At 45.1% G+C, this 72089-nt stretch overlaps 1 protein-coding gene across 1 annotated transcript; it reads left to right on the plus strand.

The window, feature by feature from the left end:
* Positions 1-34817: 34817 nt before the first annotated feature.
* Positions 34818-39403, plus strand: LOC144819396 (uncharacterized). The gene is made up of 2 exons (XM_078677304.1): positions 34818-35201; positions 38720-39403. Exons 1-2 carry the CDS (start codon positions 34883-34885, stop codon positions 39340-39342), a joined length of 942 nt encoding a protein of 313 aa, XP_078533430.1. The 5' UTR covers positions 34818-34882; the 3' UTR covers positions 39343-39403.
* Positions 39404-72089: the final 32686 nt, after the last annotated feature.

Here is a 72089-nt window from a genome sequence, read left to right on the forward strand (position 1 = left end):
GTTCGTGGCTTGTGGGGTGCACATGGGGGGTACCTATGGTACCCCCCGCATTTCTAAGTGCAACATGGCAGGCTCCACGCGGTGCCTGTCATGTTGCGCTTAGAAAAGCACAACTTGCACTTTTACCATTGCGGTGGGTGGAGATTTCTGCTCCGCCCGCCGCAATGGTAATTATACAAGATGCGCCCGCCTGTGTGGCGGGCGCATCCTAATGCCCTGATCGGAACCCCCGCCCTTATGGCGGGTGGTCCCGGGTTCCGGTATGATGGCGGGCGGACTAAGTCTGCCCGTCATCATACTGGCCCCCTTAGTTTTCTTACCAGGACTTTTTTTCTTTTTGTTAACACATTGTTCTTCAGGTAAATCTTGTAGATGACTTTTCTTTAAATAAACTGCTTTCTTTCGTCCTTTCCTCTTTTCAGTTTTTGAAGGTATGGTGTTTTCTTTTCAGTGTTGATCAAAAGAATCTATTATAAAAAAATATATATAACTTTAGAAAAATAAATATATGATATACATTATTATATTACTTATAAGAAGAGAGGGGAGATTATGATGACAAACATGGGAGTATGAAAATAGAAGGAGTTACAACATGAGAAAGAGGACTATGAGACAACGGAAAATATAAATAGAAAAGAGAATATAAGCAGACACTAAAGTATAAGGGGATAAAGAGAGTATGAAAAGACTAGAAAGTATGAAGAGATCAGGAGGAGTATGAGGAGAAAGGTGGCAGTATGAGGAGAGAAGGGAGAGTATAAGAAGAAAGAGACAGAGTATGAGGAGACAGGGGGGCAGTATAAGAAGAGTACCAGAAGTGAGCAGGGATAATGTGAAGAAAAGTGGTGCATAAGAAGAAAAGGGATGTACAAGAACAGAGGATACACTATGAGAAGAAAGGAAGGAGTATAAACAGATGGTAGATAATGAAGATAGAAAAGAGTATGACGAAAGAGGGAAGAGTAAGAGAAGAGAAACACATATAAAGAGAGAGGTCAGTATGAAAAGACGGAAAGTGGTGCAGAGTATACACAGGGAGTCAAGGAGGAGTATGAGAAGAGAACAGGCAATATAAACAGAAACGGAAAGTATAAAGAAAGACAAGACAAAATGAAAACAGAAAAAGAATATGAAGAGAGACAGGAGAAAATGAACACAAAGAGAAGAAGTATAGGACAAAAGGGAATATAAGAGAAAGGGAATAGTATGAGGAGACAGGCAGAAGTAGGGGAAAAGAGAGGAGAATATGAAAACAGGGGGACTAAAAGGACAGGGGGGAGAATGATGAGAGGAATATGACAATAAGAAAAGAGAGGAATATTAGGACAGAGTCGAAAGTATAAGAAAAGAGAGGAGAAGTGTGAGCAGAGAGAGGAGAGTATGACAAAAGAAAGAAAAATAAGAGAAAAGAATAGGAAGTATGTGCAAAGGAGAGCGATAATAATAAGAAAGGGAGAATGTAAGGAGAGAAGAGTATGTATGAGAAAAGAAGAAATATAAAGAGAGAGAGAGAGACAAAAATTTAGAGAAAAGAGAAATATAAGAGAAGACTGAGTGTATAAGGAGAGAGAGTACCATGAGGAGACAGTAAAAACTGTAACAACAGGGGTGAATATAAAAACAGGAGAGATTATGAAGAGTAAAGGAACTATGCAAAAAGAAAGGCAAGTATGAAGAGAAAAAAGAAGTATAAGGAGAGAGGAGAATATAAGAAAAAGGAGGTAGTATAATCAGAAAGGAAGGAGTAAGAGGATAGAAGAGGGAGTATGACAAAAGAGTGTAGAAAATATGAAAAAGGGGCAAATATAATAACTTAATCTACACAGAGATACAGTGTGATATTAGACAAAAAATATGACACCATGCATTTTACCAAAACACATTTACAACTGTAAAAAGTTTAAGTGACTATACACATTCCATGTATATAACTACTACATTTCAGTGGACAACCCTGACTCATTTTGTAAATACATTTCCAATTTGCTGCATTATTTTATGCCAACATTACATCCAACAATGTGACACAATAGAACAAGAAAGAGGCCCAAGGGGCTTGTAAATCTGCCCAAGAGTGTATGCAACAGTTTATGTATACTGACTGGGGAATTGTTAAGAGGGAGGTATGATGACAGAGGGAGGAATAAGAGGACAGAGGAGGGAGTATAAAAAGAAAGGGAAGTATTAGGAGACAATGAGGGCAGAGGGAGACTAAGAGTACAGGAGGGACTATGAGAACAAGCAGCACTATGACAAAAGACAAGTGAGAATACGGAAAGAGGGGAAATATCAGAAGAGAGGGAACAGTATAAGCAGAGAGGGGTAGACAGTGAGGAGAGACAGGAGAGATTATTGAAAAAGGGGCAAGTATAATTCCTTAATGTACACAGGCGCTCAGTGTGATTCTAGACAAAAAAATTAAAACCATATACTTTACGAAACCACATTTACTACACTAAAACGTTTAACTGACTGAACACATACCATGTCTATGACTACTACATTTCAGTGGACAACCCTGACTTATTTTACAAGTACATTTCCAATTTGCTGCCTTATTTGTTGCCAACATTACATCCAAATATGTGACACAATAGAACAAGAAAGAGGCCCAAGGGGCTAGTAAATCTGCCCAAGAGTATATTCAGAAATCTATGTATACTGACTGGGGAATTGTTAAGAGGGAGGTATGATGACAGAGGGAGGAGTAAGAGGACACAGGAGGGAGTATAAAAAGAAAGGGCAGTATTAGGAGACAGAGGAGACAATGAGGACAGAGGAAGACTAAGAGGACAGGTGGGACTATGAGAACAAGCAGCACTATGAGGAAAGACAAGTAAGAATAAGGAAAGATGGGAAATATCAGAAGAGAGGGGACAGTATAAGCAGAGAGAGGTAGACTGTGAGGAGAGACAGCAGAGATTATTGAAAAAGGGGCAAGTATAATTCCTTAATGTACACAGACGCTCAGTGTGATTCTAGACAAAAAATGTAAAACCATACATTTTATCAAAACACATTTACTACACTAAAACGTTTAAATGACTGAACACATTCCAAGTATATAACGACTACATTTCAGTGGAGAACACTGACTCATTTTGCAAATACATTTCCAATTTGCTCCATTATTTTTTGCCAACATTACATCCAAAAATGTGACACAATGGAACAAGAAAGAGGCCCAAGGGGCTTGTAAATCTGCCCAAGAGTGTATGCAGCAGTCTATGTATACTGACTGGGGAATTGTTAAGAGGGAGGTGTGAGGAGAGAGGGAGAATTAAAAAGGAGAGAGGAGGGAGTATAAAAACAAGGAGAGAATTAGGAGACAGAGGAGACATTGATGACAGAGGGGGACTAAGAGGACAGGAGGGACTATGATAACAAGCAGCACTATGAAAAAAAGACAAGTGAGAATAAGGAAAGAGGGGAAATATCAGAAGAGAGGGGACAGTATAAGCAGAGAGAGGTAGACTGTGAGGAGAGACAGCAGAGATTATTGAAAAAGGGGCAAGTATAATTCCTTAATGCACACAGACGCTCAGTGTGATTCTAGACAAAAAATGTAAAACCATACATTTTATCAAAACACATTTACTACACTAAAACGTTTAACTGACTGAACACATACCATGTCTATAACTACTACATTTCAGTGGACAACCCTGACTTATTTTGCAAATACATTTCCAATTTGCTGCCTTATTTGTTGCCAACATTACATCCAAATATGTGACACAATAGAACAAGAAAGAGGCCCAAGGGGCTTGTAAATCTGCCCAAGAGTGTATGCAAAAGTCTATGTATACTGACTGGCGAATTGTTAAGAGGGAGGTATGATGACAGAGGGAGGAGTAAGAGGACAGAGGAGGGAGTATCAAAAGAATGGGGAGTATTAGGAGACAGAGGAGACAATAGGGACAGAGGAAGACTAAGAGGACAGGAGGGACTATGATAACAAGCAGCACTATGAAAAAAAGACAAGTGAGAATAAGGAAAGAGGGGAAATATCAGAAGAGAGGGGACAGTATAAGCAGAGAGAGGTAGACTGTGAGGAGAGACAGCAGAGATTATTGAAAAAGGGGCAAGTATAATTCCTTAATGTACACAGACGCTCAGTGTGATTCTAGACAAAACATGTAAAACCATACATTTTACCAAAACACATTTACTACACTAAAATGTTTAAATGACTGAACACATTCCATGTATATAACTACTACATTTCAGTGGAGAACCCTGACTCATTTTGCAAATAGATTTCCAATTTGCTGCATTATTTTTTGCCAACATTACATCCACAAATGTGACACAATAGAACAAGAAAGAGGCCCAAGGAGCTTGTAAATCTGCCCAATAGTGTATGCAGCAGTCTATCTATACTGACTGGGGAATTGTTAAGAGGGAGGTATGAGGAGTGAGGGAGGATTAAAAAGGACAGATGAGGGATTATAAAAAGAAGGGGGAGTATTAGGAGACGGGAGACAGTGCTGACAGAGGGGGACTAAGAGGACAGGAGGGACTATGAGAACAAGCAGCACTATGAGAAAAGACAAGTGAGAATAAGGAAAGAGGGGACATATTAGAAGACAGGGGACAGTATGAGCTGAGAGATGTAGACTGTGAGGAGAGACAGGAGAGATTATTGAAAAAGGGGCAAATATAATTCCTTAATGTGCACAGACGCTCAGTGTGATTCTAGGCAAAAAATGTAAAACCATACATTTTACCAAAACACATTTACTACACCAAAACGTTTAAATGACTGAACACTTTCCATGTATATAGCTACTCCATTACAGTGGACAACCCTGACTCAATTTGCAAATACATTCCCAATTTGCTGTATTATTTTTTGCCAACATTACATCCAAATATGTGACACAATTGAGCAACAAAGAGATGCAAGGGGCTTGTAAATCTGCACGAGAGTCTATGCAGCAGTATATGTATACTGACTACAAAATTGTAGATTTAAAAAAGTCTAATTCTAAGCAAGCAACACTAATAACTACTCTACAACTAAAAAAGTGACTGCACACATTCTAAATTTTTTAGTACTGCACTTTATTGCACAAAGGTGACTCACTAAACACATTGACTTACCAAATGATTTTATCACAATAGTTATCCGAATGCGGACAAACTCAAAAAATGATTCTACAAACTTTACAAGGATAAACACATTACTCTTACTAAAAATAAAATGCACCACATACATTCCCTTACAAGTTATCAACTCAACTCTCAAACTGATTGGTAGATTAAGAAGATTGCCACACACACAACAGATAATCGTATACAGAATCTCTCTGCTTCAGTGCTTGCAGCAGAACCAAGAAGTGGCACATTTTCCCTCTCAAATTACACATATATACACGTTAATAACAAATCAAATTCCTTCACACAATAATTCAAAACTAAACACACATTTCTATTGGTTCAACATTTCAAACCTTTCCAACTGACATAAATGTCCACCCTACCCCCAACACATCATGCAAATGTCAACTGTCAACAGAGGTCAAAAGTTCAGCACTCTATAAAACATTGCGCCTCATCAATATTAGACTATGCATAAGTACTTACTTATAAGTACCAATAAAGATAAAAGGTCTCATTAGAATCAATCAACACATAAACACATAAACTTGATGGATATCTAAAAAATATATTTTTTTAATTGTTTTTTTTCTTACATACTTTGCACCGTACGTCGTACGTACGTGCATGTACGTGCACGGTAAATCGATCGTAAAAAAATAGCCTCTATTACAAATTTTTTATAATCCCCGGGGACCCCATCCCCCGGGGCTAAAATATAATGTTGGGGACCGTGGGGGGGAGCCCCAAAGCCCCCAGGGTCCCAGCCGGCTCCCCGCGTCCATCTGGAGCCGGCATTGCCTTTCATCAGAGAGAGCAGCTTACATGCCGCTCCCTCTGATGAAAAGCAATCTGCTTTCCTACTTGAAAGAGAGAGCAGGTTTCCTGCTATCACTTTCAAATAGGAAAGCAGTTTGCTATGGTAGGGCGGGAGCCGGGATGCTCCCGCCCTACCATAGCAAACAGCAGTGTCCCGGCGGTAGGCACCCCGGGACACTGCAGGAGCCGGTCCTGGTGGGTGGCGGTCCCCAGGGCCATCAAAGGCTCCAGGAGGGGCCCCCTCCCAACATTCAAAAGCCCCAGGAGGTGGTGGTCCCTGGGGCTGGGGATCCATCATGTGCCCCCCTATTTTAAATATTAGAGCCCCGGGGGTGGTGGTCCCCGGGGAGTGTGGGGGGCTTCAGCCCCCCCCCCTCCCCCCACACAGGTGTTTTTATTTTTATTTTTATTTTTTAAAAGGAGCCCACCGCGAACATATAGTTAAAGCCCCGGGGTTTATAACAAATTAATAATAGAGGCTATTTTTTTTAACAATAGATTTACCGTGCGCATACCATGCAAGTATGTATGACTTATGGTGCAAAGTCTGTAAGTCATCCCATAAGCGTACATAAGCAAGAAGAAAAAAGTAATCATTTTTACATTGGGATCATTGTAAACCCCCCTAAGCAACACTAGAGGGTCAGGAAGTCCTATAGCAAACAGCGAACATTTCCTGTCAATCTACACACTCAATCTACACACATATACAAATAAATAACAAATCACATTTATTCCCACATTAAATCAAAATGAAACACACTTTTCTATTACTTGAACTTTTGAACCCTTTCCAACTAACAAAACTTTCAACCCTTCCCCCGTTCCACATTCTGCCAGTTACAATAGAAACACTTCAGGGAACACCTAACTGACAACACAGGTGAAAAGTTCATCATACATTGTTGCAAATCAAAACAGCAAGTGTGCTTGACTTGTCAATATACCAGCTTATCATAAGTAATGTTCTTTTCTATCACTTTTTCTTAACCAATAAATAACAGGCTTTTTAAAAAAAAGAAAATTGCACCCTAGTTTTATAGCTAATAACATTTCAAACAACCAATCACTTCTTTGCTATTTTTCAAAACTCCACTTATCCACCATTTTAGAAAAAAAATCTTCAAACTGCCCTTTCATTTACAAAGACTATCTGAGTGCATCAAGACCTCTCTTCAAGATGCTTAGAGTGTGGATTGTGGGACACAGCTATATTTTCTGGAGCCAAAGGTACACAGAACAGAAAGGAATTCACAAAGACCTAGGTTTATCAAATGTAGACATTAAATGGATTGGACAGAGAGAGTTAAAGTGGCACCAATTGACGCCATTGGTGAAATTCTTTATGCATCTCCAACACCCTCACCTCATAATTGTGCACTGTGGTGGCAATGTCCTAGTCACTTTGAATGGGGTAGGTCTGGAAATGTTTATGAAGGACACCTTTACAGAACTGATGTCACTTTTCCCCCAAACTACCTTTGTCTATTCTAAAATATGTCAAAGGCAAAAATGGAACTGGTCCAATCAATTTTGTCCACAGATTGAGAAAGCTAGGAAACATGTGAAGAAATCTGTTTTTGCGTTTCTCCGAGACTATAGAATGGGGTCCATTTACCATAACAATTTGCACTTCAATATGCATAGCATCTATAGGAGAGATGGTGTACATTTTACAGATAAGGGGAACAGAGTCTTCCTCTTGAACTTTAGACTCAGCATCAGTACTTACTTGTAGGTACTAACATCTCCCAATAAACACAAGGGCTCTTTTTAGAGCCACCCAACATGTAAACACATACACTTCATAAATATCTAAAAACATTTTGATTTTTCTTGCTTAGGTACGCTTACTGGACGACTTACAGACTTTGCACCGTACGTCGTACGTACTTGAATGGTACGCGTACGGTAAATCTGCCGTAAAAAAAAAAATAGCCTCTATTAATAATTTGTTTATAATCCCCGGGGACCCCATCCCCCGGGGCTCAAATATAATGTTGGGGACTGTGGGGAGAGCCCCAAGGCCCCCACGGTCCCAGCCGGCTCCCCGCGTCCTTCGGGAGCCGGCATTGCTTTTCATCAGAGAGAGCAGCTTACATGCTGCTCTCTCTCACGAAAAGCAATCTGCTTTCCTACTTGAAAGAGAGAGCAGGTTTCCTGCTCTCTCTTTCAAATAGGAAAGCAGTTTGCTATGGTAGGGCTGGAGCCGCGAGGCTCCTGCCCTACCATAGCAAACAGCAGTGTCCCGGGGTAGGCACCCCGGGACACTGCAGTAGCCGGCCCTGTGGGGTGGCAGTCCCCAGGGCCATCAAAGGCTCCAGGAGGGGGGCTGCACGGCCCCCTCCAAACATGGAAAAGCCCCTGGGGGTGGTGGGGTATTAGAGCCCCGGGGAGGTGGCAGTCCCCGGGGTGAGTGGGGGGGCTTGAGCCCCCCACACACATTTAAAAAAATCGAACCCCCTGGGGTGGCGGTCCCCGGGGCTGCAGGGGGCCCTGAGCCCCCCGCATACTTTACAAAAAAGCCCCGGGGTGGCCGTCCCTGGGGCTGTGGGAAGGGTATGCCCAGACGTGGATCCCGTGCTCACTAAGCCACTGGAGTCAAGCTATCCTGGCTGAAGACGGCTGATAGCTTGGTAATTTGGGCTGGACTGTTCCCATGAGGCACAGGGTCAAGACTGATTTGCATTTGGCCATGTCTGAACTGGGGTGGTGTGGTGAGCAAAATAACGATGGATTAAACCCAGATCTGTGACTGGGGGTGAATGTTTTGCCATTGAGCAACATTCCGTCCATCAATTGTTGTTTCTACATTTGTCACCCCGAGTGGGACGGGTATGCTCGGACGTGAGTCCCGTGCTCTCCAATGCCACTAGAATCAAGCTATCCTGGCTGATGACGGCTGATAGCCAGAAACCGGTCCTCGGATGCTTGATTCCAGTCCAGGGAAGACAGGGCTTGGCAGTTCGGGCTGGACTGTCCCCATGGGACACAGGGTCAAGACTGATTTGCATTTGGCCATGTCTGAACTGGGGTGGTGTGGTGAGCAAAATAATGATGGATTAAACCCAGATCTGAGACTGGGGGTGAATGTTTTGCCATTTTGCAACTTTCCGTCCATCAATTGTTGTTTTTACCCCATGGTGCCTGCCATACTGTGCAAGGTTGGAAAGGGGGAACCCATGTTACCCTCACGGGCCCCATTCTGAAGCTCCCAGGTAAAGGAGGGCCTGCTACGGGCCCCTAAAGTCAGATTCGGACCACAGGTCGGAGTCAGAACAACCAATTCAATCAGGCTCTCTGAATCTGGCATTGTAGTCGCTTGCCGAATGCCATCTGGAACCAAGTTGGAAAATCTGAATGCTTTACAAACATTGTAATCAGTCGTTCAGAAACCTTTCCGAATCGGTTAGAAAGACAGGTTCTGAATCGGATTCAGAAGACCCAAATCCGAATCAGAGCCTTTCCAAACGGCATCATAATTGACCTCTAAATTTTAAATATGCTTTGGTCTACCTTGCACAATGATAAATCCACATTTTGCATTGGCTCCTGAAGTGTAATCTCATGGTCATTAGTTACCAGTATAGATGGAAAAGCAGCAAACAATGGGATGGCAGGAGCAATGCACAAGGAGGCATAATCGCTGAGGACCAAGCAATTAACCCTCAAAAGAGCAGGTAGAGATGGAAAGACTCTGAGTGGTGCCCACCCTATACCAAAGACAAGAGTTGGTAGAGATTAACAGATTGAGCTTTGGAGTTTTTTGGCTAATAGGGAAGTAGGAGATGAAACTGAGGCTACCAACTTGAAGGTCGAGCCAGAAGATGAAGGGACAGCAGTGGTCATCCCAATGACCTTGAACACTATAATATAAGGTCTGGATTAATTAATGCCTGTTAACATGCTGTAAATGTTCTGTACTGGCAGGTGGAAGGCAGCAGGATTAATCTCCTGACAACATGGGAGCTTAGATTTATACAGGCCGGGCTGACAAGGGAGAAGTAACAAAAGAATATTCCACGCCCCCTATTATATTTTGGGAGTACAACATCAGGTCTGAGCAGACTCTGTTTGTAGAGTGGATTGTTTAATATATTTACGTGGAGGTGATCCCATTGTCATCGTCTCAATAAAGTGGGATTTGGGGAATGTTTTACAGGTTTTGGGCTATGCTACATAAGTTCCATTGGAAGATTCCTGCATACCATGTGGTTGAAATGAAGGTAACAGTGGTCTAGAAGGTCAGTAGCGGCCTGGTCAGCAATAAGAGATGTTTATTATTAGAAGACCCCTCACTCATACTATCTTGCCTTGGAATGTGAGAGGAAAAGGGTGGCCACCAAAAGGCATCAGATGTATACTTACCTTAGAGGCATACATGTATACTTAGCATTTTTTTCACAAAACTCACCTAAATCTAACGGATTCAGCAAGATTGACCAGAAGATAGAGCAGGCAATCTGTAGGGGTATCTGTTGGCATGCTTGACATTGTGGGCAAATTACTGACTTGACTTGACTTGACTGTTACAGTCAGAGATTCCTAAACACCCTATCTGCTTCATACGAGGCAACTCAGGAACATTCACAACACACAATTAAATATTAGTACTGATGTAATAAAACTTTATTGTTGGTAAATTAAAAACCTTACAATATAAAAGCATGCATCATGTACATGAAGTAATACGTGTTTTTTTAAAATTGTTGGAATAACATTTTGGTTAAAACTCTACTTAGCTTCTTAACTGGTGTTGTAAGTATCGCGGACCAGGTACGAATCAACAATTTGTTAATAGCCGACAAGGCATTGGTGTGTCCAATAATGAAGTTTCCCTCGGCTCTAACGGGGCAGGGGTGGCGGCTCTGATAACTTCCTACTGGCTTAGTGCTTTAGTTACAAATTTTGTTAACCCGATATTCAGCTTTATGTTATCCAGGTGCTATTATGGCTTGGCGGCAAGATCGAATTCCAAGTCTTATCCATTCTTCTCTCAATAATAAGCATCTAGAGGTAAGCATTGTTGAACTATGTGTTCCAACCCCTCGGTATGGTAACCACACAGCCTGCATTGGGTGTGGCTGTCTTTCCGGCGCCATTCTGAATTTTTTTTCAAAAAAGGCCATTCACCCAACCTCAGTGCCAGAAACTTTCATTTCAGGTAAAGTGCCGTGGTGCTTGATAGATAAAGGGATTCTACTCCTGGGTTAAAGTCAATGATTACTGCCCAGGCGTGTTTCCTTTTTGACAGCGTTGCCCTGTCTGAATGAAAGGACCACAACCTAGTACTCTTCTTGATAGCTAGCTTTAATGCAGGCTGGGGGGGTGGGGGTTTGTGCCCCAAATGTCCTTAATGCCAAATAATTGTAAGCTGTGCTCCAGGTGGAGCCGATATTTATGGCTGGATGACTTTTCTGGATTTCTTGCCAGAGTCTGGCCTCTAGTGATTCTTCCCAGGCTTGACACAGTCTATTGCAAAAATTTATGAACGCCCCAGCCTCTACGCCATGATGGTCAAGTAAGCCAAATTCCAGGCTTATAATGAGGTGTTGAATCAATTTTTACGTTGTTGAAGTGCCACCCTCCGTGCAACTTCTTAGGTTTCCCAAAGGTGATTGTTTTTGTTTTTGATAGGTTTAACTCTAAATAGTTGTTTTCGGTGTAGGGGAGCAGTTCATCAAGTAGCCTCTGTAAGCCCACCTTTGTGTGGCTGAGCAGCATCAGGTCATCGGGGTATGGGAGGTTACTGATTCGTACTCCATCGAATTGAGGGGGATGACAATTGACGGCATCAAGGATTGGCGAAAGGTCCGATATGAACAGGTTAAAAAGGAGTGGGGCCAGCACGGGACCTTGTTTTACTCCACTGCTGGTCTCAATCTTACTGGAAACGTGGGAGCCTTCACCCAACTTGATTTTTATCCACGTTTTAGAGTGGAGTTGAACTATAGCTAGTAACAAGTACTGCATTTGCTGAGTATTATACACAACTCTGTGAGGATACCTCAGACAAACCAACTTATGTGGTACAATCCTACTTAGACAAGATACCTATGGTAACTCTCATGGTAGAGCAATGCTGTAAGAAATCGGGTTATTAGTTGAGAGCAACAGCCCTACTCAAGCAACAACCACAATCCTTGTTAGGGCGAACCATAAAGCCGCTAAATTAACCTGTGCTTTCTGGTAGCTTGGCAAAAAAACAGTCAGGATTAACTTAGAGCAAAGTAGTTTTGTATCACACAAGCAGTAATAAAGTGAAAACGTAACAAATAGTTCACATTTAAATAATTACATTAATAAAATGAGACAAAAAGTTAAATAGTCAAATCATTAGAACCGGAGCTATGCAGTTTCAAAGTTTTAGGTAAATATAGTGGCTAAAAGCACAGAGTGCCCCTCCCAGTCATGTGGTCATGCCAGACCGAAGAACGTAAAAACCTCAGGCCTAAATGTTGGAGTATGGGGCGCATGCAAGGACCACATTAGTCTAGCTGAAAACGTTACCTTTTCAAAGTCCGACATGAAGAGTTCAAAATGTTGGAATTTCTCTTTTTCTTGATCCTCTTGATCCCAGACAAGAGTCCAAGTCCAGGACCTAGGGAGAAACTTCTTGGGGATCAGGGACCCACTCTAGTAGAGGCCAACAAGACTCGGGCAGATCCAGTTGCATGTCCAGGCAGGTCCAGTTAAAGAAGGTTTAGCTGGGCAGTTACAGGGAGGTCTCTGGAGGTTGTTGTGATCTGGTAACTCAAAAGAAGACGTCAGCCAATTGACCCTTGGAGTGCCTCAGGTTAGCCTGCAATGAAGGTAGCAGGTCTAGTCCTCCTTCAAAGAAAGCAGGGCAGGCCTGAAGCAGCACAGCAGTCCTCTAGAGAACAAGGCAGGCCTCACGCAGCAGAGCAGAACTTTACTAGCAGCAGGACAGTCCTTTGAAAAATAAGACAGACCTCTTCTGTAACCCAGAGGTCTAGGTGTGTATCAAAGAGGTTGGTCAGGAGGTGCAATATTTATGCATTGGCCTTTGAAGTGGAGGTGACATCCTGTCTACTACCACATCTGGTTCTGGAAAGTTCTTCCCTGCCCCAGTCAAATCTCCAAGTAGTCTAGGGTGACAAAAAGCTGGTGTTACGTCACTTTGTGTGTGTACTGGAGGCAGCCCTCTAAAATGTAAGTGGGTCAGGGAACAGGTTCACCCCATCCATGCTGGTAGGATGGCCCATTCTGCCAGCACCTAGACACCTTTTTCTCACTGTCTCAGAGGAATACACAAAGGCCAACTGCCAAGCTATTCACAGTCATGTGACCACAGACAGTGCGAGCAGGCACCACATTTTTTGTACAAGAAAAGTCCAACTTTCTAAAAATGCAAAAACAACATTTGATGGACAGAATGCAGAACAATGTCATTGGATTAAAGCTAGCCTGGCTGATGAGGGGGTGTTAGCCCAAAACCAGTCCAAGGATGCTTGTTTTCAGTTCAGGGAAGCCCTGGCATGTCAGTTCAGACTAGACTGTTCCCATGAGGCACAGGGTTAAGACGGTTTTGCATATAGCAGGGTTCGAACTGAGGTGGCGAAGTGAGCTAAATAATGATGATGGATTCAACCCAGATCTGTGACTGGGTGTGAGTGTCTGACAGATTTCATTGCTCCGTCCATCATCTTCTTGTGTTTGCTTTGTTCACCCTAAGTTGGCAGGGTATGCCCAGATGTGGGTCCCTTGCTCACTTTTCCACTGGATTCAAGCTAGCCTGGCTGATGCGTGCTGTTACACCAAAACTGGACCCAGGATGCTTGTTTCCGGTTCTGGGAAGACCTGGCTTGGCAGTTCGGACTGCACTGTTACCATGAGGCACAGGGTCAAGACTGGTCTGCATATAGCTGGGTCTAAACTGAGGTGGCGAAGTGAGCTAAAAAATGATGATGGATTCAACCCAGATTTTTGTCTGGGGTGAGTGTCTGAACAGTTTCAGTGCTCCGTCAATCATCTTAACTTTCTAAAAATGGCATTTTCAGAATTTCGAATTATAATACAACCTGACCATTACGAGGTTTAAAATACAATTCATTTGAGTCTAAAACTGAGGTGTCTATCTGTTCGAAATCAAAAGTTAGAATGTTTTAAATGTAATAAGGTAATCAAATGTTATCCAATTGGAGAGATAGGCTCTGCAGCAGTGAAAAATGTGTTTAGAAGTTTTTTACTACCTGGCAAAGCAAAGCTTATCAACACATGTCCAATTTTTTAAATAACAATGCACCCTGCCACATGGGCTCTTTGGGGCCTATGTTAGGGGTGGCTTAGGAGTGGCTTATATGTATGAAGTAGGAAGGTTTAGGCAGACAAATAGTTTATTTTGCCAAGTCAAAATGGCAGTTTAAAACTGCACTGCAGGCTACAGTGGTAGGCTTGAGAAATAGTTTAAAGGGCCACTAGTAAAATTTAATTTACAGGCCCTGGGTACATGTAGCACTACTTTACTTGGGATGTACAAGTAAATTCAACATGCCAATCTGGTGTAAGCCAATGGTACCATGTTTTAGGGAGAGAGTACAAGCACCTTAGCAGTGGAAAAGTGCAGAGTCTTATAACAACAAAAAACAATTCAGAAAACAGTGGTGAAGGTAAAAAGATTGCGGGAAGACCACAGCAAGGATTTCAGATCTAACACACCAAATATGTGATATGTGACCATCAATATGTATTGACATCTGAAAAATGTGGGCCAGTAGCCAAGATGGTGGTTGCAAAATTTTGAGGTCTGCGACCTGCTCCGATAATATCTATCCTAATGTGGCACAGTGTACCTTTTACTTAGGGGCTGAGACAGTGGGAGGAAGTTCCTGTCTCCCCCATCCCCAACGGAGCCACTCCTGGGGCTTGTGCTGTGTCGAAGGCAGTGTGGAGACGGAGGCGCCAGACTGTGGTGACGTGGCCTGGGCAGCATGCTAAAGGGCACTCGATGGTACTTTGAAATATTTTGATGACACTTGTTTTGTATATATATAAAAAGAAATAAAATAGAAATATGTTTTTCAAATAATTCCTGTTGTGTGTGGGACCATGTTGATATATACTGATCTATGGATGTGTTACCTGTAGATTTATTGTGTTCTAGGAGATATTTTGTGTTCTTGTTTGTACTTGCTCCCTGCTCTCTTCTTCTAGTATCATTATTACTAGGGACCCTCGCTTGTTGTTGATAGCCAGAAACAGCATTGTACATTCCAAGTTGTAAAGGGGAAACTGTGATGCAGTGGACCATACTTTCAAAGTGATAACATACAAGAGTAGTAGGAAGGCAAGGAGGTAGTGTATATCACTTTAGACTGGAAAGCTAAAAGAGGATATACTGTTGCATTCTAACATGAGGCATTGCTCATTCCAGGTATGATCCTATCGAAACAGCTCACTTAGGGACATGGTTGTTCAATAATATCTAATAATGAATTGTGGAAGTTGAATAATTCAGGAGTTGTGTGTAGTTGGGATCCAACACATTGTCTGCATACTTCTACAGGACAGCTGACTGCAGTTAGCACAAAACCATACCCAGAAGCAAGGTCTCAAGACACCCTACCTGCTACAGAGGTGACAGAATGTTGTTGCACGTTCCATTCCCCTTTCCCCTGGATCCTTTGCCATAGAGCCCTGCTCCTTTGAACTTTGGCATAGAGGGTCCTATGGTGAGGTGTTACTGTGATATGGAAGTGGCACATCAGCAGTGAATTTATCAGTTACCTTAATGGTGTGCCCTGCGTGCAATAATTAAGAAGTTGTTGTACCTACCATGAGCGACGTTTGTTCTGACTGTGCTGCTCCATCAAAATCCCACCAGTAATAATTCCACAGTCCCGCATCAATTATTCCACATACATGAATGGGATGGACCGACTTCTGGCCTCTCCTGGAAGGGGCTAGTCAAAATTAAAAATTAGAGCAGATGTCCCATTTTGCTACAACATTGTATTCACTCTTGATTGTAAAAGAGAAAGTAGCGCTTTTATTGTGAATTTGTCAGAGCATATACCTTGGCTTGTTGTGAGATGCCCATTCTAATGGATTGCTTCTCTTCCACTTCTTATGGACTCCACAGAATGCAGCTGATGGAAGATTAATGATTGACGATTGCACCTTCAAGGACTCACGCCTGTTACTTCTTGCATTTCCCTCTGTCCATATTCATGGTGGTTTAGACTGTATGAAATAAATCACTATAAAGATGGTAGCAATTGCACGTGTAACCAAATGTATTACTATACTTTTCTCCCACACCCTCTCTTCCGTGCAGCTATTTATACACTGTGACACAGAATGAGCAGTCTCTGGCTTACATATGACATCAAAACACTTCCTGCATAAATCACACTGCAACCACAGATATTTTTGTCTATGCATTCTCTAGCTTCTGATACAGGGGACCCCAACATTTGCTAAAATGAGAGCTACTTCTAGTTATTGAAATCTGTTCAGAGCTACTGCCTAATAAAGAATTCAATAAACGTACTCAGAGGACAATTTTCTTTTTTTTACCCTAGTCCTTCTACAGGAAGTGTACAGCATTAATGGAACAGGAGCTGTACCGCTAGAGGTTTACATCTGGGGTCTCTATGAATCAGTTGTGTCCCCTTGGCTCTTGAGACAACAAAAGGGAGAAAGACAAAGAGAGAGAAATAGAAAGAGAGAAGGAGACAGAACTTTAGAGGTAAAGGAGAGGAAGAGAGAAGAGGACATGAGAAAGACATAAAAGGACAGAATGAAACCCAAAAGGCAAGAAAGAAATAAAGAGAAAAAGAATGAAAAATAGGAAGAATGGAAAAGAAGAAGCAGAGAAAGAAAGAGAGCAAAGAACGGAGAGAACAAAAGGTGCGAATAAAGGAAACGGGATGAAGGAGGAAGGGAAATTAGGAAGAAAATGAGAGAAAAAAGGAAGGAATTGCGAAAGGAATGAATAAAAGAGAGGAAGAAAGAAGGAATGACGAAGGAAGAAGTGAAAAAATAAGGAAGAGCACATCTGAGAGAAAGAAAAGGAAAGAAAGAACTTGTAAAGGATAGAAAGTAAGTAAAGGAAAATGAACGAAAGAAAGGGAAAGAAAGAGTAGAAGAAAAAAAGTAGTAGAAAGTAGGAGAGTCATGGAGAAAAGGACAATAGTGGATAAAGAAAATGGAAAAACACAATAACTAAATACAACAAGAAAGCGAAAGAAAAGAGTGACAGAGGATGCAAAAAGGAGACAAAAAAAAGGAAAGAACAATTGAGAGAAAGATAGGTGAAAAAAGAAGTAGAGAAAAAAAGGAGCAAGCAGAGAAGAGAAGAAAGGTGAGGGAGAACTAATGTGAATGAATGGGTCCAAGAAAGCCAAATGCAAGGAAGAAACCATGGGAAAATGGAGGAAAAAATGAGAAAAAAGAAAAAGGTAGGGAAAAATAGCAAGTGTAAAATAAAGACAAGAAACAAAAAGAATGAGAATATAACTGGCAAAGAATGCACAGCAAAGAAGGAAGGAAAGAAAAAATAGGGAAAGAAAGATGTAATGTGAAGTGATAGGAAAAAAGAGAAATAAAAGGGAAAGAGAAAGAGGGAAACCAAGAAAGAGGGTACAAAGAAATTGAGAACGGAGAGTGACATGAAGGCAAGGTAAAAAGAAAACAAGAAGGAGAGGCAAGAAAGAAGAAAAAGAAAAAAAAGAAAGAATTTTTCATAAGAAGGTAGGCTTCATATGTCATGTTCAAGCTAACCAGTGGCTGCATTCGAGCTACTGATCGACCTGTTGGAGACCGCTGATCTACTACTTAATTTTCCTATTGCTTACTCGTTCCACACATTAAGATGGAACAACAATACCACTTCCAGAGGGTACTGTGCTCCCCACCGCTAATGCATTTGAGTGCCTAGTCATAGAGATAAGAGTTACCATATAAGGGCTCCAGCCCCCCACACAGGTGTTGTTTTTTTTTTTAAAGCCCCAGGGGTGGTGGTGCCCGGGGCAGCGGCGGGCTGTGTGCCCCCGCAAATTAAACAATAAAAGGCCTGTAGGGTGGTGGCCCACGGGCCTTGGAGGCATCCCACCCATTTAAAAAGAAACCCTGGTGGGTGGCGGGCCCCAGGGCTGCAGGGGGGCTGTGTGCCCCCGCAACTAAAGGTGGGGGTCCCCAGGGCAGTGTCAGGGGGTTTGGGCCCTCCACACTTTTTTTCTCTGTACCTGGGACTTGGCCCACCCAGGGGCTAAATATTAATGAAGCGCAGGAGTCCGCTCTTCGGTTTTTTTATGTTTGCAGAAGGATCCGTGCATCCTGCGTGACTTTTGCTGTTTTATTTTTTTTTAAAGACTCTTTTTTTGGCCCTGGGAGTCCTTGTGGGACCACCTGCGCAGGCCTAGGGGGTCAGGGTATTTCTACTCTGCCCCCTTTTCTTGTTTTACGCCTTTGTTTCTCGGTTACCGAGACACAAGATGGCTGCCAACACTTCCTGGTTTGGAGTGTTGACAGCCGATTAGCAATAAGCTCGTGGTCGGGAGGGTCCGCAGATCATCCATGCCTCTAAATATCGAAACTTTTATTTTTTTATTTTCTCAGCAACTACTGAACGGATGTACACCATTTGAAAAAAAGGTCTCTTTCTGAGCCAAGGACTACCTTTGTGCCAAATTTGGTGTCATTCCGTTCAGCAGTTTCGGCAGTAATCGTGTCTAAAGTTACCTATGGGAAATTGATTTTCCGACCTCTATTATTTGAATTTCTCAGGAACTGCTGAACTGATTTACGCCATTTAATAAAAGGTCTCTTTCTGAACCAAGGGCTACCTTTTTGCCAAATTTGCTGTAATTCCGTTCAGCAGTTCCGGCTGTACACGTGTCTAAACTTTCCTATGAGAATTACCATGGAGAAAACACATTTTGGGACGCCCCCCTTTTTTCTCAGCCCTCGCTTGCCGAATCACCCAGAAACTTTCGAGATAGGAGCTGACCCGAGCACCTCACTAGTTTTGAAACTTTCGCAAAAATTCATCAACTGGCGCCAAAGTTATTGAGAAAAGAAAAAATGCTTTTTGAATAGAAACAAGGTCCTAACTATAACTACCTACTGGCAAATACCAGTAGGTAATATATGTGTATATATATTACCTACTGGCGTTAACCAGTAGGTAGTTATAGTTAGAACCTAGTTGACATAGGAAAAGCATTTTTTTGACTTGGCTTTAACTTTGGCTTTGTTTTTGCCAATCTGCATAAAATTTTGCCCAAAAAGTGTCACAGTGGTTACTATTGTTATGTAAAGCTTGGGGGTGATCCGTGCATTATGGACCGAGAATATGGGGTGCGAGACATGGCTGTGTTTGTAATGTTGATTCCCATATGGACCTTCAACCACCTTTACAGCCCCAAAAGCTAAAGGACTTACACCAAATTTAGCAGGGAGGTAGATGTCGGTTCAAGGAAATGCCTTTTGCTTATTTGATCTAAATCTGTTCAGTGGATGTTGAAAAACTTAAGTTTAAAATTATAGTGCTATCTCTGGCCGCATATATTTAATGGTGGTTTTGCAAATAATTGCAAATGCATGCGCCAGAGGGAATGCTCTGATTGGCTGGATGCAACCTTAACAGAAAGTTGCAGCCGCCATTTCTTTGGTTGGGATCGGTTCCCGGGGCTGAACTTGTGTTAAAAACCACATACCGGGTCAGGGTGGAGTTACTCTGACCCCATGGTTGAGAAATTGGTGTGTTAGTACCACAAGTTCTGTACCCAAAATTGATTCTTTTATTCGTGTGCGATATTCACGATGATGATGCGATTGTCAGAGCGGCCCCCGTGTATCATTGCTGGAATGTTGCGATAACCGACGTCATTGCGAAGATTGGTGAAAATATTTTTAAAATATCAATGAATCATTAACATGCATTTTTACAGAGATATTGAAAGTGTTTTTGTAGAGATATTTATATAGTGAGTTGTGTACTGTGATGGTTAGAATTCATTATATAGTTCATATTGTTTAATGTGTGGTGGCTATTGAATTCCTGCTTTTTGTTTCTGCTTTTGTAACGTAACCGCGGGGATTGCAATTACCAACGTCATTGCGATCTCCAGCCTCACCGGGAAAACGGAAAATTGGTTTTAGAGATTGTTGTACTAGAAAAACACTAGAAAAACAAGAGTTTCAAGTGTAGAGTAATAAACCTGTAGTGTGAAAAATACTGTAATGTTTGTGTATATTATATATGTTTTTTCACTTTATGGAAAAGGCGCGATAATCGCAGTTAACAGCATAATTACGATGTCTCAAATATTCCCGTAACAGAAAATAGGATGGAAAGTCACTGTGAAAAAATTAAATAGGTTTTACAGATGGTTTTTTATAGAAACTCTCTACAAAACCATGACTTAGAGAATACTGTAAGAAACCCCTAGTATGTAAAATACTGCAGTATGTGTGGATATGTGTTTTAGACTTTATGGAATAGGCGCGAACATCACGGTTAACGAAGTCATCGTGATGTCCTGAATAGCCACAAAAAACGGGAAATAAATAGGTCTAGTTTTTTTTCTTAAACTTCATACAAAAATATGAGTTTAAACATGCTTTGAAAGAAGTATGCATTTAGTAATATGTGTAGGGCAATGTTCAGAATGGATTTTTTACATATTATTTTTGGGTGTGTTGGTGGTCATAGAATGTCTGCTTTTCTTTTTAATTTTTGTGACGTGTCAACAGGGATCACATGTCTGCTAGGTACACTTAGCTAAGAGTGTATTGGGAGGACGTGTGTTAAAGAGACTGAATATTTTTTTTAAAGTTGATGAGTTAGGACGCAATGTAAGTAATGGCAAGTTTTTATTTCCAGTTCAGGACTATGTAATAAACTGTTGTGTAGTATTTAAATTTCAGAAAAATGAAGTTAGATATAGGTTTGAACTTGTGTTTTTTTCACAATTATTCTGCGATGATCGTGAAAACATTGTGAATATGTGCCAACAGGAACCTCGTCTTGAAATAGAGAGAATGGGTTAACGGATGCTAACCATTCACAACTGGAGATGCAGTAGTCTAAAATAAAATACATGATTTCATTTGCTACCTTTCTCATGATGATAAAGGGAAATTTGAAGAGCTTGCAATTTTAGATTTGCTTTGTATGAGAGTGGTGTACATTCTTGTGCTTAGTTTTTACAAATCTTTAACAGGGTCAAAACTATTCAGAAAGAGCTAAAACAACAATACAATCTTCAAACTCAATTCACTGGTATGTATATAAATTTGTAATTATTTTTAAAATGTACATTAGAAATGAAGATGTATATGGGAGTTTGATTAAAAGGAGCATCACAGTGATGTGAAAAAATATATGAGATGAACTGTATCTTTTCCTCTGTGTTTAAGAAGTTCGTGGGGAATGTTTTGGGAGGTAACAGAAAAAAGAATTATTGCCTCTTTATAACATTGTGTGTTTGAAAAATAACAGTGTAGTCTTGTAGATATATTGCAATGAGGAACTAAGAATGTTTTAAATGTTAAGAATAGATAACTTTTAATTTGGGCCAGTAAGTCTCCAAACATGTTCTCAACCCAAAAAGGGTAAACTAGATCAGGTTGTGTGCTGGCAGTGCAGATCCTGTGTAGAATAGATAAATCTATTATTACAGATAAATCTGTTATTTGCATTCTGGGAGTTGTAGTACTTGTAGTAACATATCAAACAGGAATAGTGTAGTGAGAAATAAAAGATGAGAACATGTTGTCTGTATATGAATTAGAAAGAAGTAATATGTGTATGTATCTCAAAAGTGTTTGTCAATGTGGTTTTTAACTAGTGCTCTCTGTTTTATGGTATTTATTTTTTTGACATTTCCGTCTGTATTTATCCATATTATTTTTTGCTAATTTTATCTGTATTTATCCATATTTATTTTGGGATTGTGGGAAAATTAAGATGAAATTAGTATATTTCCACTATTATTTAACCAGTAAATATGCACTCATGCTTGAATGCCTACTAGGTTTCAATGCTGTAAACACCCGCAGAAGATACATTAATGCACTTTAAGAAAATATGCAAATTTCAGTATCAACCTTGTGCATATCTACTGTTGTTAAAGCCTCTTTACTGAAATTCCTTTCTTTTTTAGCCCTGTTACGTATCAATCCCCACATTGGCCTGGCAGTCAAGGCAGACAGTATTTAAAATTACTCAAAAAGTAACCCAAATTCCGTTTTTATCCACATTTAAAAATAAATACATACGAGAAAATAAATGTTTTCTGTCTGTATTTATCTGTGAAAATCAGTAAAAACGGAAAACAGGGAGACTTATTTTTAACGTATATGACCGCTTTGCATGTGCTTAGATGGTGAGATATGGTTTTTGTGCTTGCATATAGCTATATATACAGTGGGACTTTTAAGTTTTGCTTAGAGATGCAGAGAGGTATATATTTTAGGAAAGATGGCTTGAAGGTGCTCTTTGGAATTGACACTGAGATGAACTTCATGCAAGGTCCCTTTTTGATAATGATTGCTACTTCTTCCCCTTTCATGTCTACTCAGTCATATCTTGCCATTCCATAGCCTGGAGGTAAGGCTACTATGATGTCAGGTCTTTCCTCATTAAGTCTTGTTTCTGTAAGAAACAATATTGCTTGCTGAGCTTTCTTGAGGAAGATAACAGTTCTTACTTTGCCTAGGGAGGGATCTGCCATTAACTAGGTAGATATGCCATTTTGGCATTGACTGGTTCTTCTCCTTCCTAGACTCTTTGTTTAATGGAATCTCATATTCTCGTGAGTCTTTAAACTCTGTGGAGTCTAGGGAATAATTACAGGTGAGGCAGTAACCTGATAATTTAACTGTGTCCAAAAAGTGCTGACAGGCCTCTACCAGACGTGAAGATTAAGGATAAAGTCTTTCAGAAACTTATACATTTTACTTACTGAGTCAGGGTTCATTCAAAGGTCAAAAACAGGACATATCTATCATATCAACCTTTTATTTAAATGAAAAGTGAATACCATTAAACCTAGCTGTCATTCAGTTCCGGGACTTATGTTTGATCTTACTGTGAGAGTTTGTGGCGTTCCATGAGCCGTGGAATTTTGGCACATCATATTGCTCACACTGATTTATAGTGTCGGACTCGGGAACTTATTCCACCCTGTAAGATCAGTGCGAACAGCACCATGCACCAGAGGTTCTACTTCTTTCTGCCGCTCGAGTAGATTTCCACTCAAGCTACAGCATTCTCAATTCAAACAGTAGCAACTTGCCACAACCACCAGCATTAAAAAATCGTGCAGTGACTCGTCCTAGCGCTCAATTTTGTCTCACTTAACAATAGCCGCGCACAAAAAAAGCTTCACTATTGGCTGGTTCACCGAGTTGTTCTGGAACTCCAGGCAGAGAGTGGAGTGGGCAAAACTCCACAGACAGAGCAGTGTTTACCACCCACCCCTAATCTTCACCTGCACCCAGAATTAAGAGTAGTGACTCCAAGGGCTAATTTGCTGGCCTCCCATTTAGAGCCACAGAGATAAAAAAAAGGCTCCCACCAACTTGAACCTGCACCTGGACCCTGCCTGAGTGAGTCTTGAACCCCCTTGTTTGTGGTGCGAGAGCTACCCAGATAGTCAATTTCCAAAAACTAAAGACTTAGACAGAATTTGGCCAAAAATTGCTCCTGAGAACCAGGAGGAGGCTGGGACAAACCTGCTTTCCCATCCACCTGAGGTGCATAGGAAATCGAATTGCCTTTTCGGCCTCTCCCGCTACGTGTTTCTATGAAGCAGCAAATCCAATTCAGCAGTCCTTCACCAAAGTGGTATCCAAGCTCTTGGAATTGTCTTTGGCTACAGCCCTCTGCTTCTTCCCACTATAGTTTTTCAACTTTCAATTCAGTGACTGAGTCAGAATGTAGAAATCTAGGCCTGGGAGGAGTTCCAAGAACAGTGGAGTGATATTCGGGCTGATTTTAAATGGTGGACATATTTCCCACGCTGTAAATTTTCCATTACATGCAGCGCATGAGGGCACAGCTTCTTTCTGCTGCTCAAGTAGAAGCGTTACTCGAGCGTCAGCTTTCTCAACGCAAACAGGTTTCTCAATGTTAGCGGTAGCAACCATCTGCGACAGCCCATGTTGAGGAAACTCAATGGGAAGCAGTGTGGAATTTTCACACTCGCACTCACCAACTTACCATTGGCGAGCATGAGTGGGGAAAATAATCGACTTTTTTTGGAACTCTGTGAAAAACTCTGCAAACTCTGTGAATAGAGTTGAATTCACCGCCCAGGCCTAAAATCTATCCACACCTTCGACCCATGACGCTTCCTTCTGGGACACCTTCTCCAGCCTTACCCTGCTGAAGTTTATCTTTGCAGTCATTTTTCTACAAGAACCTTTCTAAGTCCAAATGTAAACACTGACTGGACCTAATCCACTTCTAGCATCTGAACCGTGCTCCATAGCGGTCAATCAATCAATCAATCAATGTATTTATAGAGCGCGCTCTCATCCGTGAGGGTCAAAAGGCGCTGAAGGGAGGGGGGTGCTGCTACTGCTCGATTAGCTAGGTCTTGAGGTGTTTCCTGAAGGTGAGATGGTCCTGGGTCAGTCGTAGGTGGGCTGGGAGGAAGTTCCATGTCTTGGCAGCCAGGTAGGAGAATGATCTCCCTCCGTAGGTGGTTCTGCGAATCCGTGGGACGGCGGTGAGGGCGAGGCTGGCGGAGCGGAGCTGGCGGGTCGGAGTGTAGAACGTGAGGCGATTGTTGAGGTATTCGGGCCCATGTTGTGGAGCGCTTTGTGTGCGTGGGTGAGGAGCCTGAACGTGATCCTTTTGCTGACGGGGAGCCAGTGCAGGTCTTTCAGGTGAGCGGATATGTGGCTGTGGCGAGGGATGTTGAGGATGAGTCTTGCAGAAGCGTTCTGTATGCGCTGGAGTCTTTTCTGAAGTTTGACTGTGGTTCTGCGTATAGGGTGTTCCCGTGGTACAATCGACTGGTGACGAGGGCCTGGGTGACCATCTTTCTGGTTCCGGTAGGGCTCCAACGGAAGGTCTTCCGGAGCATGCGCAGGGTGTTGAAGCATGAGGATGAGATGGCGTTGACTTGCTTGGTCTTCGTGAGAGAGGAGTCCAGGATGAATCCCAGGTTGCGTGCGTGGTCCGCGGGTGTCGGTGCGGTGCCCAGCGCTGTGGGCCACCAGGAGTCGTCCCAGGCGGATGGGGATGGTCCGAGGATGAGGACCTCCGTCTTGTCTGAGTTCAGTTTCAGACGACTGAGCTTCATCCATTCCGCCACTGCTTTCATTCCTTCCTGGAAGTTGATTTTGGTGGTGGCTTGGGTCTTTGGTGAGGGAGAGTATCAGCTTAGTGTCATCGGCGTAGGAGATGATGTTGAGGTTGTGTTTGCGTGCGATGGCGGCGGCGGTTGGCCTAAACTTTCGACTTTGACCTGGTCTCGCGTGATTAGTTGTCCCCGGTTGGCACTTTGATACTTTAGGAGATCAGTTTCAAAAAATGTTAAGTCATAACTCTGGTTCTATTGATTATATTTTTGCTGTTCTGCTGTCAAATAATTTATTAAAATGTACAAAATCTTTCTTAATTGGTCTGGGATGTTTCTTGTGTTGTAGGTTCACTTTGTCACTTTTTGAGTGCTGTATAAATACTTTACACATTGCCCTTAAGTTAAGTGTGACTGCTTTTTCTGCCAAACTACTGAGGGTTATGCACAGGTTGAGTTAGTGACTTTTTGTGGTTCACCCTACAACGGATTGTGGCTGTCGCTTGACCAGGGCTCACACCCCAGCCAACCAACAACCCAATTTCTCACACCAACCTTTGCCCTCTCTGATGACCAGAAAAGGATATACCTTTTGTGCAATGAATGAGGCTGCCTCTGATGCAAGGACAGGAGAATAATCTGAATCCAGCACTGCAGAAAGGAAAAAGGCACTAACTTCTGCCACAAAACTAGCAACGCTGCCAATTTGTTGGTCAAACGCATCTTTTATTAATACTTTTTTTTTAATAATGTGTTTATTGAAGATTGCACAAGGAATCAGAGCAGGTACATGTTACATCATCATTTGTAGATACAAATAAAACAAATATAGCGAAGTTTGCTGTTGCACCTTAAAGACGGATAAGAATTGTACCTTTTTAACAGAACAAACCAGAAAACAAGCTATCGTCAGTACGCAGAGCGAGCAAGTGTTTCAATCTCAGCATTTTGTACAGAGTGAGGAATAACATAGCAAATATATATTCCATATTGAGTCAATACAAGGAATGAAGGACAAAGCATACATCTACAAATATAGACATAGGTGGGTGTATCTTTTATTAATACTTAAGTGCCTATTTATGAGCCTGTTTTCGTCACTCTTGCATCACGCAACCTAATGCAAGAACAACGCAAACCTTACATGTGATTTATGAAGACATCCAAAAGATGTGCCTTCTCAGGTAAAGCTGCTTCCTTTGTGTCCTGCATTTTACACCGCACCTGGAAATAGCAAAATACCACTCAAGATTGTTTTGTGCCGGAAGGTGTCCCTTCTTACACGAAAACAATCCTGCATGCAACAGAGGCAACCTTGCACCATGGTGCAAGAGTGTCTGCATTGGCACTAAGCTGCTAATTGGGCACCATTACATTTCAATGGGATAAACCAACAATAACCCAAAGGACCTGTGTAAAGTGTAATACTCAACAACAGTGGTTCAATCAGAGAGACCAACAGAAAGGACAAAATTAAACTATTTATCTTGTCCTGATTTAATTTGTCTGCACCAACGTCCATAGTCCTGAGGTAGGGAGTAGGCAATTATTATATCAATAAGAAAAAGAGTATACAATAATACCAATACTTATTACACGCAGAAGTAAATGCATGAATTGTTTTATATATGCAGCTTGACAGTGTAATTACATTAATTACATATGGTCACTTCAGAAAGAACGATAAGAGAGAGAAGGTGATCAACAAGAGTGCCCGTGCAGAACATTTTTGTCTGAGAATGAAAAGAGGAAGTGGACCTCATTCATATAATATAGCCATTATTTTGAAGCCTATCTGTTACAAGGAGAGGGCCCAGTTACAGCATCAACCATGGTCTTCACCAGGACTCGGAAATAGAATAGAAGGGAGCAACCTAGAGTGTTAAGTGCTCCTGTAAGGTAACTGCTAAATTATTCAGAAGTCAAGGGTCAACTGGCTTCTTGTTTAAAGGGGATCTTGAACACCCTTAAATAAATTGGCCTTGGAGGGGGCTTAATTATGTAGATATGTGAAATCTAATGTTATTTAATGTCTATTAATAGCATTGAAAAGAGTCTTATACTGAATTAATCACCTTGGGCTCTGCTTCTGGTTTAATGGAATTCCCTACTTCATGTGAACGCAGCTCCAAGGGTCTTAAAGGGCACCAGCACAGGGGAAAAGGCAGCAATGAGCCATATTCCCTCAAATACGGTGCCTTCCTCGGCTTTTCCTATCAAGTAGTGCAGTGCAGCAAGGTGACTTGCTGCACTGTATGACTTTCTCATAAATTAGCCTCTTAGTGAACTGTCTTAGCTTCACCCTTATTTGTTTTTTTTAGGTAGACACTTAATGTATTTTGGACCTACTGGCTTGAGAAGTACTCCGGTAAACTGAAATTTACTATAAAGCCAACCAGTTGAGCCTTCTGAGGAGTACATGCTATATCCTCTTTCATGCTAAGATCTATCTTGCACAATGGTGTTTGACAGGACTTAGAAAACTTACAGAATGGACTGGCCTATACAATGGATACAGTCACCTAGAAAAAAGTTACTTAACTTTTCAGAAAAGCTCTTTTCTTGCTTTAAGAGTCTATTTGCTGGATCCCTGTAACTTTTTTCGGACATTGGTGGGGCCCATTTCATTCATTAGGTTTAAGAGGAAGTGGTAATTATACTAGCCCATGTCAGTGGAATTTAGTAGAATTGCTGTTGCAAAGCTACTTCAAGCTCTAAGGTTAGTTTCTCAAATAACACATGAAACCTGAAGCAACACTAACTAACATTGACAAATATCAAAAGACACACAATTGATGGATGGAATGCAGACTAAATCAAAACATTCACCCCTAGTCAAGAGATCTGGGTTAAATTTATCATTCTTTTGCTCATCATGCCACCCCAGTTTAGACCTGGCCATATGCAAATCAGTCTTCACCCTGTGCCTCATGTGACCAGTAAAGCCCAAACTGGACCAGAAACAAGCAACCCAGGATCACTTTTGGGGTTTCACCCCTCATCAGCCAGGCCAGCTTGAATCCAGGGGCACAGTGAGCCCAGGACCCACGTCTGGGCATACCCGGCGCACTTGGGGCGAGAAAGCAAACAACACACAATTGATGGACAGATTGCAAAACAAACCAAAACATTCACCCTCAGTCAAGAGATCTGGGTTAAATTCATAATTATTTTGCTCACCATGCCACCCTAGTTTAGACATGGCAATATGCAAATCAGTCTTGACCCTGTGCCTCATGGGAACAGTCCAGCCCGAGCTGCCAAGCCAGGTCCTCCCTGGAAAGGAAACAAGCATCCTAGGACCAATTTTGGGGTTTCATCCCACATCAGCCAGGATAGCTTGAATCCAGTGCACACTGGATATCTTGCATTGAACAGTTGTTCAAGACAATACATAAACAAATAAAAGGAAGTGTACATAGTTTAAAAAATAGTGTTGAAATATTAACATGTTTTCAGAGTTTAGATTGCACAAAGGGTTAGGACATCGGTACCATAAACAGATTCAGTTCCATAAAAAGAGAGTCTCTGAGTCACGCTACAATCATTTTTTTGTGTTGGGGAGGAGGCAGCATGGTGAAAGTCATTTGAGAGACAATTTCTAAGTGTAAATGTATTAGTAGCAAACTAATATTTCAGCAAAGACCTTTTCTTGAAATGTAGCCACTTGCGTTACTCTTCTGATGCAGCGGCGATGTAAACAATCCCCACGTTGTGATACATTTACAACGTGACTCATCTAGGGAAATGCGTCACGTTGTAAAGCCCTTGGCCACGTTATTCCTGCATCAGGTATAATGTATGCAGGGTGGATGTGCCGACGCAAGACAGCCTCATAAAAGTGACGCAGTGAAATCTACAAGATTTCACTGCGCCACATCTACGACGCCACTGCGTCAAAACCTTACACTTGTTGAAGCAGGCATAATAAATGGTGCAGCACAAAAGGTATAGGCCTTCCTGAGCATTGCAGATTTGTGTAGGCTACACTACTCTAGCAATGCGTGACCTTTGCGCCAACAGATGCGTGACGCATCTGTCAATCCTTGCGCCATGATGCACCGCATTGTAAATCCGACGCATCAATGGTGGCTTAAGGTTTTTTTTGCGCGACACTAGTAAACTGCCGTATCTCTGCTATGATGCAGAGATGCGTACGTTTCTTGTAAATATGCCCCTTAGAATTTTAAGGATAGATTTACTTCTTGTACGTCTGTTCCTTCCAGCAATGTTCAGTTTTTATGACGTGCCCACATTTATTACACTGTAAGTGTGAATGGTGCTCTTTAATGTGTCACAAAGAAGGGCTTGAAGTATTGCTTACTGCTACAGGGAACGATACTTTAAACCCACTCGCAGTTAGTCTTTTCCAGGAAAGCACTGCGGGGTGTTAATAGTATCTAGACTGTGGCTTTGCATGCACGGGGAATGAACCACGCAACAGTTCCTGAGGACAACTACATTTCCCAGCAGGACATGAACCCCCACATAGTTTGGAGATAGGGCAGCCATCATAGATATTTGGATATAACTTCTCTCGTGGCCCAATGCATCTTTGCTAATTAATCGTGAAACAGTGTTGCTGCAGCCAGGACCTTCTTATGGCGATATAGGGTTTTCTTTGCTAAAGACCAGTTGCTTCATTGTAATGCATTGAAAGAGATTGAGAATACAGAGAAGTATTTCTGGAAGTTGTATCGTTAATGGAAACTAGTTTAACATTTATATAAACTCTTATGACACTGATTTATTTGCATTTCACTTGATGAAACAGGAAGGACTATCAAGCAAGGGTATCTACTCATATTATGTATATGTGTCAAAGGAAAGACATTAGAGATCTAGTATGTAGACTTGAATTGTTGGAGAAGGAATATCTGAATATGTATACTTTGTTAATTACCTTGCAGTGATGCACGAGCCAAGTAGAAACTCTACAACCTAGAATTAATTTTCAACAGAGGGTCATAGTGACAAAGCTTGAGGTAGTTATTTACAGGCACTCGCGTTTAGTGAGCATCTGTTTAAGTCACTCATTATTTTTATGTTTAGTTTCAGGGCTTACAAGTTCCACACCAAAGTACAAGAATTAGTTAGAGATTTGCCAAGGTATATCCATTTGCTATGTCAGTTAAGTGCAGGGAATTTTAATGGCACAGTACCATCTGATTTTCTGTCATCAAACCCTTGTCTTTGTTTTCAAAGGTCCAAGGCAGCCCTTGACTGAATAGACTACTAGGATAAAAAAAGATCTTTGTGCTCAGCGACCTAGCCCCAGACTGGTCCAACAGTCCAGCCCGAACTGCCAAGCCATGCCTTCCCTGGACCGGAAACAAGCTTCCGAGGACTGGTTTCTGGCATTCCAGCCGTCTTCAGCCCGGCTTGCTTGAATCCAGTGGCAAAGTGAGCAAGGGACTCACGTCTGAGCATACCCTGCCACACTTATGGTGACCAAAAGCGGTACAAAAGGGGGTGGTGATGGACTGTTCCCATGAGGCACAGGGTCAGACTGATTTGCATATAGCCATGTCTGAACTGGGGTGGCAGAGTGGGCTAAAGAACGGTGATGGATTAAACCCAGATCTTTTGACTGGGTGTGAGTGTTTGATTGATTCAGATGCTCCGTCCATCACCACCCCCTTTTGTACCGCAAATTGCCCACAACACCACATCTCAGCCTTTGTAATAAAATATTCTGACAATAAGTGGCCTCAACAGTGCCATGAGCAGGACGTAAGGCATCGCTATCCTATGTGTCTGCTCACCTATGAAACATATCAACAGCTCCCTGGCCTGCAGTCTGGTGCACAATCAGGACTTGAAGGACCCCTCTGGGGGTGAATCCAGGATTCCCATTATAGGGGGTTTCCTAGACTTGATTCTTCCACATGCCACTCAAGCATGCCACTGTGGATTTCAGCTCCTTCATGGATTCCTCCAACTTGTATACTCTTCTCTCTCTGCTTCAGGCACTCCGCATACCGAGTTGCAAATATTCTGTCATAAAAGCACTACCTCTGTACCTAAATTTGCATGCATTTTTGCGTCTAGCGAGATGACAAAAGACGGTGTACAGCCACAACTCTGCCAGCTGTTGGCACAGCTTGCTCATTTTGATGAGCGCCACCAATAAGCGTCTTTGCTTGAGTACATTTGTGATATTTACTCTGGTTGGGGATGGGATCACGTTTGTCTTTTTTCCATTGCTTGGTCAGCCAATGTTGGAGGAGGATTCAGATGGATTAACAGAATGCACTTCCAGGAGCAGAAGTTGTCCAAGGTAGGTGTGGAGCTGGAGAGACTCCACACAGGATTTGCCAAAATATCCCCCTACCCCACGGGCTCATGTTACCATCACCCAGGCCCTCCCAATAGCTTTTAGTCCACCTGTGCTCCCAATACAGAAGACTCAGAGGAGTGGGAGGAGCAATACAGTGCCTAGACACCAAGGCATAGTTTCAGCTGCCAGAACAGTAAAACTGTAGGCAGAGGAGGTCACAACAAGACCAGTCAATGATCCAATTTCATCCAGGGGACGGGACCGGGGAGAAAATGAATAAAGGTGCAGGCTTTTCATTAATGACCTCTCATTTACCTCAGAGACATGTGTGGCAAACCTTACCCTGGTAATACCACACATCAATCAGTCACTGAACCACCAGACAGCAGGAAGCCCTCAGGCTGCTTATAATCCCACCTCTGCTCCCTTGCTTAAGATTCAACTTCTCTTTCCCATGGTACAGCTGCCTCTCTATTCAGACAAGGCTCACACCTCTGTACACAGTTATCTAAACTGGGCTGCTGCATTGCACAACTGCCACAAAGTATGGGGAACACACAGCTCTTTCTCAACCAGCGCCCAGACTGATCTTCCTGCAGTGGCTGTCGGTGCTGACGTCTTCTACTTGCATTCAAAAGCCTGATGTTGTCAAAACCCTGACGGGCGCCCCTCTGGACATCCCCCTCTACAGGGGCTTTCTTCCAGAACAGGAAAATCCCCACACCTTCTGCTCCCATTGGATTTCTGGATGTGACACTATATTAGCAAATGTTTCAAAAGTACGATCTAATAAATATATTGAAGCCACACTCGTAAAATATCGACCCCCTGTTCCTCTGTAGACTGTATTTTTGAATGCTTTTAAATAGCGAGAAATATTCACCATTTCCAGCCCCCATTTGCTACACATTAAACTACTGATGAAATTATTCCCTAAAGGATTCTTGACTCCTGCAGTACTCTGTGGAATTGCAAAGAAAAAAAAAGCAATAAGAGACCCTCAGTTGGAATCAATCATTCCATTTCACTAGACCTGACTCCGCTTTCAATGTCTTATATTTGAAATCGAAGCACAGGGCGATCGCTGGTACAGGCGGCAGCCATCAAACTAAAGTAATGGCAACCCTTTCGCGCAGGCAGCAGCCCCCGAGTTCTGCTAAACGAGGAGGGATAAAGGAATCTTTTCTTACTGTCCTAAAAAGAGCTTTTCAAAACCTTAAACGCTACACCGTTTAAATGTTCCCTGCACCTCCAGAGTTTTCTGTTTGTAAAGATGTAATCCATCTATATGCATGAGTGGCTTCAACTCCAATTCATACGAGAAATTGCGCAATTTAAATAATGTTCTAACCTGTAAACGCTCTTACATTTTGCACAGTGGGGTCATGGAACCAATTCTACAAACTTCAATATTAAAACTTGCACTGGTAGCTCTGTACAGTACAGCACCCTAAGCATTCTGAAATCTAAGCAGCTTGTTATGATTGAGGCGGTAATAGAGAGCTTATATCGCTAAATATCGCACGTGGAGGTCTTTGCTGAGTGTAGATTACGTCACAGAATAAGTGCTAACTCAAATAAGACGTAAATTCTGTGTTGAGTGACACCGCATAGGAATAATGGGGATTTGGGGGGGTGGCCGACCAACGGGAGGCTCGCCCCCCCGGGGAAGTTTGGGGCACCAGGGGAGGGGGGGGAGGGGGAAGTTTGGCACTCGGGGATCGCCGTAGCGGCGCTTTTGGGCTGGTTGGGCGGTTTGGGCTCCTTTTGGGCTGCTTCTGGACGGGGGGCTATATAGCCGGCCATTTTGTGTCACCGCGCACGTTTGTGGTGCGGTGACACAGCAGCCAGGTCGCAGTAAGATTTTGTCGCGAGTTGGGGCCCAGCGGTTTTGTGTGGCGGCGGTGCGCGGTTTTCAGGGCCGTTGTGTCACGCGGGGGCGTGTGAGGCGCTCAGGCGGTGTGAGGAGTGGTGACCTGTGTCAGCGGTAGGGGGCGTGCGGACTGGTGATGGCGGCGACGGACCCGCGTGTCGTGGAGGCGCTGCGGCTCTTGGAAGAAGCGGGCCGCATGGACTTGATGCGGCCCGACTTGAAGGTGAGGCCGCCGCGGCGCGCTGCCATCGGCGCCGCGGCAGCTGTGGCGGCGTGCGACCCGCCGAGGTCGCGGGTTGTTCAGCGGGGGGGGAGGGGGGGCGGGGGGGCGGATGGGGGCGGCCGGGCGGCGCACAAGGCTCCGGCAAAGGCTACTGCGAAGTCGAAGGGGGGGGCGCGGAAGGCCCGGCAGGCGGGGCGGAAGAGGCCGCTTGTTTTTGTGACCGGAGGGGAGGGGGGGGTGGGGGGAGGACGCGAGGAGGTGGGGGATGTGTTAGAGGCACGGCCGGGTGGCCTGGGGGGTGTGGGGGAGGGGGGTGGGGCTCGGATAGTTGTGGCTGGGGAGGGCGGGAGCTCTGGAGGGGGGGGGCGGGGGGGTGTAGGTGCGGCGGGGCCTGCGGGGGGGGAGGACACAAGTGGCAGTGGGGAGCGCGGGGAGCTGGTGGGGGTGGGGCTGGGGGGGGCGGTTTCGCCGCTGCTCATTGAGGAGACGGATGTGGAGGAGGAGGGGGTGGGGGGTGGGGGGGGGAAGACACGGAGCTGGACTGGGGTGGGTCATCGGCGGAGGAGGGGGGGGTGGGGGCGAGGGGGCGGTCGTCGCCGGGGCAGGGGGGCCGGGGGGGGGAGAGGGGCCGGGAGGGGGCGAGGGGCCGGGGTAGAGGGAGGGGTGAGTCGGAGGCGATGGGAGGCGTGAGGGGAGGCGGCGGCTCGACCGGCGAGGGGGGTGGGTCGGGGTGGGCGGTCGGGAGGGGCGGGTTTGAGGAGGGGGCCGGGAGCAGGGCTGGGGGCCCGGGCGGGCGGGTGGCGAGTTTTGGGTGGGGTGCGGGGGGCAGTGGCGTGGCCTGGGGGGAGGCAGGGGGAGTGGGGCGTGGAAGGGGGGTGGGGCCGAGTTGGGGTTTCGGGGGGTGGGGCGGGCCGGGGGGTTGGGCAGGGGAAGGGGGTTGGGAGCTAGGAGGAGGGAGTGTCCCGGCGCGGCGCGGAGGCCATTCGGCGGGATGGGGGAGGGGTGCGGCGATGGGGTGGGGGTTTGGCGGAGGGGGCAGCGCGTGGGGGGGCGACGGGGGTGGTTTTTACCCTGGCATGCTGGACTCCACCTTTTTTCCTTGGCAGGAGCTGTTGGTAAGGCGCTCGGGGGAGCAGCATGCGGCTCCCACCCACCAAGTGGATGGGCCGGCTCTGTTTGGTGCGGACGGCCGAGCTCCAGCGAGGGACCTGGCTCAGGGACTTGGCGAATGGAGGCGAGACGCGTCTCCGCCGGCCCCTCCCCGATGGGTCTCTACGGCCGCCGGGGTTGGGGGAGTAAGGATGGACACGACTATTTCTGAGTTGCCTGCGAGTGTGGTGCATAGGAGGGGGAGTGTGGACTTGATGGATTTAATGCGGGTGTGTCGTGAGCGGGCGGGGTTGAGCCGGGTGGAACTCCAGTTGGGGGGCCAAGGTGGTGTGATACCGGCGGATGGTGAGTCTGAGGAGGAGGGAGAGATTCGGGAAGATGGGGGGGCTGGTAATGGTGTTGGAAGTGTATTTCAGGTGCCGGCACGGCAGGAAGCTCCCAGAGTGACGGCCCCCTCGGCTCCACTGGTTAGGCGGCGGGATCCAGCAAGGACGCCGACCTTGACGCCAGGTAAGACAGGTGACGGCGCGGGGAGCGCTAAGAGGCGTTGTGTGCAGGTGTCCGTGGGGTCTGGGGGCGATGGGGAGGATGGGTGGCGGCTGGTGCGGGGACGGTATGTACAGGACGCGGGAGTCGGTACCGAAGGCGCGGGGTCGGGCGGGGCTGCGCCGGGCGAAGGAAGCGGGGTTGAGGCGGCGGGCGACAAGGCGTCGGGCGGAAAGGAGGCGGCGGGGGGAAGTAAGGAGAGTTGTGTGATCCCGGTGCGGAAGCTGCCGTACATGGGGTTGACCAAGCCGCTGGGGGCACACCTTTCCGCGGCTACGAAGGAGAAGATTTGGAAGGGGGAGTACATCGATATTTTGAAGCTGCTGCATAGGGAGTTGACATCGAAGGAAGGGTCAAAAGAGGAGGAGCAGGAGTTGGCTAGGCGCCCAAAGGTGCCCCTGACGCTGGACAATTGGTCTGCGGCGTTCCTCATTTACGCGAGCGTGTATTGCGAGAAATTCCCGGACAGGTGCGTCGCGCTCTTTAAATACATGGATGTGGTCCGGAGGGCGCAGGTGACATACGGCGGGTATGCTTGGTCGCACTACGACGAGGAGTTTCGGGCACGCATGGCGGGGGACCCCGAGGCCCAGTGGGGGGAACTGGATTCTGATTTATACCAGCAGACGATGGGAGGGGCCAAGTTTGGCCGCACCATCTACACGGCCAGCGGTTTGCCGCTGGCGTCCCCCCCCTTTGCGGCGCGCCCCACCCGTTGGGGGGTGGGTCAGGGCGCCTCCGGCAGCCAGACCGCGGTCGGGGCCTGCTGGGATTTCAATAGGGGTGCCTGCGGGCGGGCGGCGTGCCGTTTCCGGCATGAGTGCTCTTCGTGCGGACGGAACCATCCGGCGCTGCGGTGTTGGGGCACCGGGGGCCCCCCAGGCCAGCTGCCTCCGCAGGGTGGTGGATTTGCCAGAGGGGGTTCAGGCGGGGGGAGGGGTGGGGGTAGAGGGGGGGGAGCAGGGGCTCTGGGAAAAGGCTCGTACGCCGGTTAGGATCGAGCGGATGGAGCCCTGGTTGGCGGCGTATCCGCGGGCGGAGGATGCTGCAGTGCTGCGCCGGGGTTTTCGGGAGGGTTTTCGGTTGGGGTACGAAGGTCCCCGGATTGCTCGCTGGGCGGAAAATCTGAAATCAGTGAACGCGCACAAGGGCATAGTAAGAGAGAAACTGTTCAAGGAGGTCAGGGAAGGGCGGATGGCGGGCCCCTTCACGGCGCCGCCGCTGCCAGGTTTGATCGTTTCCCCCATCGGGGTGGTGCCTAAGAAGGAGGAAGGGCAGTTCCGACTGATACAGCACTTGTCCTGGCCGGAGGGGGAGTCGGTCAATGCGTACATTTCGGCGGATTTGGCGTCTGTGACGTATTCGTCGGTGGACGTGGCGCGACGTCTGGTTGCGGCGGCGGGGCAGGGTGCGCTGTTGGCAAAATGCGACATCAAGTCGGCTTTCCGACTCCTTCCGGTACACCCGGCGGATTACCAGTTGCTAGGGATCCAGTTTCAAGGTCACTACTTTGTGGATAAGGCGCTGCCGATGGGGTGTTCCATTTCATGCGCACTGTTTGAGCGGTTCAGCTCCTTCATTCAGTGGGTTTTTTCCAGGCGCACAGGCTCGGAGTCAGTGACGCACTATCTGGATGATTTCTTCCTGGTGGGGCGGCCCGGTGCGGCGGATTGTCAGCGGCTGCTGGATGGTTTGGCCGGGTTGATGGGGGAATTTGGGGTTCCCCTGGCGCCAGAGAAGACGTGCGGTCCCAGTACGGTGTTGTCCTTTCTCGGTATCGAGCTCGACTCGGTCGCCATGGAAGCACGCCTGCCAGAAGACAAACGGGTGGCGATGTTGGGTCTGGTGGATGACATGTTGGCGAGGCGGAAGGTGACGGTGCGGGACGTACAGGTGTTGTTGGGACATTTGAATTTTGCGTGCCGCGTGGTGCGGGCCGGACGGACGTTTTGCCGGCGTCTGGGGCTGGCGTTGTCGGGTTTGCCATTGCCACATCACCATGTGCGCCTCTCGGCAGGGATGAAGGAGGACCTGCGCATGTGGCGGGCTTTCTTGGAGCGTTTCAATGGGGTGCCGATGGCGCCGGCGGAGGACTGGGAGTGGGAGGTCACCATGTACTCGGATGCGGCGGGCGTCGGTGGTTTCGGCCTGTACTGGGAGGGAAAATGGTGTGCGGAGCAGTGGCCGGACCACTGGCAGGCGGGGGGGAGGAGCATTGCGTTCCTGGAGTTGTTCCCCTTGGTGGTGGCAGTCACGGTGTGGGCAGGGGCGTTGGCACACAAGAGGGTGCTTTTTCGAGTGGACAACATGGCCGTCGTGCAGGTGGTGAACAGGCAGTCGGCTCGGGATCCACAGGTACTGAAACTGATGCGGGTGTTTGTCTTGCGGTGCTTGGAAAATGACATACTGTTTCAGGCGCGCCACGTTCCCGGTGTGGACAATGACATTGCTGATGCCTTGTCTCGTTCACAGTGGGAGAGGTTCCATGGGCTAGCCACGGCGGCGGAGGAAGTCAGGACGCCGGTGCCGGAAGAACTGTGGTCGGTAGGCGAGGCCGGGTCTTTCAGTTGGTGAAGACGTCGGTGGCTGTGTCGACGTGGAAGGCTTACGAGCTAGCGTGGGAGGAATTCCTGCAGTCAGGTGCGGTGCGGCGTGGGGACAGGTGGCAGCGCGAGGAACAGGTGGTAAGATTCATGCTGGCGCTTATGGACAGGGGCTTGTCGCGGGTGTCAATTGCGGGAAAGTTGTCGGCGGTGGCTTTCATGGGGAAGATGTGGTGGGGTTACCCTCCATCGGCGGGGGAGTTGGGAACCAGGCTGCTGGAGGGGTGGGCGAGGGAGAGTGGGGCGACGGTGCGGCTGCGCCGTCCCATTACGGCGGTTTTGCTGGCAGGAGTGATTGGCGCGCTACCAGAGGTGTGCAGGGATTTGGGCGAGACGGTGCGTTTCTCTACATTGATGTCATGGCTTTTCTTTGGGGCGTTTCGAGTGTCGGAGCTGCTGGGCGCGAGGGGGCGGCGGGGGGTGTTGTGGGGAGAGGTGGAGGTGCGGGCCCAGGAAGTGGCAGTGTGTCTGAGGCGCTCGAAGACGGACCAGCGGGGGGTTGGTACCTGGGTGGTGCTGGGGCCGGGCGACAAGGAGGGGGTGTGCCCGGCGGTTTGGGGCAGGAGGTTGATGGCTGAAAGTGGTGTGTCGGAGGGGGAGGTTTTTGGGCGGGGTGGGGGGGGTGGAGTGACGGCGTCTCAAGCATTGTGGGTCTTGCGGCGGGCACTGCGGGTCTTGGGGGAGGATCCCCTGGCGTTCGGGACGCATTCTTTTCGGATTGGGGCGGCGACGGAGGCGGCACGGAGGGGTTGGGGTAAGGAAGAGATACAGAGGCTGGGTCGGTGGAAATCGGACGCTTACAGGACGTATGTGAGGTTGAGGGAGGCGGATGGTGCGGTGTCGCAATGATTCCCGATTCTCATATATGTGTCTTTGCAGGTGCTGTGGCGGGGCCGGATGTGGCTGTCCTGAATTTGTTTATTGTGGGACATTCGTTCGTCAAGCGGGCTGAACGAGCGGAGTGGGACAGGCATCAGGCTCTCAATTTGGGATTGGATCCGGGGTTGTATAGATGTCATTGGAGGGGGAAAGGGGGTAGGCGTTGGCATGAGTTAGTGCCGTTGTTAAACACGTTGGTGAAAGGGGGGGTGTGCCCGGATGTGGTGGTAATTCACCTGGGCGAGAACGACTTGGTGCAGTGCAAGGGTTTGGCGCTACTCAAGCAGATGAGACAGGACCTGCAGGAAATCAGGAGGCAATGGGCGGGCTGCCATGTCATATGGTCGGAGTTTATTCCCAGGCGGGTGTGGAGGGGAGCTGAGCGCCCAGGGGCCATAGACAGGGCTCGTAGGAAGATCAATCGTGAGATGCGCGCTTTCTGCGCCAGGGAGGGGGTGGGGAGGATGGAGCACCCGGAGTTGCGCTATGGTGCAAACTATTTCTTCTTGGAGGATGGGGTCCACCTGTCCAGGTACGGCATGGAGCTGTATATAGTGCAGTTAAAGGAGGCTTTAGATGGGGCCCTGGGGGTGGTCAGGTATCCCAGGAGACAGGAGTCCTAAGGGGGGGGTCGAAAGTCGTAAGCGACTTTCGAGTGGCGCTGTCCTAAGGAAATAGGGTGGTTGGCTGGAGGCCTGGGACTGCATGGTAGCGGGGGTTTGGGGTCATGGAGGTCATTAGGGGCATCTAGTAGAGGGGCAGGTTGATGAGCGTATGTTGTTGTATTACTGTTGCAATGTTCGGGCTTACATTTAGGGGTGGGGGTGGGGGGCTGTTAGGCAGTTGTTAATTAGTGAGCAGTAGTTTTGTGCGGCACAGGCCAAGGGGGATGTGTTATACGTGCACCTGATTCCAATAAAAGCGGCCTTTTTCACACACTTCTGGTGTCAGTGTCTTTGCTTCCCCCCCCCTCACCTACTGGTGTGCCCCAATGGGGATTTGGGGGGGTGGCCGACCAACGGGAGGCTCGCCCCCCCGGGGAAGTTTGGGGCACCAGGGGGGGGGGGGAGGGGGAAGTTTGGCACTCGGGGATCGCCGTAGCGGCGCTTTTGGGCTGGTTGGGCGGTTTGGGCTCCTTTTGGGCTGCTTCTGGACGGGGGGCTATATAGCCGGCCATTTTGTGTCACCGCGCACGTTTGTGGTGCGGTGACACAGCAGCCAGGTCGCAGTAAGATTTTGTCCCTCCCTCCCTCCCTTTTTTGCAGGGTTTTTTCGGCATTTTTAGGCCAGGGTTGTTTCCCTTTGCGGGGTGGGGGGGGGGGTGGTCGAGGATAGGGTCCCGAGGGGCTTTTTTGGTTGATGGTGCACTATTTAGGTTTGAGGTTGTGTTTTTTGTCGCTGGAACAGGTGCGTTGTGGGGCGCTGTCCTAAGGAAATAGGGTGGTTGGCTGGAGGCCTGGGACTGCATGGTAGCGGGGGTTTGGGGTCATGGAGGTCATTAGGGCATCTAGTAGAGGGGCAGGTTGATGAGCGTATGTTGTTGTATTACTGTTGCAATGTTCGGGCTTACATTTAGGGGTGGGGGTGGGGGGCTGTTAGGCAGTTGTTAATTAGTGAGCAGTAGTTTTGTGCGGCACAGGCCAAGGGGGATGTGTTATACGTGCACCTGATTCCAATAAAAGCGGCCTTTTTCACACACTTCTGGTGTCAGTGTCTTTGCTTCCCCCCCCCCTCACCTACTGGTGTGCCCCAATGGTGCATATTAGCAAGAACCTTGTTAAAATTATCGCCTTTTTATCGGCAGTTTCCTTCCGCTAAAACGGCGATAATGGGCTTGCTACTATGCGTTATAGAATTCCAATAGAAGCCCAGGTTAGATGTCCTGCACATCTAACCTGGGCTTCTATTGGAATTCTATAACGCATATTAGCAAGACCATCATCGCAGTTTTAGCGGACGTTTCCTGCCGCTAAAACCGCGATAATTTTAACGAGGTTCTTGCTAATATGCCCCAAATTGTGATGAACCCAGCATGCATGCTGTTGCAATTTACACAAATGCGTCAGTACCCGCCCACCCCTCCCCCCCCCGAATGGACTGTAAGGGCCCCCCTACAATCCTTGGGCCTCGTTCTGTTTTCAAACACCTTACCCTCGCAACCTACCTCTAAAATATCAGCAGGAATTACAGGGATTCAATTAGCTTCAAGGAAGCCAACGAGTTCTGAAGACAGGGAGACATCACTGTGCATGAATAAACATTTTAGATGTTGCTGATTCACAAAATTGGGTTTCAAGAAGTAAAAATTCTTGGTGATATGGAAAGGTCCCAGGGCACAGACATAGCAACATATGCATATCAAAGATAACAGTGAGCAAAATACTGCCTATGTGCTATTGAAAAGTAAATTCCCAGAGCACCAACGGAAGTTGTTATTGGTATTTTATTTTTCATATTTCTGAATTCCATTATATTCTGAGTCTATGTTCCAATCAATCAATCAATCAATAAACTTTACTGTGAGGCATAATATGCTGGGCAAGATGGCGTCCAAGTGAATCCCCCGCTCTAACCTCTCCTGCAACTGGACCTCCAGCCCTCAAGTTAGCCAACCAAAGGGCGAAGTAAACATGTGAGGATTTTAGGAGCAAGTTGTGCTTGGTGGGACGTTTAGGGCCATGGCTGCCTCAGCGAACCGGCAGCGCTGGCTGATTGTTCGGAGGTCGACTGTTTTGCCTTTGGTCTTTCAGCAGGGCGTCCTTTGACTGCAATGGCAGGGTGTGGTGGCAATGGTGCTAGGCAATGGGCTGCCCTCCCGGCTCCTTCTGCATCGACAATAACTGGCCAGCCTCCCCCAAGGCCTGAGACAGTGACAGGCAGTCGGACCGGCGGCAAGAAGGGTGATGTTGAACTGGATAGTGGGATAAGTTGGAGACTGTGCAAAAAGCACCCCAGAGGCCTTCCCGAAATGTGGTAGGGCCCCAACACCTAATCACTAAATTATTTTGCACTTCTGGAGTTGGTTGTTTGCTTCCTGATGGTCAGGCGAGGGAGGCTGGAAGTCAACTTGCTAACAATACTAACGCTTTCAGCGAGAAGCTTTATACCTCGCTGGTTGATCCCTTAACAGAAGGGTGCAAGGATTTAGGGGATGCTGTGGAAACTGAATGTGGCCTGTTATTACAAACTAATGTAGGGTACATTTTAGAAGCTTTATTTAAGGGAGAAGAGCCTGTCTTCCACTCTGACCCCTCGAAGGGGGATGGCTAACGAGGCAAGCAATGCAGTAACACCTAGAGCGGTGGTGCCTCTGGTTGACATAACCACCAAGAGCAAAATAGTAACTACCCCTCAAGGTCGAGCTATGTCCCCCAATGTGACTGAGAATTTTTACTCCTTGACGGATGAGTCAGATATCTCTGATGCCAGGATATTGGCTTTCAACAGTGAGGATGAGCTAACTGAACAGCAGCTCTTAGACAGATGATCTAGTAAACTCAAAGTCGCAAAAATAATCTCTCTCTAAAAGAGGGAGAAAGAAAGAGAAGGTCCTATGGGGAACGTCTGAAGGAGGCAGTATGGGGGATCTGAAGTGGTGTTACTCCGCCATACAGTTCGCTGCCCCAGAGAAAGGATGGAGTAAACATGGAAGAGACCTGGCGGGGTCTGCTATGGCAAGTGCTGGGTATGCAACGTTTACAACGCAACTTTTAAAACGCACTACCATTACAACGAAACTTTTACAACGCAACATCCATTACAACGCATACATTTACAACGCAGTCATTACAACGCATGACACTACAACGCACACCACTACAACGCATACCATTACAACGCAGTCATTACAACGCATACCATTACAACGCAAAACTTACCATCCAACACTTACCCTACTGTTGCACCCCCTGGAGTTAGAATAGTAATTTTAACCCCTACACTATCCAAAACTTTCCCTACTGTTGCACCCCCTGGAGTTAGAATAGTAATTTTAACCCCTACACTATCCAACACTTACCTTATATGTAATGTAATGTAATGCGTTGTAATGGTATGCGTTGTAAATGTAGTATGCGTTGTAGTGGAATGCGTTGTAAAGGTATTTTTTAAGAATTCGTTGTAATGGTATGCGTTGTAAAGGTGTGCGTTGTAATGGATGTTGCGGTGTAAAAAATGCGTTGTAAAGGTATGCGTTGTAAAAGTGTGCGTTGTAACGTCATACATCCCAAGTGCTGGTGGTACATCAGAGACTGGAAATCTGAGAGATCCCTCTCTCGCAATTGTTCTGCAAACTATTAAAAACTTGCAGGAGGCAGTCAAAAGTTATAACCAGAAAGCTCGACTTGCTGCTTAATGTTTGAAGGTCGCTGTTAGGAAAGTGGGCAGAACCTGCTCTGACATGGCTGAGAGATTAGCCGCTGTTGAAACCCAGATGGAAGCCTTGAAATGGAAGTGGTGGCCCTAAAATCTCAAGCTGTAACTCAAGAGTGGCTAGTCAAGGATATGATGTAGCAAATTGATGAGCAAGAAAACTGGCAATGCGATACAACTTATGATTTTTTAAATGTACCTTAGCACGACCTCCTACACTACTCAAACACCACTGTACTTTCCTATGAAACTACTCCAGCACTTTCCCCTACAGTACACAAACACCACTGCACTACCTTTAAACTCTGAAACACTATCCCTAGCATGACCCCGTATACTACATAAACACCACTGTAGTACCCTGGAAAACTACCCCAGCATGACCCCCTACACTACCCAAACACCATTGCACTACCCTAAATCTTAAATCTACCCCAGCACAACCTCCTTCACTACCGAAACACCACTGTACTTTCCTAGAACACTATCCTAGCACGACCCCCTACACTACTCAAACACCACTGCACTAACGTAAACCCTAAAACAGTATCCCTAGCACGACTCTGAATAATACATAAACACCACTGCACTACCCTAGAACACTACCCCAGCACGACCCCCCGCACTATCAAACACCATTGCACTACCCTAAACCTTAAATCTACCACAGTATCACTTCTTACACTACCCAAACAGCACTGTACTACCTTGGAGTACTATCCCAGGATGACCTCCTACACTACCCAAACACCATTAAACTAGTGTAAAACTTTAACCTACCCCAGCATGCTCTGTCCACACTATAGTTAAATAAATCAAGGCTGAATTTAGCACTGTCTACAGTATAGATCCAAACCAGAATTCAAGTCGTAACCTCTGCTAGATGCAGTGTTTTCAAAAGGTAAGCAGAGCGGCCTGGGGCACAAGGCTTCCAATTAAACGTACTGCGAACAAACGATATTTACCTGCATAATGACGTGATCTCTCACCTCATTCTGTCTCATATCTGAATCATTTTAAAGACCTGCTGGACCATACTGTAGATCTGAGTCAGCAGGCACTTCCCTACAGACACCTCTTCAGCGTGGGCCTACGAGAGGGGTGGGTTGCGTCGGGCACACTGCACACATGCGAATAAGCAATATTGTCAAGTGTTATGTTAATTTGTGATCTTTGACCTCATTCAGTTACATATCTGTCTAATTTTAAATACCATCTATACCATAAAATAGGCCTTAGCCTAAGACCAGCACTGCCCTACAGACTCCTGTTGAGGGTGATTCTGCGGGAGGGGTGGGGTGCACTACCCTGAGTGTGCATGTGAGAAAAAACGATCTTGCCTTCAGCAAGGATGTAATCTCTCACCTCATTCAATCACATCGATCTAATTTTAAGGACTTATGTTACATTTTTGTTTTGCAGGTCACCTATGATGCTACCACTGGAGTCCATCTCACGTTTAGTTTATTATACCATTATATTAAAGTTACGTTTCTATTTATTTATTTCTGTTTAAATGAGGGATAATTTTTTTTTAAAATAACTGAGTGTATATGTTTTTCTGACAACATTTGACTATTATTTAGTGTGATAATCATCTGCTTAGAGAAGATTTTAAAATCAAAACTATTTAACATTACAGTGCACCTACAACAAATAATGTAAGTAACTCTTAGGCACATAAATCCTGAGTAATTATACAACAAGAGTTCTACGAGTGTATCACTTTATAACAGCATAAGTACTGTCCGTCTGATTACAAAACAAATAAGGCACTACCTAGCACAACCGAGGCTTCAGAGACTGCAGAGGCACACCCTGCATATTAAAATAAAGATCCTGAGAATGAAAATTCCCGGACTTAAGTTACCTCGAACTCCTCAAACAATTAGTAAATAATTCTCGGGAAGGTGACTGTCTCTTAGACTACAAAACTTCTCTGTACCCTTCCGCGCCCAATTCACATGTAACATTAACACAGTACTTGGGGGCATATTTACAAGGAAGCCGTTAAAATTATACCCCTTAATTTGTAAAAGAATAACTGACGAGGCTCAAAGTTTTACTAAGAAAAGAATGATGTTTATAACTAGAAGTGTAATACCGAGGCTAACTCTTTACCGGCTCTTTACCAGAGGCTGTAGCTGCGATTAACGGTTCCTATGGACATTTTTTTAAAGTCAATCACACTTACTGTTTGGATTAGCAACATTGTGTTCTGAACATGTGACCAGTGTGCTCAATTGAGTGTTCCATGAACTCTTACTATGGTAACAGGCAGTAAGCAGTTTGAGGGTAGGGTTCAAAGGTGCTGGCTGTATAGAAACAGTCACATTTACCCAAAGTCCTCTACAAAACACAGGAGAAAGCAAACAGAGACGACAGAACACTGTGTACATTAGGAGCAAAAGAAGTACACAACTCTTCAAATTAACCTCAAGAGAGGACACAAGCAATAGCCACTGCCGTTACAAAACCCCATGTACAATTTGCCTACTCTGTACTCAACAATGGGAAATTCTTAATACCAATCAGACACTGCTGCTTCATGTTTCACACTGTGCACTTCACTGAATGCTATTTAAAAGGAAGACGGCATTGTCGACATTCCAAAACTTAGGGGCATATTTACAAGGATTGCTTTAAAATTATCGCCGCTTTAGCGGCAGCAAACTGCAGCTAAATCTGCGATAATGGACTTGAAAATCCTTTGTTGTCTTACTGGAAGATTTTTTCTACGCTGCTGTTTGCTATGGCAGGATGTGAGCCGAAGCTCCCGCCCTGCCATAGCAAACTTGGTTTGGATTTTGAAAGAGACAACAGGAAACTTGCTCACTCTTTCAGGGAGCTGCACATTAGCAGGTTCCTGTGTGGAAAAGTAATGACGGCTTCAGAAGGATGCAGGGAGCTGGCTAGGACCGTAGAGTCATTGGGGCTCCACCTACATTCCCCAAAGTTGTATATACGCCTAAACAGTAATCAAGGCGTTATCATTTTCACCACATTTTTGCCTTTTTTTAAAAAATGTGGCGAAATGGCCATTGTTAATATGCCCTCAAGTTTGCTATGACAGAGCGGGAACCTCGACTCCCGCCCTGCCATACCAAACAGCAGTGTACCGGGGGTAAGCACCCTGAGACACAACAGGAGCCGATCCGGGGGAGTGGTGTTCCCCAGGGCCCTCAACTGCTTCAGAATTGGGGCCATGCGACCCCGCTCCCACAATTAAAAAATCCCTGGAGGGTGGTGATCCCCGGAGCTTAGTGGGACCTTTGAGCCCCCCACCCATTTTTTTTAAAGACCCAAAGAGTAGCGGTCCCCGGGGCTGGAGAGGGCCTTTAAACCCCCCCTACCCAAGAATTTTACTGGGGAATTACCTTTGAGTCCCCCACCTGTTTATTTTGTAGCACCGAGGGATGGTGGTCCCCGGGCTACAGGGCCCCTTTGGACCCCTATCAAAATTAATATTTTAAACCCCGGGATTTGCCCACACAGGTAGCTAATTTTTAAACAAGCACAGAAGCCGGCGCTTCGTTTTTATTTTTTTTACGGCGGATCCATGCACCCTGCGCACATTTCTCTGTTTAAAAAAAAACACATTTATTTTTGGGCCCTAGGGGTCCTTGTGGGTCCCCCTAAGCAGGTCTAGAGGGTCAAAATATTTCTAACCTTTGCCCTTTGTACGTTTTGAACACTTGTTCCAATGATTTCTAGACCCTCGCTTCTACTGAGGCACAAAATGGCTGCCAACACTTCCTGGTTTCAAATGTTGACAACCACTTGACAGCCAATTAGCTTTCAGCACGTGATCAGGACAGTGCGCTTAGGGTGCGCTCAGGATGCGCTGATTCACCGCTGCCATAGAAATATATGTACTTTAAATTGTGATTTTCTCAGGAACTACTGAACAGATTTACACCATTTAAGATAAAAAGGCATGAGTCTGAACCAAGGACTACCTCTTTGCCAAATTTGGAGTAATTCCGTTCAGCAGTTCGGTTGTATAGCATTTTAGGACCCTACTGTAATTTTCCCGGTTCATGCCCTTATATATGTATAAATCACCATATCCTTATATAGGCATAGAACTCATAACCATATTTAGACAGAGCTCATGCAGTCAAAATACGGCATGGCTACTTCCATTAGTTCCGAAAATCCACAACGATTTCTTGGAAAACAAGGCTTCAGCAGCTAGGGACTTCCCCTTGCTTGAATATTGATTTATCCAAGAACTCATGGAGTTTTCAAAGAACTGAGACTCTTTGATGACATTATTATGTCCACCTGTAAGTCAATCTCGGCACCTTCAAGGTATAAATATGCCCACACTTGCCTTAGCCACCACACGGTGGTTTTAAGCAGTTCGACTATCTACTTGCCCGATGCGTCCTGCTACAGCAAGTGCCGAAGGAAGCCGACCCTTCAGCAGACACACTGAGAGAGACGCTGTCTTTTCTCTTGCCCAGAAATCCAGCTCCAGTGTTTCCAAGCTACCTTTGTGGGTTGTTGGGAAATGGAGTCCAGAGCCTGAACTTCTTCATTCTAAACCAAAATACAGAGCTGATTAGACCCTTAGAGAAATCTTGGATAGATTCTTGGCAAAGAAACCTACATTTATGCTACACCTCACTTACTCCTTCCCTCGTAGTAGGCTTAGGTTAGGTACATCGGGGTAGGCGTATTTTAGACACACCAGTTGACTACTTTTTAGCCTGTCGAAAACAACAACACCTTCCCAATCCGGTTTCCGCAGCAACCACAGCACCGAGACCGCCCTCATCGCCGCCACCGACGACATCAGGATTCTGATGGACAAACGAGAAACAGCCGCCCTCATACTCCTGGACCTATCAGCAGCCTTCGACACGGTCTGCCACCGCACCTTATCAGCACACCTCCATGACGCCGGAATCCAAGAGAAGGCCCTGGCCTGGACCTGGACCACATCCTTACTCTCCAGCAGAACCCAGAGCGTCCGCCTCCCACCCTTCCGCTCAAAAACAACCGAGATCATTTGCGGCGTCCCACAGGGATCCTCCCTCAGCCCGATGCTGTTCAATATCTACATGGCACCGCTCGCCCACATCGCACGACAACATAACCTCAACATCATCTCCTATGCCGACGACACCCAGCTGATCATATCCCACACCGCCAAATCCAACCTCCACAGAGGAATGAAGGCCGTCGCCGAATGGATGAAGGACAGCAGACTGTAGCTGAATTCAGACAAGATGGAGGTCCTCATCGTTGGACCCACGCGCTCAGCCTTGGACGACTCCTGGTGCCCACATCGCTAGGCACAGCCCCGGAACCCACCGACCACGCACGCAACCTGGGGTTCATCCTCGACTCCGCCCTCTCCATGACCAAGCAAGTCAACGCCGTCTCCGCGTCCTGCTTCAGCACCCTCCGAATGCTACGCAGGATCTTCAAATGGATCCCTCCCGACACGAGAAAAACCATCACCCAGGCCCTCATCACCAGCAGACTCGACTACGGGAACGCCCTCTACTAAGGCACAACAACCAAGCTCCTGAGAAGACTACAACAAATCCAGAACGCCTCGGCACGACTGATCCTCGACATCCCCCGACGCAGCCACATCACCCCACACCTGAGAGGCCTACACTGCTCCCCGTCAACAAGAGGATCACCTTCAAACTCCTCATCCACGCACACAAAGCACTACACAACACCGGACCTACATACCTCAACGACCGACTCAGCTTCCACACCACCACCTGCAGCCTCCGCTCTGCCAACCTCGCCCTCGCCACAGTTCCTCGTATCCGGAAAACCACCGCCGGCAGCAGATCCTTCTCCTACCTCGCCGCCAAGACCTGAAATGCTCTCCCCACCAGCCTACAACAGACGCAGGACCTGCTGGCCTTCAGAAGACTTCTGAAGACCTGGCTCTTCGATCAGTAGCAGCCCCCCCAGTGCCTTGAGACCCTCACGGGTATGTAGCGCGCTTTAGAAATGCATTGATATATTGATTGATTGATTCTTATTTATGTATGTATTTATCTGTGGTCTAGGAGCCATACAATGCTCTTACAGTATTATTTTATCCTAATCTTTTTACTGTATGCATTATACTTTGCAACCAGTATTACGATTGTAGCAGTTCATTTCTTCTGCTTGAGAAAGAAGACTGTTCAATAAATACCTTTTATTGAAAACGCCCGTCTATCGACTTCTCTGCAAACTCTGGTGAAACGAAGCATGCACGAATGACTGAGTAAAATATCTATCTATTGTTTCCACAACTCTGAATATCAGTTTTATCTTGGTGAAACAAAGTTGTCATGTTTATGCAGTTGTCAGAAACTTAAATCCTTTCTTGTGAACTCAAGAAAGTTTCTAGTGACCTCTGAGCTAGCTGGCACTCACAATTAAGTCTAATATATTTCGATAGAGACCTAGTAGACGTAAGTCCTACGTCACATTTATAGGATATATTATTCCAATGCACAGAGCCTATTGGGAATATAGGAACCACACTACAGTATGTATATTTGAGTGGATAATTTAGAGGTAACTCAGCTCCGCTGCCTTTGCTTGTGGCATTGACAGCGAGCACCGTTTCACCGTCTATTTTTGTTTTTGAATGAGTGATTGCAGCTACTGAAGCCGTTTGCACAGCTGCCTTCGCGGCTCCATCAGCCAATGAATTCCCTGCAACGTGAACGCCATAATGCTGATGACTCAGTGTATGGATCACGTGAGTCTTTTAATGTTCTTTCTGTAATAGAACTACTTGTTCCCAAAGCATTTTATGCTTGATTGTGCCACCTTTTGCGTCTTTCGAACTGTTTTGAACCCAGTTCTGCAAGTATTTATCATTGTAAGACTGGACGCAGTAATACGAATCACACACTATGAGTGTGGGGACTTCGCGATCGGTATTTTCAAGCGCCATCTTAAAAGCCTGTAGTTCAGCTCGCTGAGCAGTACAGTCTCCTAGGGATTGAGTTTTTGTGACCTTTAACAATGGCGCACGCAGCACTATAAGCTTGTTTACCCCCAATTGCGGGCTGTGCAGATCCGTCTGTATAAATTATTCAGCCGTAATGTTCTAGAGGCAGAATTTCAGTGGGCAGAAGACATTCTTGTTCGTATTGGTGAAATTCTTGTGTCTTCAAGTAAGGGTCAAAAAGTATTCAACATCTGTCGCAGCAAGAGAATTAACCCATTGTATCCATCTCGGATGTAGAGCTTTTGCATTTGGAATGCGTGCCTTTGTCACTGACTCCAAGGCAGGTACAGGAGTAATGACTTTTATGCGTTTACCCTGTGCAAGGGCTCTCTATTTTTTTCTACTGCAGTTTGAATCGCTGTCAGAATTTTTTCTGTTGAAGTGAATTTCATTTCAGCTTGTGCATGCAAGTGTGATTTGTAAGCTATTCGTACCTTTTCACCTTCATTAAAGGTTAGGTATGTGTATCGGCATCTACCTGGGATGATACGGATTACAAGGTTTTGTTCGTTTGTTGCTAACATGTCTGTTGGCACTGAACGCAAAATTTCTGTGTGTTTTTGAGTCTAATTAGTAGGTTTGAAATCAGGTTTGGTTAATTCGTAGAGAGATTTAACCCTTTCTGCATTATTTAGAATGTAAGTTCTTCTGAAATTCAGGAATCCTAGAACTGACTGAAATTTTTTCAGTGATTTTGGAGGTTGCAACAGCGCACATTTTTCTAAAATGTTTTCTGCCTGGCTTTTGCCTTCACTTGAAAGTTCGTATCCTAAGAATATGACGTTGAGGTGGGCAATTCTTGATTTTTTAAAGTTGAATTTGTACCCTTCAGAGGCGAATCCAAGTATTATGGTGTTCACCCTGGACAAGTGCCTGTCCAAACCATCATCTGTAAGATAGATGTCATCGACATAAGATAATTTCTCATCATCATACGTTTGTAGTAACTCTGTTACTCTGGCTGAAAATAACCCTGGACTGTTCTTGAATCCCTGGGGGAGATGACAAAAGTGTTGTTGTCCCACCATTATTGAGAAAGCTGACAAGTACCTGCTTTCAGGGGCAATGTTTTGACAGAAGAAACCGTTTGAAATATCTAATGTTGTTTTGTATTTTTTGCGTACGATGTGATTCATCAGTGCTGCACTGTGTGCACTTTTTACTGCAAAGGTTTTGCAACAGGAATTTATATGTCTGTAGTCCAAAACTAGACGATATGTATTGTCTGGTTTGGAGACAGGAAATAAAGGATTGTTCATGGACGAGGTACATGTTTCCATCACCCCTTGGTATTCAAGTTGATCTAGGATCTCCCTTACCTGTTTTTTAGATTCTTGTTTAACTGGATACTGCTTCTGAGCAGTTGGTTGATTTTTTAACTAGATCTTATAGTGAGGAAAATCCTCATCCCATCCCACATGATTTTTTATTAATGCTGGAGCCGGGACGACAGCCCATTTTTGGGCATAGGTGTAATTTTTTATGAATAGGAATATGATTTGAGAAGGCTGGCATAATGATCTCTTCACCATGTGGGCACTCCCTGACAAATTCAGGTGGCCAGTCTTTTTTAGCCAGAAGAATCTCATAACCCTTAGATAGTTTTTCCCAAAAGAGTGCTTTTATTTTGCTAGTTATGTCCCACTCTATTCGGAGTGTTACTTCATATAACTTATGTGGTACACTACCCCTGGTATCTGTAGTTTCAACCTGAATGCATTCATTCAGGCCCACTGTCTCCAGATGATCCTTCAGGATCTTGTGAGCTATGGTAACCTCTGCTGCGCTGTCCAACATTGTCTGGGCCCACTCCCCGTTCTTCGGTTGTGTCCTCAAGATATTCGGCATGTCTGATTTTTAGACTTGCTACCTTCTCTTTGATGAATTGAGTTTTCTTATTTTTTGGAACGCGTTGATCGTCTTTGGACTTCACGCATTCTTCCTTGTGTTCTGTTTGTCCTCTTCTTTTGGATTTCTGCGAGGAAGTCTGAAAGGTACGAGAGTAATGTATATCAGTATCTTGATATCTATCAGGTTTTCTCAAATTATCCCTGTTTCTGAGATTATGCCTCTTTTCAGAGGGCTTCTTTTGAGGAGACCTACCTCTGGATTGAGAACCCTTTCTTTAGGAAGTGTCTGTCTAGTATTTTCCCACTTCTTTTTAGGAGTAGTGAGTGTGTTTTTAATAAAAGATTTTTCAGGATTTTCTGTTAGTTCAGGCTTTACCGGTTTCCCTCCCAAACTATCTCTTCCTAGTTCCTTATAGGATGTTTCTATTATTCTGGCCAGTTCATATGGTTGCTCAGTTACATCAAGTTATTTTTTATTTTTGGCAGATTGCCACGGATGCTGCTTCACCTTTAATATTAGCTAATATTATAGCTGAGACCTGTTTGAAATCTTTCAGTAATTTCATACCCAGATTTAAAGCAGGCTCAGCCCCGTATTCATTTTGAATCAGTTTCAGGACGTCTGGTATTACTGCCATAGACGGAACACCATATGAGAGTCAAGATGGCCGCCTGGTAGGAGCTCTTGCTAAGAGCTCCTAGTGCTTGGGATCCCACTTTCGGAAATATCCCTGTCAGCACCCATTGTTTTGTGGAACCAAACACACAAAAGTAACTGGATTGTAACCAGCAACATTAATATTTCTTCCTACCTGTCTGGCGGATGGCTGGAGCCTGCTAGCCATCGGAGGAGTCCGGGTCACCTGGAGTCATCACCACCCTCAATGGACTGTTGCTGGACATCGGTGCGGATGGTTGGAGCCTGCGGAGGGTCCGGCGGTCGCCTGGGAGACTGAGCTGGCCATCGCTTGAGTCCGATGCATCTGGAGTCGTCCCCGCCATCACCGGACTGCGGAAAACTGGGTCTACACCTGGAGTGCTGGTGTCATAGCTCAGGCGAAGGGTCCGGAGCGGAGCGCTGGGGGCGGACTGGGCAGAGCCTCACGGAACGGTCCTGGGGCGCGCACGGCAGCTCTTACAGAGCCAGGTGGGACAATTGACCGGAACCCCTGGGTCTGTCATCGCAACCTGCAGCCTCTTCGCCATCTCCACCCTTCGCGCTGCCTTAACAGGGACTCCTGCTCCCGAAGTCGGCACCTTCGTCCTGACCCCCCCCGGCTGCCCGTTGCCCTCATTGACGATCTTGCAGCTCATCGCCCTCACACCGCTTTGACTAAGGCTCTTGCTCCCGACGACGGCGCCTTTGTCCTGGCCCCCTCGGCTACCCGCTGCCAGCATTGCCGATCTTGGTCATCGCCTCGCAGCTCCCCCTTGCTGTTACCGGGACCATCGGGAAAAGACCCACGGACTGTGCACGACGACGCGCACGGCGATCCAGGTGCTCTCTGCTTTCGAGAGCTGCATGGAAGCCTTGCAGAATATCGATGACACCGATGACTGCTAAAAACTGCCGATGACACCAGCTTACTTGCCACATAGGAATTTAACCAGGTACTTTTTTTTCTGCTTTGTTTTTAACTTTGTGATTCATTTACCCCTCTGAGAACTATGGCCCAAAATGGCCGGGGCCATAAACTATAGCAATTATTTTGCCTCCATTACTGCAAAGCACTCGCAAAGCTGAACAACTTCTCTGTCTGGCACTGGCATCACCAAAATAGACATAGGACTTGTCCTCCCCACTCAGCAAGATAGAAACTGGACTATCTCGAACTGCCCAGGACTAGAAAGCGAAACTGGACTATTCCCAGGGTCTCAAAGCATAAAAACTAACAGAGGACTACAACACTATTCTTGATCTCCCCAATCACTCGGCCATCTTAAACTAGTCTTTTCTCATCATGCTCATGCCTAAGGAGTCGGCCATTTTAAACTTGTCATTTTCTCGATTCCTTCATACCCACACCTTACATACTCTTACTATAGCTTGCATCTACACCGAACCCACACTACCTCCGTCACCTACCTTCACCTCTACTCTCAACATGGAAACCACGGGCAAGCACACATATAAAATTATTTACCCCCCCGACCTCCCCAAAAAAACCGCCAAAATGTTTTAAACACAACTTCTTGAGGTCCCACCCCAAAACTCCCTTTGTGGACACTTACTTCTCACCAAATAATGGTGCCAAGAACACCGATATTATCTTCTACACTATACGTAGAGCACAATGGAGAAAAGTGTTCCTCACCTTACTAACTATCTGCGCCACTAGGAAATCCGCTCATGGCCTAACACTTTCCACCGCACCTTCCCAACTCTTCCCAGCGAGAGCAACCATTACTATCTACATCAACGGTATTATTCTAATCCAATCCTCAGACAAGAACCTTGACCTATTCGACAACTTGTTCCCTACTCTCAAAGAATATATCTCCAACCCTCCTACTCCAATCGATCAGACCTCCAAGCCTAGCACCCTTGACTCCAGTAATTGCCTATTCTTCCCCACCTTCCCTCCCTCTAACCCAGCACAGCATCAGAACAACACACCCCGCCCCCCCACCAGTATTCTAATCATTCACCCACCCGCTACAGTAACCGCACACCCCTCAATCCCAGACATAGATCACTCTTCTTCCTTCATCCTCACTCGCCCCACCCTCCAACATAACCCTCCCCTCCCAATACCAACTGAACTCCCAGAACACCCCACCTCCTCTAACTCCACTCCCATCCCCACAACAGGACCATTTCCCATCCCACCTCCCCCCCATTCTCAGACCCCACTTCCACTCCAGCACCCGGCCACCCCTAGCCTACACTCATCCCCCAACTTCCCACCCCCTCCTACCATGAACCCCCGCCTCTATAACACCAACGCCATCACAAATCCAACCTCACCCCTCCCCCTAACATCACTCCCCTGCCGACCACCAACCTCCTCACTAACACCACCAACTGCCATCTGACCACAACTCCCTCCCCAATATCCCTCCCTTGCCGACCACCAACCCTCTCACTAATACCTCCAACCCCTGCACTAATACCACTCCACCCCTCCACCCACACTCTAGTACCCTTGACACTTACTCACCCTCAGTGCCAGTCCCCAACTCCCTTCCTAATCCCACACTGGACAAGATATGTCCACCCTCCTCCAAATAAAAGAGGATCTTCACACCTTCAAAGAATTACTCTTTAGACACCCCAGATACCCCCTACCCACAACCACCTTCTCTTCTAACAAGTCCCCCACCCTTCCTACTCACCCTCTCTCACAAAACACCCCACACTGGACCTCAATCCCCGCTCGCAACCCCACCAGCCGCGCTCGACGTACCATCAACACACATTCGGAATACGACATACGCACCCTCCTCCACTCATATGACCCAGTCCCCCAAAACCACATATCCACCTCACACCTTTCCATCCCCATGATTCACTCAAACCCCCTTAAGGCCTCCACACACAACAACAGAGGCTCCGTCCCTAATAACCTTAGAAAAGTCCCCCTCACTCTAGGACTCTCTACCTCCCTCATCACCCCTCGGCTCAAGTGCACTCTACTCAACTGCAGATCGCCCCCCTAGACACTCCTCCGACATTGCTGATCTCATCAAAACACTGGACCTTGACCTGACCATTCTCACTGAAACCTGGCTAACAGAATCTTCTACACATATCATTGACATACTAGTTCCCCCCAACTATCACATCATTAGACTTGACAGGACCGGCAAGACAGGCGGAGGAATCGCATGCATTTATAGGAGCAATCGCTCGGTGTCTAGAGTCACTTCCCCCCCGTCCTCCTGTGAATACATCTCCCTAGATGTCATCAGCGAGGGCAAACCTGTATGCTCTCTACACATCATTTACCATCCACCTGGGGACAACCTCATCTTCACCCAACAACTCATGGACATGATCACAACCAATTCTGGAAGGCAAAACACCCAAATTTTCCTTAGAGATTTCAATCTACATTGGAACTATCACAATGACGCGTTGGTAAATAGTCTAAAAAACTTCCTCGACGCTCTTGACCTCACCCAAATCTGCAATAGCTCCACCCATGACAAAGGCTCTATCCTCGACCTTATCATCTCCAAAGCGGACTCTACCCAACTTGAGTCAATCCAACCCTGTGACTGGTCAGACCACCACATTGTCACTTTCTTCATCAATGAAAAAGTTAAATTTAACCCGGTTCAATCCACCAAATCCAAGGCCTGGAAAAGGGACCTGAAGAAACTCAACCCCAACTCTTTACCTTCGCCCAGCCGCAATCTCCTCCTTCCCCCCACCGGCGCCTCAGACGTTCAAGTTCTAACCGACCACTACCTCAACTCTACTACCTCAATAATCAATGAGGCCGCCCCCCTGCAACTGAAGAGAGTCTCCACTAAGAACTCTAACCCCTGCTATGATGGTAGACTCAACGAAGAGAGACGTGACATGCGACTTGCAGAACGCACCTGGAGATCAGCCCCCTCGGCATTGCACCTTAAAGCTCTTAAGAAAAAGAGAAACGCCTACTTTAGGAAAATCAAACGCTCAAAATCTGATTTCTTTAGCCTCCAGCTCGACCAAGCTAAAAACTGGCCAAGAAAACAGTTTGAACTAATCAAAACACAATCCAAGGAACAACCCCAACAATCACATAGCACAATGGGCGATATACCATCCAGTGAAGACTTCTCTGCTTTCTTTAACCAAAAGACTGATAACATCAGGAGCGACCTCCTCAATGACGTAAGACTTTACTCTAGCCCCCACAGCACAACACCCACTGAACCAAAAAACAATGCAACATGGTCATCCTTTGACACCTACTCATAAGAAACAATTGGCAAACTGCTCAGCACATTGAAACCTTCTAATCACCTCACAGACCCCCTTCCAGCTAACGCTGTAAAAGACTTCATCCCACTGCTCCTCCCACTTTGGACCAAAATTATTAACAGTTCACTTCAACAACGACTCATACCCGACTACCTCAAAGTGGGACAAGTCACGCCTATACTCAAGAAACCAATAGCTGACCCTATTGACCTAAACAATTACCGTCCTATTACCAATATCCCCACCCTGGCCAACCTACTGGAAAAATGCGTTCAACTTAAAATTGACAAAATATATTGATCAGTTTGACCTCCTCAACCCTCATCAATCCAGCTTCCATGCAGGACACAGTACGGAAACAGCTATGACACACATAATTGATGACGCCCTCCAAATTCTAGACCAAAACGATAGCTGCCTCCTCATCCTACTTGATCTCTCTTCAGCATTTGACACCGTCAAACACGAGAACTTACTCGAGCTGTTAAATATCAGAATGGGTCTATCAAATGGTTTACTTCCTTTCTACATAACCGGTCCCAGAAATTCAAGAGTAACAACTTGATGTCCCCACCTGTGCCTGTAACATTAGGCATCCCACAAGGATCTTCCCTACCCCCAACATTGTTCAACCTACGCTGATGACACCCAACTCTATCTCAAATTACAATCCCCCGAAGACATCGAACTTCTGAACTCAACGCTCAGAAACACCCAATCATGGCTGGCCGAAAATCACCTCAAACTCAATGTACTGAAAACCGAGTTCCTTCTGATTTCACCTCCCGTGAAAACCTCCACCACTCAAACATGTCTCAAGCACCTTACTGCACTCAATGTCCAACCTACCATTGTGGACTCTGCAAAATCCTTAGGCATAACCCTTGACACCAATCTCAATATGCAACAACATATCAGCAAAGCAACTAAGGGAGCTAATCTCCAAATCAATACTTTGAGGAAACTTAAACCCTTCCTCCCAGCTAAGGACTTCTAAACTGCAGTACAAGCCCTAGTCATTCCTCGGATAGACTACGGAAGCGTCGCCCTCTGCGGACTCCCCCTATCAACAACCGCACCCCTAAGAGCCTCCTTGAACGCTGCAGCAAGACTTATCACTAGATCAAAAAAACGCTTGCACATTTTCCCTGACTTTAAATCCCTGAACTGGCTGCCTTTTGAAGCCAGAATCCATCTGAAAATCGCCTGCATGACACACATGGCTGTACACCGTAAGTCACCCAGCTACCTCACTCAGAAGCTATCTATCTCAGGTGGCTCAAGAGCCACTAGAAGCACAACAAATCTTCTCCTGAAACCTCGAAGATTCCGGAAGGAAAAAACGTATAAACGCTCCTACTCATGAATGGCACCCAGGATCTGGAATGCACTCCCTCCAGAAACCAGACTTATCCCCTCCACTGCATTTTTCAAGAAGGAAGTAAAAGCTATCCTCATGGCTAAATTCACCTGAACATTTACTTTGGATTTATCTGAGACTATGCACCTACTTGTACTATTCATTTTTTCTGACCGACTATGCTCTTTGATGTTCCTACCCTAATCTGCTACCCTCCTATTATCTACAGCTCTGTGATGTACCTATCCTATCCTGCTACCCTCTTATTATCTACAGCTTCTCTGTGCTCAAAAGACTGTTTATCACTCTCATGTTTTCCCACCCCTTGTTTTTGTAAACCGCTCTGATATCTGCAAAGATCTTGTTCGCGCTATATAAAACTTTCAAAATAAATAAACAAAATATGTTTTTGTGTAGATAGTAGCAAAGACTGTACCACAAGTGTCACAGTCCTCCAGGTGTGGTGCAGTCCCCATTGGTAAACAGATTGTTAGAATCCCGTGTTTCTCATGAGGTGTACTATCAGGAAATACTGCCTCGATCGGAGTAATTTTTTGAGCTAACCAGAATGGAATTTGGAGGGTTTTTTTTGTGGGAAATTTACCAATGACTGATTGTATGGTCTGTGGTGTTATTTTGTATGTGTTCCCCTGATGAGGGGTGTGCTGTGGAATTCTTATAGCAGGTTGGACTGTCCGCATGACATATTGTACCGATTGTCTATGGATTTTTATTAATTGTTTTAGCTGAGCTAATAGTTCTGGACCTGTCATTTGCAGGGAAATAGATAGACGGGCGTTTTTAATAAAAGGTGTCTTCTTTCTCAAGCATAAGAAATGAACTGCTACCATCGTAAAACTGGTTGCAAAATATAATGCATGCAGTAAAAAGAGTAGAATAAAATAATACTGTAAGAGCATTGTATGGTTCCTAAACCATAGATGAATACATACATGAATAACAGAGGCTAAAAAGTACTCAACTGGTGCTTCTAAAATACGCCTACCCCGATATACCTAACCTAAGCTTAGTACGAGGGAAGAAGTAAGTGAGGTGTAGCTAAATTTAGTATTCCTTTACCAAGAATCTATCCAAGATTTGTCTTAGGGTCTAATCAGCTTCGTAACTTGGTTTAGAATGAAGAAGTTCAATCTCAGGACTCGATTTCCCAACAACCCGCAAGGGTAGCTTGGAAACACTGGAGGTGGATTTCTCAGCAGGAGTAAAGATAGCGTCTCTCTCAGTGCGTCTGCTGGAGGGTTGGCTTCCCTCGGCACTTGCTGTAGCAGGATGCATCAAGCAAGTAAATAGTCGAACTGCTCCAAACCACCATGTGTTTGCTATGGCAACTTGTCAAGTTTTACTTGCTTGCTTCATGAGCATTCAGAAACGTCCCAGTTCAGCGGAGCAGCGTGTGGGGCAAGACGGAGGAAAACTAATCCCGAGTTCATTGCACAATAGCAATCACCCCCAGACGTTTCTGAATGCTCATGAAGCAAGCAAGAAAAACTTGACAAGTCATGCAATTTGCATAAACTTGAGCCTAACCGCTGTAGGCACATTGTAGCCTCTAGTTTTATACACATATATATTTAACTTTTTTTCACTTTTGTTAATAACATAAATACATTTTTTGACAATTTAGTGAAACGTGAGTAAGGTGGGGAAGTTATGCCCCCGTCCTGAAGAAGAATCTCTGCCTCAGAAACATGTCGACGCACACATGAGGTACTGTCCATAATCACAACAGGATTACCTCGCACTTCACTTCTTTTAATAGTACCAGCCCGGGGTCATGAATAAAAATTTTTTTTAGTACACCCACGAGCCAGGTATTTTTTAAATTTTTTCCCTAAATCCCACCACTTACATAAAATATCCCCAATCACATGCACCACATATAGTCATACTTAAAGTGCTCCTGTGTAGTCGTAGGTCGCAGCACGCCACATTCCGTTAGAGGGGTGCGAAGACCCCTATGATGAAGCATGACACCAAGAAGCCTTTTGGTGTGTGAGGGGTATTTTATAAAACACTAAGTGCTCCCTTACCACTGTGGCGAACATTTCCAAAACATCCCCAGTAGGATTCCTATTGTTTATTCGAGTATTTCTGCGTATCTCACCTTCAGCTGGAATTGCCGGTGAGATCTCTATGAATGCCGTCATCAGGATTGGTAGCCGTTGGGGGTAACACAATACATGAGCCGTTATCAGACCCAGTAAGGCGTCAACATCCGTTGGCATTACTGATAGAAGTGTTAGACAGATATCCACAAAGCAGGCACCGTAGGACAGGTAAGATGCAATCTTGCCAGATTGGTCTGAATGACAGGAACCATGTGGTATTCAGATCTCTCAAACGAGCCAAGCCAAGCCAAGGATCTGTGTTATGCATTCACGATACTGCATTGCCAGAAGAGCATTCTCCATGGTAATTTGGGTATCGCTGGTGACTGGACTTGCCATAACGAAGCAGAAGGAATAAAAATAGTATCCCTGCTACTAGTCCCAAGATGAGAGGCAGGCCGCCGAACACAGAGTGCACGAAGTTAGGAAAAATGCCCAAGACTGCTTCAAAGGGTGCTAACAGTCCTGACATGTTTAAGATACGACCTAACATCTCTGCGAAATGTATGGGGTAGATTGTTGATAATAATGCATGTATCTCTGCAGAGGACCTTGCAACCTGTAGATCATACGTCTCTCTGGACGAGGTCAGTGGCACAGTTTTTTGTAAAAGAATGGCTTTCATTCTGCTTAAAGTATCAATTCGTATAGAAGAGATGTTCAGTGAAGGCCATAGTGAAAACTCCCAGTCTGTCTTAGTTTTTGGAAACAATACTTGCATGCAACAAGTGACCCTGGAAGACACACTAACCAGGTAGGCTGTCCCTGGCATCATTCCACTACAGCTGTTATCATTCAGCATTATGTAGCATCCATTGGAAAACTGCCTAAAAATTGGATCTATCACTGCTGCCGGGGAACCCTGCAGGTGGCATGATAAGTTGTTTGAAGAACCATCTCAGGCTCCATGTAAATTAATGCCATGACAAAGAAGTGTTCCGCTCAATGTTTTACAGTTTTTACCGGTAAGAAACACCTCCTTTTCCCCACTCCAACATTTGTGTGTGTATGGTAAATCCCAGGTCTACTTTATGTACTCTTTACCCAACCTTTCATACAGGCCTGCTGGTATGTGTTGAAAGCAATACTGAAACTGGAAAATCGTCACTGGTATCATGATGGTGCCATGTATTATCCATTCAACAGCTGGTTTCTCAAAAACGGTCAATGGTAATCTCTCCAGTTTTTCTATGCTCAGCACTGTATAGTCTGCTCCCCTGTGTGCTAAAGAGATTTGTTTATCTGAGAGGTTAAATCCAGTAAACAATGACTTGGTGTTGATTAGACACCAAGGCACATATCCAGAATGAAGGTTTTGTAATGTCCAGCCTAGCAGCATTATAGAACGCAATTGAGACTGGCCATGTTGTAACATTAGCAGGTCTTGTTCCATTATGTATATGGCAGAGGATACGGAGCTGTCCAAAGAATAAATTCCGGACAACAGAGTTGTTAACCCATTGTCAACTATATAGAGAGCTTTCTCTAAATTAATACGATCAATTTCTCGTATTCGTTCTGCAGTTGCCATTTGCGTGACTTTCCATGCTTCCTTATAAGCAGCGTACATACCAGCGTATATGAAATGTTTAAGACATGGTTTGCGAGGTCCAAGTAAGAATTCTCTCAAATCAATATAATTTTTAAGTAAAGTTAAGTGTTGTTTTATTTCTGGGAGTGTGGATTTTTGTAGCCACTCAAGGCACAGTTTTCCTACATGGTAAGTCGTTATTATGCCTGGATGTTATCTCTGGACATATCTTGGATCTGGCCGAGTTACTGTAAACCATTGTGTCTTGTTCGTGTCTGTGGGCCAGATTAACCATTGTTTCCATTAAGGATTAGTTCTGTTTTGTTGTAAAATATAATTTACGTCTACCTCCTCATCTGTAGTTCTATTACTATCAGGTGTGAGCTTAGGTATTGACGGTTTGTTTAGCCAGGCCAAGACAAGATGTCAGTTGATCAGTTTCATTTAAGAACTTTATTTGTTCTGGGATGATGCAGGCTCTGAGCAATGCTTCTAAACCTCGTACCTTCCAGTCTTTTGTGCCCCAGACAGTTTTTGTCTCAATGTTGTCTTTCCAAAAGTCAAAACCTAATGTGGACATTTGAGCATAAAAGGCTGCAGAATAAATCTGTTTTGTATGTATTAACATTATTTTCATGCCTGTCTTATTAGTATTTTTAAAGTAAATGATTTCCGGATTTGTGACATTAAAACCTGTAAAGTACGGACATTTTCCATAAAATGTTTTAGAGCTACCCTTTGTTGGTGTTGGACAATGTTCCCATTGATTATAAGTTAAAACATGTTTAGGATTTGCAGATTTGTGCAAATAATGATGTCCAAAATGATTAAAACAATACATTTCTTCATAATTTGATGAACCTTCTAAGTATTCATGTTTTGTAAATGTTGCTGACATTTCTAAGTCTGCCATCATGTTATTAACAGTTTCGAGGTCCAATCATCAGAAAATGTACTCGGTGAAACAAAGTCACTCAAGGAAACCTTAAATTGGTGTAGAATCTTCAACAGCTCAACCGGGCCATAAATGTCATAATCAGTTCTATCCCATGCTATTCCGCCAGGTAGAGGAACGGCTGTGATGTTCACTGATGACAGGTCTCTTTATTCACATTGAGATGATTTGTGTGGCTTCAGGAGCAAGTTGATGTTCTTACTTGCTGTGTCCATTTTACTATATTTCCCAGCTATCAGCTTTCCCAAACTTAAAACAAGAATAAGCCATAGTAGGAGAAAAAGTACACCTAACACAATCCAAAATTCAAGCCATGGTGAAGTCAGATATGTAGTTGAAAGCTGGTAACCAAGTACTTTTATTTGTTCCTTGAAGGTTTTGTTTGTTGGCGTTGTTTCAGCCTCACTGGGATCCTCAGAAAAGGTATCGAAGTTGATGAAATAGCCAGCGGCAGTTCTGTCAATGGTTGGTATCGCATCCGGATTATTTGGAATCGCTGGAGCTGCTTGTTCCCTTGACATGTTAGTATAGTCAGATGCAACATCATTGTAGACAGGAGTTTCTTGACGAACTGTTATTTGGGTTTCAAGAGGCACAACTTCCATGGCTTTGTTGCATAGTCCTTCTTTTCTCACTGCAGCATCTTCAAAGGGGATGAGTCTTTCAGTTTGAACCTCTTGGATAGTAGCAAGATTTGGGCTTCTGCTACACCTTTGGAGTCCACTAGGCCTACTACTTATTATCGGCCACATGGTGTGGTTTTACCAGGTCGATTGAAACAAACCGGTTCTCCTTTCTTCCAGCAAGGGGCGGCAATAACACTGTTCTTGATCCGTGGACGGCTAGTACAGGTACTGGTTTTCTGTAAGAAGGCCCAAATTCCTTCTTATCCGCTATTTTCTATCTGACTAGATCCTCAATCTTTGGAATCCAGACAGGTCTTGCTGGGACAGGTGTTTTTTCTTCAGTGGTCGTTGGCTTTTGTATGGTGTTGCTTAGATGTCTTCTTGTTTCGTTTAAGTCCTATAAAACAGCCAAACGATCTTTGATATCAAAGGGTTTTTGTCCTACCACTGAAGTATGACGATCGAGGTCTTCGACCATCATTCTAGTACCAAAAGGGATTTCATATGGAGTGATTCCACCCAGAGAATTTCTTGGCAGGTTATTAAGACTACGTTGGACACTTATTAGATGTTTGACCCACCCGTCACCGCGGACCAACAGGCACACAGGTACCATCTACTGCGAACATTGTTAATGCGACTGACGCTGACGGCGATGCTTCTCATCTGTGTACGATTGATCTACTTAATGAAGTGGTTCAACCTTCATCTACTGTGGTAGATGATTTCTTTACCAGCCTAGACGATTTAATGTTTTCTCCTGACACCGAGAATAACTTTTGAAGTTAGATCACAGCGTTCTTTCAACTCTGAAATTCGACCTTCACTTTTTTCAAAACAAAGCTTCTAACTTTGGAACTCTATTTTTTTATTTGACTTTTTCACAAACACAATGAACTTTGGCACAAAGCAATCTGCTTAAAGTAAAATTATTCTTAGAGAGTAAGAATTATTTGAATACTTCCTAGAAACAATATTGACCTAAATCCACAAACCAAAACAGCTTGTATTTTCTGCTATGGGATGATCTTGACTTTTTCTTCTGTAATTGAGAGCCATTTCATAAATGTAATTTCGTGATTCATTTAGTTAGCATTCCCAATATGATATTATGTGCTTATGATGAAATAATTGCTTTTAAATGCGTTCAGTACAAATGCTCATTTTTTGTGTACAACCATTTCAAATGCATTTTGTATGTATTTGTGGGGTGGGATTGTAAACACATGCTATATGTTTTAGTGCTTGAACTTAGTTGAACATGATAACGTGGAGTGGGTGTTGTATAGCATTTTAGGACCCTACTGTAATTTTCCCGATTCATGCCCTTATATAGGTATAAATCACCATATCCTTATATAGGCATAGGAAATCATAACCATATTTAGACATAACTCATGCAGTCCAAATACGGCATAGCTACTTCCACTAGTTCCGAAAATCCACAACGATTGTTTGGAAAACTTGGCTTCAGCAACTAGGGACTTTCCCTTGCTTGAATATTGATTTATCCAAGAACTCATGGAGTTTTCAAAGAACTGAGACTCTTTGATGACGTTAGCATGTTCACCCTTACGTCAATCTCTGCACCTTCAAGGTATAAATAAGCCCACACTTGCCTTATCCAACACACAGTGGTTTGGAGCAGTTCGACTATCTACTTGCCCGACGCATCCTGCTACAGCAAGTGCCGAAGGAAGCCGACCCTCCAGCAGACGCACTTAGAGAGACGCTGTCTTTTCTCTTGCCAAGAAATCAAGCTCCAACGTTTCCAAGCTACCCTTGCGGGTTGTTGGGAAATCAAGTCCTGAGCCTGACCTTCTTCATTCTAAACCAAAGTACAGAGCTGATTAGACCCTTAGAGAAATCGTGGATAGATTCTTGGCAAAGAATACTACATTTATGCTACACCTCACTTACTCCTTCCCTCGTAGTAGGCTTAGGTAAGGTACATCGGGTAGGCGTATTTTAGACGCACCAGTTGAGTATTTTTAGCCTCTGTTATTTATGTATGTATTTATCTATGGTCTAGGAGCCATACAATGCTCTTAGAATATTATTTTATCCCACTCTTTTTACTGTACGCATTATGATTTGCAACCAGTATTACGATTGTAGCAGTTCATTTCTTCTGCTTGAGAAAGAAGACTATTCAATAAATACCTTTTATTGAAAACGCCAGTCTATCTCCTTCTCTGTAAAATGTGGTGAAATGATTCATGCACGAATTATTGAATAAAATATCTATCTATTGTTTCTACGACTCTGGAGATCAGTTTTATCTTGGGGAAACAAAGTTGTCATGTTTATGCGTTTGTCAGAAACGAAATCCCTTCTTGTGAACTCGAGAAAGTTTCTAGTGACCTCTGAGCTAGCTGGCACTCACAATTACGTTTAATATATTTCGATAGAGACCTAGTAGACATAAGTCCTACGTCACATCTATAGGATATATTATTCTAATGCGCAGAGCCTATTGGGAATATAGGAACTACACTACAGTTCGGGTTGTAGCCGTGATGAACGGTTCCTATGGAAAATTACATGGGGAGAACACGTTTTGGGACCCCCCTTTTTTCTCTGCCCCTGCTTCACAAATCACCCAGAGACTTTCAGGATAGGAGCGGACCAGAGTGCCCCACTAGTTTTGGAAATTTTGCAAAGATTCATTAACCAGCGCTAAAGTTATTCCAAATAGAATGTTGCGGATTTCGTATGGAAAGTAGGTCCTAACTATAACTACCTTCTGGCGACTGCCAGTAAGTAATATACACATACATATATATAAATGCATGTATATATGCATATATATGTGCATATGTGTGAGTTTAGAGAGAGGTAGAGAGAGGTAGAGAATCTAAAGGTGTAGATGTAGAGGTGTAGAGGTAGAGAGGTAGAGGTAGAGAGGAAGAGAGGTAGAGAGGTAGAGAGTAGTAGAGAGAGGTAGAGAGGTAGAGAGTAGAGAGTGAGTAATAGAGAGTAGAGAGCACAGAGTGAGTAGTAGAGAGTGAGTAGTAGGGAGTAGTACCAAGCGAGTAGTAGAGAGATAGTAATAGAGAGTAGTAGAGAGTGAGTAGTAGAGAGTGAGTAGTGGATAGAAGTAGAGAGTGAGTAGTAGAGTGAGTAGTAGAGAGTAGTATATTAGTAGAGAGTGAATAGTAGAGAGTAGTAGAGAGTGAGTAGTAGAGAGAGAGTAGTAGAGAATAGCAGAGAGTGAGTAGTGGAGTAGTAGAGAGTAGTCAGTCTGTGTCAGTCAGTCAGTGTCAGTCAGTCAGTGTCAGTCAGTCAGTGTCAGTCAGTCAGTGTCAGTGTCAGTCAGTCAGTGTCAGTCAGTGTCAGTCAATCAGTGTCAGTCAGTGTCAGTCATTCAGTGTCAGTCAGTGTCAGTCCGTCAGTGTCAGTCAGTGTCAATCAGTCAGTGTCAGTCAGTCAGTGTCAGCTAGAGCAGCTCTGCTGACCTGGTTCTCTGGCTCTAAAGCAGCTCTGCTGACCTGGTTCTCTGGCTCTAAAGCAGCTCTGCTGACCCGGTAAGGATTCCAAGCTCCGAAATCAGAGAGGGGCCCAGGGGAGCAATTTCACCAAGGGCGGCCAACAGGGCTCAGTTGCTAGTGTTAAAAATCAAAAAACCCTGTCTCGTTAGGCGGACTAAACATTTCTGTTCCACAGCGGAGAATGTCTTACATCAAATATTCTCCCGCTGCACTACCCTTTTTATATCTAAACTTGAGGGTCTGAACAATTGTCACCCTTAATTTAAAACCTCTTTCAATTCTCAACTGGCAGTAAAAAAAGGAAGAACAATATAAACATACTTCCTAATATCCACGTGTCAAATCACTAGTATATAGAATAATGTGTGCAAGACGAAATAACACCTCACGGGCGCACCACCAACGGGGTAACCGGTAGGTACTCACCAGGTCAGGCCCCTTTTCTCATCATCGGCAGTCATTTCGTCCCAAGAAAATAACAAAAGAAAGGAAATGTGTCCAAAACACAAAATTTAGAAGTGAATAAGTGCAAAATAGTGAGTAACAGCCTCACTTACTTATGACAGAAAGTGATTAAAATCGACACACACAACTCTCTCGAACCTTTATTCTTTAATCCTAGATGTGCTATCTCGATTTAAAAAGGGGAAGGTAGCTAATATCGCATACCCACATCCACCGCCAACATGTTTCTTTGCCTGTGAACTCGCGGCAAATTCTTCAGGGCCAGACTCTCTGTCACAGCACCTCTGTTGGACACTTGCCTCCGTTGAGGCCTCACCGAGCGCTCAGTCTCCTTCCGCAGAAGGAGACTGAGTGCGCCGTGAGGCCTCAACGGATTGATAAAACGACCGTTGGGTTCATCCCACAGAGGACTCACTATAGGAGTTTTTGTTGAGATAAAGTTGTGTACCCCTGCAGCTGGTATATGAGACTTTTGATGACAGAGGTTTAAAAAGAAAAGAAACAAGTGTCCAACAGAGGTGCTGTGACAGAGAGTCTGGCCCTGAAGAATTTGCAGCGAGTTCAAAGGCAAATCCGGTGATCCGGACAACAGGCAGAGATGGCAGGGCAGGCCAAGGAACAATTGTGCTCCCGGGATACCCTCCTGACGGACACCAGTTCGACTTTATACACCATATAAACTCGTTAATGTTCTCCCTGACTATTGGGAACATTCACTTCACGTGACGAGAAGGGCTAGGATCTTATTAGACCGGCTCTGACTTCGGGGCACACTAACCAAAATACGGTTGGCCAGAAGTGGTACTGAAAGCGACATCAGTCCTGAAGAAGACCGGGGTGACCTTTTGAGGCACAGTAAGTCGGTCGAAACATGTTGACCATAGCAGTACCAGGAGGGAAGTCTTGAGAAGCCTCATCTTCTTATCAAGACATTATCCATCCTTTTTCTTTTTAACCCTGGTGGAGGAACCTTGGAATAAAATGTGTGGATTGGTATCCTATAACCAGTTTTAATTATTTTCTACTAACTGCACTTTTTGTCGCACTACTACTTTCAGTCACTTGGTGATTTGCACTGCTTCATCACTTTTTGTATGTTACGTGCATTATGTGTTGAGTTCTGTAGTTGTAATTTGTTTTGTGTGGAATTTATCATTCTTTTCCCCCTCCCTTATGCTCCGCCCTGAGTGTGGCTACACCAGGGCATATTGCAAGCAGGCCCTATAATGAAGCATGTCACACACTTCGGTGTGTGAGTGAGGGCAGTTTTTTCAAACAGATGAGTTTGTCTAGTTTGTTATATGTTAAGTCTTGTGCTCTCCACCCCCCGTTGTGTGTTTACTTGAGACTTTATGGGGGTTCGGGTTGGTAGAGTTTATTTTAGACCCTCTCCCCTTCTATGTGTAAAGTGTCCAGTGGGAAGCCCTTCCAAGAGGAATCCCTAGGTGAGGTGTGAAAGAGAACAGCTGTGCCCCGATAGTCATTGTCCACATGCATGAACAGTCTGGTAACCCCTGTAGGCCAGGAGAGGACCCCCATGATATCAGCCATGTGAAGTGCACAGTGTGGGAAGCACTAGGCCCACACCGCAATGCCATGGTGACCTCGTAATCCAGAAGAGGTCAGTAGTGAACTTAACTGGGCCAGAGCATGACATTTTTATTAGTGTGGCTGTCACAGAGATTCTGCCACTGATAGCAAGCTATGTGGCAACCCTGTGTGCCAGAATGGACTGCCGGTATCGCTGTGGCCAACTGTTCAGGCTGTGGCCCCGACAAAGGGATTATTGCCTGCGTGCTGCACCTGACTGTTTCCCTGAGGATCACAGAACACTGCTGAGGACATTGCATCCTCGCCTGGAACTTCAGTCAGGAGCCGAAGAACTCCCTCCCTTTTGCTGAGGCAAGTACACTTACCTTTTGTATCCACTAAGCAGGAGCAGCTCCGGTCGCTGGAAACCAACCGGCAGGGCTGCTCAACAGGAAGAGCCTGCCCCACCGGGGACTGTCGCCTTCATTGTGAGCAGCTCAACTTCACCATACAGGATCCTGACTTGGCAGCACCTGAGGAGAGGACACTCACTGTTCTGCTGAACAGTGTCATACCGCTGAACACTGTCACACCGTCACATCGCTGGAGTAGGTAAGACTGACACCGGGCCTTTGGGGCCCCACGGGATTCACTGCTGAAGGTGCTAGGGCACCATGCACACTGTGGCTGAAAGATTTAGAGTCAAAAGGGAACACCTGAGTATGGCCTAATAGGTTGCATTACCTGATGTATCCACCAGTGGATGGGGAATAACCCTGAGCATGCTGCACCAAGTAAAGTAGGACAGGGATTTGCCTGACAACTTCTAGAGCCCCAACCTCAAGGGGGATTGTGGTGTACTGGATGTTGTATTCCTTTGAATGAGTACATTTAGAAATAAAATACTACCTTTTCCTATAAAGGCAATTATTTGGCTACACATTGATTTATTATTCATACTGTTTGCGTTTTGAGTTATGAGTCATCTTTAGTGACCTGTATTTACATCCTCCTCCTTGACTGTTCAACTACAGCTACACTGGGAGTCAAGTGCAGAAGTGGTACTTAGCCCAACTGAGCAAAATCCATAGTACAGCAGGTATGAAAGGACTCAACCACCACAGTTGGGTTGAATAGCCCCTGCGTGCCCCATGGCCTTCTGAAAGGGGTTCTGACAATATTGCATTGGCACTATTTATTGTTGGTTTTTGAATTTTTAAATTGATATTGAAAAACAAAATATTAACTAATTCACATATTGCCCTTTATCATAAGTAGCCACTTGAAAAAAATGCATTTGCAAAATCTGCATGCGGAAAACTTGTCATTAGACGAAGCAAAAATTAACGCATGAAAACATGCAGTAATTTCACTCCACCTGACTCATAAGTAGGGCCTAAAGTGATAATATGTTTTGGTTTTTGCTGTTCAAAAACACCAGCAAAATCATCGTACTTGGGCTAGGGCAGTCTCTTTTTTTTACATTTTTTAATGACATATATCCTTGACCTTAGCTAAGGTCCCTTATCAAGTTCATTTTACCTGTTTTGAAGAATTGCAAAAGCCGCAAGGGTGTTGGCTCAGTCCTGGAACTGGATTTGTAAAAGTTAGAGGTTTGGCACACCAATCAATCATTGTGTGTTGTGGGTTCAGCCATTGTATTGGGCCAGAAAAAAAATAATTCACAACTCTATATAAACACAAAACATTCATGGTTTCAGCATAACTCTAAGGACCTCAGTGCAGTTTTAAGCAATCTACTGTCAATATAAGGCTTGGATGAGTCGTCCTTGGCTTCACCTTAGAACCAGTAAATATTCCTGCTCCTTTGCATACACTGTAATCCCTGAGTTATTGCACAAGGAAACATCTTTAAAAGTCTAGTATCGGAACCGATTAGAGGTTACTATACATAGACTCCATATTTTTCTTAGTTAATTGACCCTCTGTTGCCCCCCGTTCATAAAACGACTAAGATACTCACGCGCTATTATTAGTACAGATAGAGACAATCTTTTTTCCATCTGCTATTAGATAATGACTTCCAGTTTAACAATCAAATATATCCAGTCTGAAAATAGATATGGCTAAAAACACATGGGAGCTTTCAACCCCAGTATCAAAGACAGTCTTTAATATACTTATTGGAGTCGAGTTGTGTCATCTCTAGTCACCTTTGACAAGAAAATGACAAAGCTCCTCAACTGTAATAAGTTATTAGAGTTGAGTTATGAAATCAAAATTCCAGAGCCAGCAGCCAAGGTGAAGCGAAAGTCACAGAGCAGAATTACAGCTGCAGTTTATATAGTGAAATTAAGGATTTGCCATATAGTGCTCCTGATCTTTTATTCCAAAATGACTAGTGATCAACAGAAACTATCTGCACCTTTCAACACATTTTTCTACTGCATCATCATACAGATTCTGAGCTGCAGTGTTTCTTCAACTTGACTTAAACTGGCCCTAATATCTTTTTACTACTGCTTTTTGATGTGTTTAGGTCAACTTTTATACTTTACATCTGCAAACAAGCTGTCTCTTTCATTTGGGGTTGCCAGAAGCAAAAGATTTTAGTGGTTTTTGGAAAGGATGAAGGTGGGGCCATGTTTTATACAGAATAACATACTCTGTGTCATATGTTAAAAGGACACTGCAAGTCACCTCGGAGTTCCATGGCTTCACAAAGGAACCCGAACTTCTGTCTCGTTCCTCTTCGTCTATATATATAGATATGTATATATATATATATATATATATATATAGATATATATATGTGTATATATAAATATCTATATATATATATTACAATTTCTCTTCTGACCAAGCGGCCTTTAATGAAAAACGTGCTATAGCCAGCCTCATCATAACTCCTATAAAACCATGTCCATCTTAGGCATTGGTGGACCATGCAGGTAAGCGAGGTGGGGATGGGCGGGTGAAAGTGACAAACGACGGGATAGGGAATGTGAAATAAATAGATAAATAAAACCACCTAACTTGCGCTCGCCACATCGACGATGCACGAGTGCAAGGTAAGTGATTTTATTTGTTAATACATTTATTTTACATTCCCTATTCCGTCGTTCTTGTCACTTTCACTCCCGCCCTGTACCCACCCCACTGCCTCACCGCACTTACCTGCACAGGCCGCTACTGACCCTA

This window comes from Lissotriton helveticus, chromosome 2_1 (assembly GCF_964261635.1).
Source record: "Lissotriton helveticus chromosome 2_1, aLisHel1.1, whole genome shotgun sequence".
Classification (NCBI taxonomy): domain Eukaryota; kingdom Metazoa; phylum Chordata; class Amphibia; order Caudata; family Salamandridae; genus Lissotriton; species Lissotriton helveticus.

Excerpts from the sequence above, each read along its gene's own strand:
- LOC144819396 (XM_078677304.1), top strand. The coding sequence starts at position 34,883 with ATGGACACGACTATTTCTGAGTTGCCTGCGAGTGTGGTGCATAGGAGG. Across the intron at positions 35,202-38,719 it reads GACGCCGACCTTGACGCCAG|GTGCTGTGGCGGGGCCGGAT; the intron begins GTAAGACAGGTG and ends GTGTCTTTGCAG.